The sequence below is a fragment of the Notolabrus celidotus genome, chromosome 7 (genome assembly GCF_009762535.1).
Source record: "Notolabrus celidotus isolate fNotCel1 chromosome 7, fNotCel1.pri, whole genome shotgun sequence".
Lineage (NCBI taxonomy): Eukaryota > Metazoa > Chordata > Actinopteri > Labriformes > Labridae > Notolabrus > Notolabrus celidotus.
This window is the reverse complement of record NC_048278.1, coordinates 34,380,041-34,452,129: the sequence shown is the minus strand read 5'-3', so window position 1 is coordinate 34,452,129 and position 72,089 is coordinate 34,380,041.

Here is a 72,089-nt window from a genome sequence, read left to right as displayed (position 1 = left end):
ATTTTTCATGGAAAAGTGCTAGCGCTAGTTAGCATAGCCACATAGCTACATGTCGTAGCTGTAGCTGTGTACCAAGACACACGTCTACATACTGACAAATAAAACAACAAGAAACACTAAATCTGTGACCAATGGTTCAGAAAGGTCCTGCTGCAGGCGCCTCTCCGTCAGGATCAGATTCTGGATCAGATTCAGAGGGTTGAAGTAACACGATCTGTGAGCAGCCGTGTATATTCAGCCAACATGTAAACATTAGATCAACGTGCTGGAGAGCCGAGGCCACATCCACTTCCTGAGGGGGCGTGGTCAGAGAGAAAACAGAGTGTTCTGAGGAGGGCTGAAGAAGTTAGAGATAGAAGTAAATATTGAAATATTTCATAGGTGTTTATAAAACTATATTTAGACATAGAGATACATAGATACATTTATGGAGGAAGATTGGTAAATATTAAGACAATAATAAAAATACACATTGCACCAAAGCCTGATGAATAAATACAGGGAAAAGGCCATGTGTTTGAAAACCAGCCCTTATGGCACGTCGACAACATTGCCTCCTAATTAAAAACAGCCAAATTAAGCAACTCTACAGTAGAACAGAAAGCCACTAACGTCTCATTTTCTTCACTCTATAGGCAACGGGTAAAGCTTACATACCCCAACCTCCTAGCATCCTTCATTAACCAACACATTAGCCATTAACCCCATGCTGAAACAAACAGCTGTACACAGCCTGCAGGAGCCAGTGGCTAAGTGGAAGTAATGAGACTTCACAAACATCAAGTTCACTAGTTAAAATCATTGGATAGTATACTTTTAAATATTACTAGAATAATCATGAAGGTGGTGAAGTTGAAAACACACCCGAGTACAGGAAGCAGCTGCGGCGTGGAATATTAAACAGCTCGCTCATTTATTAATGGATTTCAGCACGTCTGGCCAACATACAAAGGCATCCCAAGACGCCACCGCGACAGAGAGGAAGAACAGTTTGTGTTTTTCCTTCCACATAGAAGATTACAAGATTGCATCAGCCTTGCAGGATCTACTTTAAAGAAAACGTCTGTGTTCACTCACAAAGAAGCTCTGTTTGTGACGGCACTTCTTCTTTCAAGCTCAAGGAGACGAAGGGAAAAGTTTCTGTCGAGAGCTTCAATCGTTGAAACAATCAATCCATCGGTGTTCATTAATATTGTTAAAAGAGACATGTGGCAAATTCTTTCAGAGCAAACTCTTGTAAGACTCAACTTTTTTACTTTGTGGTTCAACTGTAATGGCTGTTCTCATACTGAGCTCTGTTATCAGATAGAAGATCAATTCCCAATCACTGGGCGTTTCTGCTTTAATGAATAATGTACTTGAAATAAACTTCAATCTTTAAGTCAGGACAAATCAAAACACTCAGGCTTGTAGTCGTCCGTCGATTCAAAGGAAGTTAAGGACCCTTACTGCTGTTCAAAGAAATCCTACTTGGGTTTTTATGAGATCGTAGTGCTGTTGTTGAGAACGTCTGAGATAAACAAGGATAACCAAGCGGCCATGATAGTTGGTCTTTAGCTATAATAGGTCTTGAGGGTCTGTGTCCACTGATGGCGCTTTTGCCATAGCAGCATCAAGAACCTCACTTTCAGAGATCTTTAATAATAATAATAACTAGGGGTGAGCCCGACTAAGGATTTGCTTAGTCGAATCTGATTCATCAGATTTTCCCCACAGTCGACGAATAGTCGAATGTTTGTTGTTTTTCCTTATTGACCCAAAGTCTGCATGATGGTGACGCACCGTTATAGAATAAGGAATCAGGAGATATTTAAACAGTGTTCACACAGAGGAGAGCAGCTCTGCAGAGGGTAGTTTGTCCAACTTAAGGCTAAACATTTGTATAAAGTTCAAAATCAAACCTGAACCAGCTAAAGGGTTTTTAAATCTCTAACAGAACCTTTTAAAACAGTCTTTCATCGCGTCTTTGTCCGCTTGAGTCTTTTCAAATTGTAAGTGAGGAAAACCATCGTGTTTACGGGCAGAAGTGCGCTCCTTACTTTGTTGACTGTAAATCCTGTCTTTGAGAATATCCTCTCTGATGATGTGGAGGTGGATGGGATGCTGTGGATTGTTTTTGAGGCTTCTGACAGCTTTGGGGTATCCCTCCTGGTTCTTTTGGCCCGTACGTTTTTGTGTGGTCCGGTAATCCTTGATCTCACAGCCCTCTTCATGAAGCTGCTCCTCATCTTCATCACTATTTTTTTAGGATCAACTGAAGTTTTATTTCCTGACATTTTGAGCTGCCATGAACGTAGAAAGATTTAAAGGCCCAGCTGAGGTACGTCTGCTCCACAGGTCCCCGCTAAATGGGAGAGTCCACCTTTAATTACCAGGGGAGATTTAATTACCACTTTAAGGAGATTAACACTTCAAGAGCTGTTCTCAGAATTACATTAAATAAGTCTATATTTATATCAAAATAGGATATATGAGACACTATTTTTATGGGAAACAGGAAAATAATGTAAAATTAGACATTGAGCCACCCCCATGGTTTGAATGAATGATCCACGTTTCATATGCAAATATTCGACTATGAGATTGGCAGTCGGCTAAGGCTCGTTAGAACGAATCGTCGAATATTCAACTATTTGGGGTCACCCCTAATAATAACAATACATTTTATTTATGGGCGCCTCTCAGGACACTCAAAGTCACCTTACAATTGCAAGAACAATAAAACATAATTCACATCAGAGCTAATAGTATGCAATAACACAAACGATATACAATATAAAAAAAGAACAAAATGAATTGAATGATGAAATGCAATAAAAGGTGTGTTTTTAGCATAGACTGTATAAATAATGGACATATCCGTGACGCCACCCATCTGTTTTTGAAGCCAATCATCAGTGGCAGCCATATTGGACATGCTGAAGTCAACCTAACTTCTGTTGAGCGAGTGTGATGTAAAGAGGCGGGCTTTGAGGCTCCTAGCCAACAGCTACAGTGTTCCCACCTGTCAATCAAGTCAGCTGTGCCTCTCATAATGGAGACTACACTCCTTTTTTGTACCAGGCTGTAAACATGTTTATTTCTGCTGTAAAGATCAGCCTTTTTGAATTGGTGTGTGTGTGTGGTTTCCAGTACTTCCAGAGCCAGCCTCTAGTGGACGCTCTAGGAACTGCAGTTTTTAACACTTCCGCATTGGCTTCAATTTTTGTGGCCGGAGGTTGCAGCTTGGATAAACTTTTAAACTGCTTTAAAATATTGTTACTATTTGTATTATTGTTAGATTGTAAAAGTGTGTTTGATACTAAGTTTAGTTAATACCATACACTGTATAAATAACCCATTAAAACCTAAAACACCTGCTAAAAACCTAAGCATAAATTGTACACAACCTCTGAAAACCTGAAGATTTTCTGGAAAAAAAATCTGAGTTGTCAAATTTCACTAAAACCTTTATATCTCAGCCTCTGGAGCAGATAGAAAAACTTTGCTCTTATGTGCATTCAAAATGTTCAAAAAATCATCAAACAACAAAAATATTAAAAAATATAAATTAAAATGATTACAAAATATTTATTCCTGCAAGTGCATTTCATTGGTCACATGTCTTTGGAAAAAAAAATCCCAAAACATGCACCTCATTCCACCATGTGTATTTCAGCGAATCACAGTGCATTTCATTGGTCACATCTCTTGAAAATGATGACACCGTCTGAAAAGACCTACACGTTGCATCCGGTCTAAATGGGATAAGGGATGTAGTATCCGTGACGTCACCCATCTGTTTCTGAGGCGCTGTTTTGAAGCCAATCGGCGGCGGTGGCAGCCATATTGCTGCTGTCAAGCGATTGTGATGTAAAGAGGCGGGCTTTGAGCCTCCTAGCCAACAGCTACAGTGTTCCCGCCTGTCAATCAAGCCGGCTGTGCCTCTCATTGGAAGACTGGTAATCTCAACATCTTTGAATTACCACGTTATATATATTTTGTACCAGGCTGTAAACCTGTTTATTTCTGCTGTAAAGATTGTCTGTTTTGAATTGGTGTGTATGTGGTTGTGGATGAACTGTGGTTTTTAGCACTTCTGCATTGGACTCATATTTTTAGACTGGAGGTTGCCGCTTTGTTAATAGTGACAACATACTCTTATTTGATATTTTTTCAAGTACATCTGCAAATTAAGAGTGTTTTCCAAGTGTTTGAAAAGGCTATAGTTCATCTTATTAAAGTCTAGCTCTAACTCAGTCCCTCACTTGTATCACAGCCCTGTCTCTAATGAGTTTTCCAGTGTCATCTTCATATTTGTATTCTGCTGCTTGGCCTCTGTATGAAGAGTCCATCGATCCCTCCACAAAGAAAGAGGAGCGGTGTGTTAGGAGGCCATGAAGGTGTCCATGATTCACTCCGTAAATCAATGAGAGACACAAAGCATGAGAGAGACGCAACATTACATGGAAACTGATCAAGGCACACGAAGTAGATGCAGGGGGTGGTATGTGTCCGGGTGTGTCTGAGCTGCAGCTGCAGGCGGCTCGAGGGGCTTGAGGATAATCTATAATGAAAAAGAAATCGCTCGGGTGCTGAAAATGGATTTTCCAGAACACTGTTGTGCTGTAATGATCACTGCAAGGAATAGCTTCATACTGGTTGTTGGTCTGCTGTTTGTAATAGCATGCATGTACGCTTCAAATGAGTGTGTCAGTGTTGTTTTTATGGAGTATGGAGGGTTTGCCAGTTTTCCCAAGTCTCTCTACATGCCTGGTTGCGTGTACACGTCGGTTTTAAAGTGTGTAGGCGCAAAACTTGTGCATGTGTGGACATCCGTGTGTAGGTGTATGTGCATACGGAGGGATGGTAATTGCTACTCGCTTAATTCCTCCCCTCCATCCATCCATATACGAGCTCAATCCTACAAAAGAAGCAGGGCGGCTGGTGCGGTGAGTCGTTTGTCAGCCATGTTGAAACGTTCCTAATTGGATTTCCTTGGCAGCAGTTTAGTACAGCAGGGAGGGGAGCTGGAGAGTGTGAGAGAAAAATGATACCAGCTAATTTAGACTCCTTGAGATGAACTCCATCTCCACCTGTTTTGACTAAGTCCCTTTTAAATTCATTCAAAAGTGTATTTTATGCTATAACACACTCACATGTAGTCTAAGTTTGATAAAGTTTCTTGTGTTTCTCTGCTGAAGCCTGATTCTGCTCCCACAGTCCACCCAGCACAGGGAACAGTTTCATGCTAGTCACGTTCAATAAGGGCGATACTCAATCATGGACCATGATGGCCGTGGTGACCCAGAGGTTTCATTCCTCCCACCTAATCAGAGACTGATTTACCATTTGGGCACCAGGTGAATGCAGTCTATTATCTCATACGACAGAATAACAGCTGCGATCCAGCCCTCAGTGACCTAAATGAGGAATCACTGCTTAAAGCCAATTTATGTGACCTTTGAGTTTAATACAGCAGTTTGCCTGATCAGTCCAGCTTCAAAGCCTTTACAGTGAGGACCTCTCTTGAGAATACAGCTGTCTGTAGTTTAGGGAATGAGTGGTGTTTTGAACTAAATGTTAACTTTAACATGCTAACAACCTGATGTCTGGCAGGTACATTTATTATGTTTACCATCTTAGTTTAGCGTGTGGGAATGCACATTTTTTACAGGTACAGCTGGGGCTACCTTTATCATCTTAGTCCTTAAAGAATGAAAGACTCTGTGAGGAGTTTTGTTGACCCTGGTGACCCCTTTGAATGGAATCAGTCACGTTTTCCTGGGATCTAAACTGCATGTCTGTCAACACCCCGGCTGCATTTCCAGAACGCAACACAGAGCTGGATCGCAGGAAAGCTGGAGTCACAGGACCGAGGATATCCCACGGTAATAAATGATTCACTGGTTTCCTGCCTCCATGATGAACTTCTCCTCATCCATGTTGTCTTTATTGGCCTCTAAAAACCTCTGACCTGTTGACTCCAAGTCTTGCTCCGCTCATTGTGACGGTTTGTTGTTGTAGTTAAGTGAAATACGATCTGGTGTCCACAGTCTTTTAATCTGAAATTCAACGGTGTTTTAATTTTGTTTTGGTGCCTGACTTCCTGTTCTGCTCAATCTGCTCTGTGCTGATTGACGTGTCGTGCTCCAGCATCCGGCATAAATAGAAGTCCTGCGTATCTGATGTGGGGGGCTTGGGATTGTAGGGGCTGAAACGGAGCTAAACTGCAACACAGCAGCTCCAGTGGAAGTAAGCACACTGACTGGAATTGAAACCCATTAGCTCTGGTGTCGTGACAGAAGTACAAAACATGTAAAAAGAAAATTATCGAAAGAAAAAAAAAAACTCCCCCGGCTTGTTAGCTTACTTCTCACTGCCAAATGTTACCAGCAGAGCTAGAAACAGAGATACTTCAGGTGAGTGATGGATATCGACTCAGATTTTTTCCACAGCAAATCTGACCTGAACTCAGGCACTAAAACTCTGCATATGGAAATAATCAATCTTGTCTTTGATTATGTCACTTTACTATGTAAGCCATGATTCCTCACAGAGCCTTTAAGCTTTGGAGATTTAAATGTTGCCACTCTATTGTGTGTGTGTGCACCATAGACTGTAAAATAAATGTAGTAGTATCTGTGGCGTCTCCCATCTGTTCCTGTAGCGCTGTTTTGAAGCCAATCGGCGGCGGGTGCCATATTGGAAATGCTGATCTCGACCTAACTTCCTCCGAGCTAGTGTAAGGTAAAGAAGCGGGCCTTTAGCCTTTTTGCTAACAGCTACAGTCTTCCCATCTGCCAGTCAGGTCATGCATGCCCTTATTTGGGCAAAACTTGGAAGTTTGATATCTTCAAAAATAATGAGTTCTAAAAAAATCCACCCCTGTACAGTGTGTGTCGAAATAGAAATAAGTTACTCAGACCTAAACAGTTTTTTGAACCAGGCTGTAAGCATGTTTATTTATCTGCAAAGATCGTCTTCTTTGAATGGGTGTGTATGTGGTTTCCAGTGTTTCTGCAGCCAGCTTCTAGTGGACGCTTGATGAACTGCAGTTTTTGGCACTACAGCATGGGCTTCATATTTTAAGACCGGATGTTACCGCTTTGTGTGCACCCCTGCATTAGATCAAAATAGTCCGGACACACCCCTGCTTGTACATAAATATGTTCATGACTCTCTCCTTAAGTTCCATGAAAGATGACAACTCATAAAAGAAAAACAAGATTACATAACATCAAACCTAACAACACACCGTCTACATGACTGCTGGCTCACATATATCTCCATCTTTCTGACAAAAGAGGTATAATTCTAATTTCCCATGGCCTTTAACCCACATGAAACCGTTCCCTGAAGCACATGTGGTCATTTAAATATCATCAACAACATATACCGTGAATTTTCTTGCTTATGTGTTTTCATACCAGTGTTTATGTGAGCGGCTGTAATGAGCAACAGAACAAACTAATAATGTTTGGGCCATTGTGTTGTCTCTCAGGCATTCTCTCTCCCTCTCTCTGCAGACATTATGAAATCCCCCAATGTTTGTTTTTTTTCTCCTTTTACGGCTGAGATCAATGCCGAGGCTAAAGCCAAAGGGCAGACGGTGCAAGTCCAACAAACAAACAAGACAATCCAACACAGACGGGCAGTCACGCAGATTAACAGCAGCAGCATAATTAGCTCCTAGAGCTATGCTTGTTGTTTTATTATGCCTGCCACCGGTCAGGAGGGCGCACACACGGGGTGCTGCTGATGGAAACGTATTCCGGTTAAATGGCCAGACTTAGCATACATCAGCCTTCTCTGGGTGTTACTGTTATTGCTGTCTGAGATGCTGATGAGAATGACTCTGTGTCTTTGGTTAGAGGGAGAATTCTTGAGTTTTCTCCCTCGGTTTCTCAAGTCAAGACAATAACACAAGTCATTCCACAAGTCTGTGTACTGTTTGAATGCTTTGTAATGCGTTTGATTAGGACTTTTAATTGTGCCAAAGAGCTAGAACAAAGACCCACAGACCGACCTTTTTAGTCTCACTTTTAACTGAGCTTTATTCTTATATCAGTTTTATGTGACCTTACTTACTTGCTCACTCGCTCATTTGCCTACTTACTTACTTACTTACTTACTTACTTACTTACTTGCTCACTCGCTCATTTGCCTACTTACTTACTTACTTACTTACTTACTTACCTACTTACTTACTTACTTACTTACATACATACATACATACATACATACTTACTTACTTACTTACTTACTTACTTACATACATACATACATACTTACTTACATACTTACTTACATACTTACTTACTTACTTACTTACATACATACATACTTACTTACTTACTTACTTACTTACTTACTTACTAACTTACTCACTCACTCACTCACTCACATACATACATACTAACATACTTACTTACTTACATACATACTTACTCACTCACTCACATACATGCTTACTTACTTACATACTTACTTACTTACTCACTTACTTACTTACTTACTTACATACTAACTTACTTACTTACTTACTTACTTACTTACTTACTTACATACATACTTACTTACTTACTTACTTACTTACTTACTTACATACATACTTACTTACTTACATACATACTTACTTACTTACTCACTCACTCACTCACTCACTCACTCACTCACTCACTTACTTACTTACTTACTTACATACTTACTTACTTACTCACTCACTCACTCACTCACTCACGTACTTACTTACTTACTTACTTACTTACATACTTACTTACTCACTCACTCACTCACATACATACATACATACATACTTACTTACTTACATACATACATACATACATACATACATACATACATACATACATACTTACTTACTTAATTACTTACATACATACATACTTAATTCCTTACTTACTTACTTACTTATTTGTTTGTTTATTTATTATCTAGCTCAAATTTTGTATTTATTTATTTATCATCTAGTTCAAATTTTAGTCACTTTTTATGTATGTTATTTTATTTACTTATTTTAAGTAGAGCACCTTATTATCTTTTAATGGTTTAATATTTTAGTGTTTAATTATCTTAGAAATGTATTTTATTTTGGTGAGTTTAGTTTCCTGTGTTGAGTTTTCACATCTTATGTTTCCTCCAGTGTTTCCTAATTAAGATATCATGAGAGCGTTTCCTTCTACGTCACTTTTTATTTATTTTATTGTATTTATTTATTTATTTTAAGTAGAGCATCTTATTTTCTTTTAATGGTTTAATATTTTGGTGTTTTATTATCTTAGAAATGCATTCTAATTTCCTGTGTTGAGTTTTAACATCTTATGTTTCCTCATAAAGATATCATGAGAGGGTTTCCTCAGTTCGTTCAGCAACTTCTTTTCATGTTTGTTTGTTTTTTATTTTCATGGTTATTATTATTATTGTTGCATATATTGTGTTCTTAACACTGCAAAAACTCAAAACTAAGTATCTTATTTCTAGTATAAAATGTCATTTTAACCTTAATAAGTCACACTCTCCAAACAAGTCCAGAAAAATGTCTTATTTTAAGATACTAAAAGCCATAAATAAGACCTACATTACTTGTAATGAGCTGCTAATGGAATCAGAAAAATGTACCATTAAAGTTTCTTAAAATAAGAATAATGTACTTCAAGAAACTTCACAAGTACATTTGTCTTATTCCATTGGTAGAATTATTTGTACCCATTAGATGCAATTCAGGCCTTAATTATGGCGTGTACAATCTTCAAATAAGACATTTCTCTTGACATCTCAGATGAATGTGGATTATTTTAAGTCTAAGAAGATATTTTTACCTGAAATGAGACAAAAACACTTGTTTTGAGTTCTTGCAGTGTAGGATTGCGGGGTGGGTTTGGAGTCAGGGCAGGGTTTGGGATTAGGATGGGGGGGGGGGGGGGGTCTTTATATTTTTATATATGTCCTTCTTTTTTTAAAATTTATTCTATTTTAAGTTGTTTGTGTTACAATGTCATTGTATGAGAAGCGCTTTATAAATAAGTCTGATTGATTGATTAAGTAACATCCTTACTTGATATCCTACATTGTATTTTCAAAAGATAAAGTTTGCTGCACATTTCCATATCATGCATTTATCTTATGATAAAATAAGAAGCATACATACCCACACCCTTAAATACCCACGTACACACACACTGTTGTTGGGTACAGCTTGAACTGAGTAAGATGTTATTAGGACGTTCTCTCAGTGTAAGGGAAACAGCAGGAGGACATGATGCATACTGATGAAGCTCTCTGGAGACCCGCGCCCCTATTGAATCTCCCACTCATCCACTCAAGCAAAGAGTACATTAAGGACACAGATTATTTAATTTTTGGTTCTCATGTGGGTGGATGGAGTTGAAATTCAAAGGCTAACACTGCCAATAGGTTGCATATATTCATGTATTAATAAAACAGCAGATTTAGTTCATATGCAACAGTATTGCATGACACTCTCCTGCTCTCTGCTGAAGAGAACGTGGAGAAATATAATGATGCGCGTACATTTTTCAACCTTATAGAGTGTTATTCTTCCAGAGTGGAGACATATTTTCATATGGTTCAACATGTCATTGTGCATTGACCACTAAAGTGCATAAAGGCTGCCTGTGAAGATAATCTACTTTAATGAGGTCATTTGGAAAAGCCAGTATACAAACTTAAGTTTTATTATGTTGCAAACTCACTGCCTGAACTAAGCATTGCAGTGTGTTAACGACATTTAAAGTTACACTCAATGAATGGTGCAATATATTGCACCATTATTGCCCTAACCACATACTGTGAACACAAGCCTTCAGACTTTCTAATTAGACGTCTCAGTGTGACACAAAATGCATTTCTTAACAACTTTCTTTATCTCTCTCCAGAAGCAGGAGACCTTTTAAACAAGTGTTTAAAAACTCTGCAGTTCATCACATGGAGAGAAAAAGAGCTACGGGCCACCTTGTGTGATGTCTAATGCCACCGCAGGGGAGCAGATGTAAACAAAAAAGGAGAATGACGGAGTTAAAACACGCTTTCTGTGAGGAAAGGAAAAGAAAGGTTGAACATTTTATGAGTTTGGATGAGAAATTGTTTAGGAAGATACAGATCATCTGCCTTTCAGTGTTGGTAAATTGTGCATGTATTTGCTGGGGATGATCCTCTGCACAGCCCCAGACTTATTCAACCCCTGGTTATGGACTCTTAAAGATCAAACTGCCACCATTTCTACTGTGGGGTCTTCCCAAAATATTTGCTCATTTGAATGCAAGTTGTTTTTCAGTGTGATCAATGTTCTATGTGTACCTTTACCATCTACATATCTTAACTCTTTTTTTTCTTGGAGGTTATATTTTTGCCTTTTAATGGACCGGACAGCTGGAGAGAGACAGGAAGTGTGGGGAGTAGAGAGTGGGGGAGGACATGCAGTAAATGGTCAAGGCTGGAATCGAGCCTGTGACTTCTGCGACTAGGCTCTGTATGTGGGGCACACGCTTAGACCGCAAGGCCAATGGCACCCCTACATATAAACTCAACTTTGATCAACACACCACTGACATTCACAAACGCTGCCAACAAAGACTCTCTGCCATCCGCAAACTCAAAGCACTTTCTGTCGCCCCCCACCTTCTACTGTTACTGTACCAAAGCATCATCCAACCCATTCTCCTCTACTGTTCCCCATGCTACTACAACATGCTAACTGTCTCCAACAAAAACAAACTCACGCGCACCACAAACACTGCCACCAAAATCATCCGCCTCCCCACACCCAACCTGTCTGACCTCAACAACAGAGCCATCATACGCAGAGCACGGACTATAACACTGGACCCCCAACGCCCCCTCTACTCAGTCTTCACACTACTCCCCTCCGGTCGCAGATACAGATCTCAATACTGTAGGCGAGCCCGGTTTGGCAGAAGCTTTGTCCCATCGGCCATAGCACTGCTAAATAAAATGCCACTGTAATGGGTCCAGTGTGTTCATATGTGTCCGGTGTGCATATATGTGTCCTGTGTGTTCATATGTGTCCGGTGTGTTTATATGTGTTCGGTGTGTTTTATATGTGTCCTGTGTGTTCATATGTGTCCTGTGTGTTCATATGTGTCCGGTGTGTTCATATGTGTTCGGTGTGTTTTATATGTGTCCTGTGTGTTCATATGTGTCCTGTGTGTTCATATGTGTCCAGTGTGTTTATATGTGTCCGGTGTGTTTATATGTGGGTGTGTTTATATGTGTCCAGTGTGTTCATTTGTGTGTCCAGTGTGTTTATATGTGTCCGGTGTGTTTATATGTGTTCGGTGTGTTTATATGTGTCCCGTGTGTTTATATGTGTTCGGTGTGTTTATATGTGTCCGGTGTGTTTATATGTGTTCGGTGTGTTTATATGTGTTCGGTGTGTTTATATGTGTCCAGTGTGTTTATATGTGTCCAGTGTGTTTATATGTGTCCAGTGTGTTTATATGTGTTTAGTGTGTTTATATGTGTCCTGTGTGTTCATATGTGTCCGGTGTGTTTATATGTGTCCGGTGTGTTTATATGTGTTCGGTGTGTTTTATATGTGTCCAGTGTGTTTATATGTGGTGTGTTTATATGTGTCCGGTGTGTTTATATGTGTTCGGTGTGTTTTATATGTGTCCAGTGTGTTTTATGTGTTCGGTGTGTTTATATGTGTCCGGTGTGTTTATATGTGTCCAGTGTGTTTATATGTGTCCGGTGTGTTTATATGTGTTCGGTGTGTTTTATATGTGTCCAGTGTGTTTATATGTGTCCGGTGTGTTTATATGTGTTCGGTGTGTTTTATATGTGTCCTGTGTGTTCATATGTGTCCGGTGTGTTTATATGTGTCCGGTGTGTTTTATATGTGTTCGGTGTGTTTATATGTGTCCAGTGTGTTTTATGTGTTCGGTGTGTTTATATGTGTCCGGTGTGTTTATATGTGTTCGGTGTGTTTATATGTGTCCAGTGTGTTTTATATGTGTCCAGTGTGTTTATATGTGTCCGGTGTGTTTATATGTGTCCGGTGTGTTTTATATGTGTCCAGTGTGTTTATATGTGTCCTGTGTGTTTATATGTATCCGGTGTGTTTATATGTGTCCGGTGTGTTTATATGTGTTCGGTGTGTTTATATGTGTCCTGTGTGTTCATATGTGTCCGGTGTGTTTATATGTGTTCGGTGTGTTTTATATGTGTCCAGTGTGTTTATATGTGTCCAGTGTGTTTATATGTGTCCTGTGTGTTCATATGTGTCCGGTGTGTTTATATGTGTTCGGTGTGTTTTATATGTGTCCTGTGTGTTCATATGTGTCCTGTGTGTTCATATGTGTCCGGTGTGTTCATATGTGTTCGGTGTGTTTTATATGTGTCCTGTGTGTTCATATGTGTACTGTGTGTTCATATGTGTCCAGTGTGTTTATATGTGTTCGGTGTGTTTATATGTGGGTGTGTTTATATGTGTCCAGTGTGTTCATATGTGTCCGGTGTGTTTATATGTGTCCAGTGTGTTTATATGTGTCCAGTGTGTTCATATGTATCCGGTGTGTTTATATGTGTCCGGTGTGTTTATATGTGTTCGGTGTGTTTTATATGTGTCCAGTGTGTTTATATGTGTTCGGTGTGTTTATATGTGTCCGGTGTGTTTATATGTGTTCGGTGTGTTTATATGTGTCCGGTGTGTTTATATGTGTTCGGTGTGTTTATATGTGTCCAGTGTGTTTATATGTGTTCGGTGTGTTTATATGTGTCCAGTGTGTTTATATGTGTCCAGTGTGTTTATATGTGTTTAGTGTGTTTATATGTGTCCTGTGTGTTCATATGTGTTTGGTGTGTATATATGTGGGATGAGGTGCACCATTGTTGTGAGGCTGGGTGGATGTTTGTTGTTTATTGTGTTTATACATGTATTCCTGTACAGACAGTGGCAACAAATCTCCTAATGAAGGACAAATAAAGATCTATCTATCATATCTTTACTTTTGACAACAATGTAGGTGCCAAGAGAAGGAACCTGCAGAGATTTCAGCTGCTGTATCAGTCATGACAAACTTTAACTTTGCAAAATCTGCACAGCACACAACTCTTTGTTCTCCAGGAAAAGTCCTTCTGTGTGAGAGCAGACTCTTTACACAGATTCACCGGCCACTTCGAGGGCTGAGAAAGACTCAAAAGTGGATCAAGAACATTATAATTGTTAGAAATGTTTGCCCCTTTCTGAGTGACCTGTTGATTACACTTCATGGACATTTGATGAATGAAACTATCTCGTAAATACGTTCTTCTACTTAGCTAGCAAGCTAAAGAGGATGCTGAAATAATCAAGTTAAGCTAACAACTAGATGAATACATTATGAAAGACTATGCACACTTCAGTCAGGAACACTCTCATCATAGATTTGAGTCATTTGTTGCCAAATAGAAATACAGTTGCGCTTGGCGCTATAGGCTCAGCTTTAGCGCTCACCAGGTTAGCCAAGCAGCATGCTTCGGCTTTCTGGGGAGTGCATCAAAAAATCCCCCTCAAGGGTAAAACAGCAATTAGACTAAACTGTAGGAGGCAAAGTTTAACCAACAGCAGCAGAGTGTGGGCAGCAACGGTGTTACAGGGATTAGCAAGAGGGAAGAAGTGTTTTAAAAGACCGCCTCATCGTGAGAACAGGGCTCTCAAGTTTTGAACTCAGTTCAGAGTGAGATTTCGGCAGCGGATTGTATCCTCTCATTGTAGTTATTATCTGGCTGTATTTTGTTCCTTTACCTTAACAATATTGACTGCCTTTTCTCTTACTCTCTCCCTAGCTTTTTTTATTTTTGTAAGAAAGTAGTAACTTACTGTACACATTTGATATAGGGCTCCAGTGTCTTCCAATCTGCATCAGTCATTCTGCAATTGGCCATGTGCATCCTTTTCTTTGGAACGTAACATTGTTGTGTTGGTTTACCCGGATACAATGATGCTATTTTTTGATTGGCTGTTAGGTAGCTATATTTCTTCCTTTTTTTAATTAGCTGGTGCATGGCAAGCTCCTCCTGAACTCAACGGGAAACCCACTTGATTCCTACCTGTTCCACAGTTTAAAGAAAAGCGGCGTAACTTGGTGGGCGTTGTCCTAGTAATTATTCTACGTGAGAAAAACAAAGGTGTGGCGTGTGAGCGTGTGAACAGGAGACTTAACAGCCCTGTTAGAATGAGCTGTGATTGGTTGTGTGGATAGGAAACAAGGATTCTTCTGTGTCCTGCATGAACCAACACAAAGCCTCATTTCATGAATATTTAGTATTAAAAACATATGGTACTGTTGGCCTAGCAGTCTAAAGCGTGCACATACAGAGGCTATAGTCCTCGTCGCAGAGGTCGCTGGTTTGACTCCCGGACGCTACCATCTGCTGCATGCCCTTAAAAATCAGGCACCCTCGTATCTTAAAGAGCTCATAGCGCCCTATTATCCCTCTAGAACTCTAAGCTCCCAACATGCAGGCTTGCTAGTTGTACCTAAAATCTCTAAAAGTAGTATGGGAGGTAGAGCCTTCAGTTACCAGGCCCCTCTCCTTTGGAATCATCTTCCAGTCAGGGTCCGGGAGGCAGACACCCTCTCTACTTTTAAGAGTAGGCTTCAAACTTTCCTTTTTGATAAAGCTTATAGTTAGAGCTGGATCAGGCTTGGACCAGCTTTTGTCATGCTGCTATAGGCCTAGACTGCCGGGGGAACTGGCGCACTGACACACTGGGATCCTATCCCACCCCCTTCCCCCCAACCCTTTCATCACTTACTTTAACTCTGCCTGTCCCATTAAAGTTACTAACCATAGACTTTTCTGGAGTCCCTGAGCTCCCTTGTCTCGTAGATTCCTCTGAGCTGCCGTAGACGTCCTCCTGCTGCGGACGATCTGGACTCCAGCTGATAGAGACGTGCTGGACTCCAGCGGCAACAGCTACTACTACTCGTCTCATCACTATCACCACTCTCTCTTACTCCCCTCTATCTGTCTTTCCAGACCCAACTCGGTCGAGGCATGATGGCTGTCTAACATGAGTCTGGTTCTGCCTGAGGTTTCTGCCTGTTAAAAGGAAGTTTTTCCTCACCACTGTAACTAGCTAAATACTGCGATGTGCAATGCTCATGGTGGATTAAGGGGGTGTCGGACTGAGTCTTACCCTGTCTTGAAGTTCGGTCTCTGTTCATAATTTGACATAGAGTGGTCTAGACCTCCTATGTTTGTAAAAGAGTCTTGAGATAACATTTGTTGTGATTTGGTGCTATACAGATAAAGGTTGATTGATTGATTGATTGATTGATTGATTGATTGATTGATTGATTGATTGATTCCTGTCTCTCTCAGATTTAGTATCCAATAAAGGCAAAAATGCCCAAAAATTTAACTTTTAAGAACTGTGAAGATTAAAAGCTGCTGTTAATAGATTTATGTGACTATGATACCTCTAAATAATACTAAGATCATCTGATACCTTCATCAGGAGCTTGGCGAACCATACCATATCTCCTTCTTTGTGATCCTTAACCTGTTTGCTTTCTTTCTCCTCCGCCCTTTATCTCACTTCTCTGCCCTTTTTTCTCCCTTTTTCCCCCGACTCTCTGTCTCACTTATTAATCTCATTTCTCTCGCTGCATATCAGACCATTCAGGGTCATTTACCAATGCAGGAATGGATTCAAGCAGACAGCTTTAAGTAACTAATTGTCAACCTTTCCCCTTTAGATCCAGCGCTTTGCTGGCTGTCCAATCACAGGATAATTTACAGCTGTGATGTCAGGCAAAGGCCATTAATGACCAGAATAATACATCCCACATTGTGGCTCCCAAGGACCTGGATAGAGAACGACTTATGATGGATGCTTTTCCTTTTTTATGTCTTGGAAAATAGCGCCTGAAAAGACTCACAAATCTTCAATATTTTTGTGACTTTTAGTCTGAAAAAACAAGCAGCATGGTCATAAATATTGGCTGTTTTAATGCATTTCTCAACTGCTGCACATCCTTTTTCCAATGAACCCTGGTGACACACACACACACCACTGCTCATCTCTCTGTCTTGTCTACAGAAATGTGACCAGCGTCATTAATGACCACTTGAGTGCCGAATCCCCATCATGCCAATTTCCTGTTGTCTCTCCATGGGTGATTATCGTCTGTCTGGCATCCTCTCCTGAATCAGTGCTAAGCTAATGGCGTGTTGTTGGGCTGAGTGGGATGAGAGCGATAGCCACTTGAGTCTGAGGCTGAGCTGTACAGGATTTTTACAAAACCGGGCAGATGCTGTCGTTTGCAATCCAAGTCTTTTGACACATGTCCTCATAATCCTGCAGAAGAACAGGGATTTAAGGGGGTTATTATATAGAGTGGAGTTTGATTGGTTTGGGCTTCAGCCTTTGTCGCGGTGGTGTGCAAACATGTATGCTCACAAGCCTGCAAACAATACATTGACTGCACTCAGAAAAGTGATAATTATTTGGAGTGTATCATATTTGATATATCAGTTTTTGAGACCTCTACATCATCAGTGTGATATATACTTTTTAAAACCCTGATGTACAGTCATGGCCAAAAGTTTTGAGAATGACACAAAAATTACATTTTCACAAAGTCTGCTGCTTCAGGGTTTTTAGGTGTTTTTGTCAGATGTTTCTATGGTATAATGAAATACAATTAGAAGCATTTCATAAGTATCAAAAGCTTTTATTGAGAATTACACAGAATTCATGCAATAAGTCAATATTTGCAGTGTTGACCCTTCTTTTTCAAGACCTCTGCAATTCTCCCTGGCATGCTGTCAATCAACTTCTGGACCAAATCCTGACTGATGGCAGTCCATTCTTGCATAATCAATGCTTGGAGTTTGTCAGAATTTGTGGGTTTTTGATTGTCCACCCGCCTCTTGAGGATTGACCACAAGTTCTCAATGGGATTAAGATCTGGGGAGTTTCCTGGCCAAGGGCCCAAAATCTTCATGTTTTGTTCCCCGAGCCATTTTGTTATGACTTTTGCTTTATGGCAAGGTGCTCCATCATGCTGGAAAAGGCATTCTTCATCACCAAACTGCCCTTGGATGGTTGGGAGAAGTTGCTCTCGGAGGACGTTCTGGTACCATTCTTTATTCATGGCTGTGTTTTTAGGCAAGATTGTGAGAGAGCCCACTCCCTTGACCGAAAAGCAACCCCACACATGAATGGTCTCAGGATGCTTCACTGTTGGCAAGAGACAGGACTGACGGTAGCGCTCACCTCATCTTCTCCGAACAAGCCGTCCTCCAGATGCCCCAAACAATCGGAAAGGGGATTCATCAGAGAAAATGACTTTACCCCAGTCCTCAGCAGTCCAGTCCCTGTACCTTCTGCAGAATATCAGTCTGTCCCTGATGTTTTTACTGGAGAGAAGTGGCTTCTTTGCTGCCCTCCTTGACACCAGGCCTTCCTCCAAAAGTCTTCGCCTCACTGTGCGTGCAGATGCACTCACACCTGCCTGCTGCCATTCCTGAGCAAGCTCTGCACTGGTGGTGGCCCGATCCCGCAGCTGTAACACCTTCAGGAGACGGTCCTGGCGCTTGCTGGACTTTCTTGGGCGCCCTGGAGCCTGTTTGGCAACAATTGAACCTCTCTCCTTGAAGTTCTTGATAATTCGATAGACGGTTGACTGAGGTGCAATCTTACTCGCTGCTATAAACTTCCCTGTTAGGCCCTTTTTGTGCAATGCAATGATGGCTGCACATGTTTCCTTGCAAGTAACCATGGCTAACAGATGAGGAACAATGGTGTCATGCACCATCTTCCTTTTAAAGTGTCCAGTCACTCAATCATGACAGATTGATCGCCAGCCTTGTCCTCATCAACACCCACACCTGTGTTAATGTGTGTGACACCTGTGTGTCATTGAAAGTTATGTTAGCTGGTCCTTTCGTGGCAGGGCTGAAATGCAGTGGAAATGTGTTTTTGGTGATAAAGTTCATTTTCAAGGCAAAGAGGGACTTTGCAATTAATTGCAGTTGAGCTTGAGTATATGCAAATTGCCATTATAAAAACTGAAACAGCAGACTTTGTGAAAATGAATAGTTGTGTCATTCTCAAAACTTTTGGCCATGACTGTATACAATCAGGTACATGCAGTGCACGGATAATCCACCAGGTGTGAGTAATTCCTGCACCAGAAGGCCGTCACTTGAGACATCCAATATGTCAGCTGTGGATCAGAGACCCACTCAAGGTTTCTCAGGGATATTTTTTTGCAAATTTTGAAAATGAAAAAAACTTTCAAATTGTTACTGAAACTTCAAGAGGAATATTGCATTGATTGATGCAATGTAATACTAATTGATATTTTATTACTTAATTTATAGTCAAATCATGTTGAAAATGTGTGTTTCAAAATTGATACAGCAGGTATTTATTTGCAGAGCTGTCAATTTCATACAATATGCATTCCATAAATCAACATACAGTCTTTTTATTATTTAAGAACATGTTTTAAATGACATAATTCAATATATTTAGAGTAGAAATTGAGGTATTTATAACGTATATTGTATTTTTATATATGTAACCTGCTGTATCATGATGACTAATGACTAGTAGAATGTTACAATGGCTCCTTAGTAAATAATTATCTTTTGCTCATTGATTTCCACTAAAAATTGAACAATTCAGAGAATAAATATACAATAAAATTGTTTTTTTGCTGTGTAGTAGATACAAAATATGTATGACGTTGTTGTGCAATATGGAAACAATATATTTCTATTTTTGAAATTACTTTGGGAAAAATTTGAAGGAAACTCAAAGTTTAATAGGCTAAAAATGTTGTTTTTATATGTTTTAGTTTGTTTAAAAAAGAAGAAACTTTGAGCAAAAAAATTGCACCAAAATGCCTGATGTATGAAAATATGATAATGATACAAATTAAAACTCACATATGAAAATTGCTATTTAATTTGTACCATATTTGATACATCAGGCATTCTGATGCATTTTTTTGCACAAAGTTTCTTCTTTTTTAAACAAACTAGAACATATAAAAATTTAATTTGTTTAGCCTATTCAACTTTGAGCTTCCTTCACATTTTTCCCAAAGTAATTTCAACCTAGAAATTCTTATGTTTCCTGCTACACAACCAAAAAATAATAATTTATAGTATATTTCTTCTCTGAAATGTTCAATTTTTAGTGGAAATCAATAAACAAAAGACATTTTTTTACTAGGGAGCCATTGTTACATTCAACTAGTCATCAATCATTATGATACAGCAGGTTTCATATATAAAAATACAATATACCTTATAAATATCTCAATTTCTATTCTAAATATACCAAATTATGTGATTTAAAAATGTTCTTAAATCATAAAAAGACTGTATGTTGCTTTATGGAATGCATAATGTACAAAATTGAATAAAACTATGATTGACAGATCATAAGATTACATTTTTATTTGTCAGAAGGTTTAATTAACACACAAATAATTAGAATGTTCTTGTAATGATTTGATGGTTCAGGCTTTACAGGGATAAAAATTCCACATTTTGTTGCTCCCAATTTAAAGAAGACGAATAACTGTGGTACAAAATGTCCTCTTGCGCTTGGAATTCTACCACACAACCATGAACTTCCTCTCAGACGTAAACATCTGATGTTTGTTTTCTTTGCCTGGGAGCCAGCTCAGAAATATCCACAATCAAAGATGACAGAAAAAAAGCATCAGACATGGCCATGTCTGCAGGTAAAGGGAACCTTGGTATGTTGCTGATTATTCCGCGCTGTTGGCTGCGGTCCCTTGTTTTTAACACAGGGATTGAGTCATTCTAACATATGCTGCCGTCTTCAGAGAGAGAGAACAGGTTGAGAGCATTTTAGTCATCAAGACACCTGCTGATACCTGTTGGAACCCAGCCTGAAAACGAAGGTCTCTTAGTAACATTTAGTGAAGTCGTCAGAGAGTTCTCAATCTGACTAAATCCTGGATGTCTGGGCCTGATTCACAAAAGGGTTTCACAGTTTAACTTGTGCAAATTAAACACTAACCCTTTTGAACTCACAACGCACATGCACAAGGTTTATTGCACCACAAACTGCACTGCACAGTAAATAGCGTTTTTGTGCTCTGGTGCTGTTTGTGTATATTTCAATGAGTTTAATCAAGCGGCAAACTCCGGTCTGAAACGATGAAGCCAATGCCACATTGATATGAATGGGAAAAAGACGATCTTTGCAGTATTAATAAACATGTTTACAGCCTGGTTCAAAAACCGGCTTGGCCCTACAAAGCTAATCTCTCTAACGGCACACACTGTAGGGGGGGTGAATTTTTTTCTAACGTGACGGTTCAGAAGATATTAAGATTACGAGTTTTGCCCAAATAAGGATATGACTGACGTGACTCCCGGTCGGGAACACACAGCCATTGGCTAAGAGGCTCACACTACGTCACACTCTGCCTAGTTGAGTTCCGCATTACCAATATGGCTGCTGCCGTCGATTTGCTTCAAAACAGCTCTCAGGAACAGATGGGTGACGTCACGGATACTACGTCCATATTTTATACAGTCTATGAGTTTAATGCATCAATTTCTATGCAGCTGAAACTCATAATGGAAAACATCAATGCACATGCCACACACTGCAGTTTTGGAGATGTTCTGGCCTTCTGGTACTCTGGTCATCACAATTTGGTCATTGTTGAAGTCGCACACATCCTTGCAATTGCCGTTTTTTGGCTGCTTCCAAAACATGAACTTTGATTTCAAGATTTTTGTTCCCTAATAAATCCCACCCACTGACAGGTGCCACTGTGAAGAGATAATCAATGTAGTTAACCTCACCTGTCTGTAGTTGTAATTAGTGCTGGGCGATATTGAAAATTATGTTATCCAATAAATAAGAAATCATTGTTTAATGTATTTTAAAAGTCTGATTTTTGCTTCTGAGTGAAAGTTGAAGAAACCTGACAGTTTGTTAGTTTGTATCTGGATTAGGTTTTCTGATGAACTTCTTGAATCCATCATTTCTGATGGTGCAAACAGGAAGCAGGTCTTTTGTGTAAGATGAGATTTTTGTGAAGTTTTAGTTTGTAGATTCTTATTTTTCTCAGATTGAGGTCATTTCCATAATTTGATTTAAATTTACAACAAAGATATATCAAATTGTATTCTGTGTATCAGTTTATAGAGTATTGATTTGAGTTGTGCTCTCCCCTTTAAGATTAGTAAGGGTTACAGGCAGAGTGATGCCGTTTCCCCACAGTGCAGTGAATGCATCACGGTCGTTCAGTGTTCAGATGTCCTACGTCTGGCTGGACATTGAACGTGTTCAAAATGCACAGCAGTAGCTGTCTCCATTCTGTTCCTTTACCCACATCCTGAAAGTATATTTAAAGAAGTGTATTAAATTAATAGTTAACACAGAGTCGACTCAGTGTCAGAGCTGGTAGATTTAGAGTTTTCTTCCATGTCGATGTCTCTCATCTCAGCTGTGTTTACATTCGGCTCAGAACTTCTTTAAGCCCCGCCTACCTCTCAACCTGCAACATGATTGGCTGTTCAATGCAGTCTTCTTCTATCTAATGTTGGGTGGCAACTAGGGTTTAAGGCTTATTAGCGCCTCCTCCATTTTAAGGCTGGGGAGTGTAATTAAATGTTTATCAAATCAAATCTTTATCAAACAATTGTCATATTTATACTGAGAAAAATCAATTATTGTTATTGAATTATCGTCCAGCCCTAATTGTAATCTTATGGTTGATTGGTGTATGTATGTACATAAAGCCTGTTAATATTATCTTGATATTACTTAAATCAGGGTAAAATCAGTCTGAGGCTGTGCAGAGGATCATCCACCACAAACACAATTTATCATATATGTTGCAGGATAGGGATAGACTGCTTTGTATCTAGACGGTCTCTCCATCTGGCTCACTTCAGGGAAGACTCTCTGTTCTAAACATCTGTCTGCAATCGACATCAATATAAACTGGCAAGAAGTGCCCATCTCCATTCAGCTCATCATCCATGTGTGGTCTGATTTGAGCTCTGAAAGGATGAGAGCATGTGTGCAAAAGGTTACACTATAGCATCTGCAACCCTTTATTTTGAAGGAGCAAAGGATGTTCAATATTGTATCTACAAAGGACTTTTATTTTGAAGGGACAAAAACAGGATCCACAGAGGCCCACCTGCACATCCCCTCAGTCAGTGATGCAGCCGAACGGAGTAGACGTCTCTTTTCCCCTCACCTTCATCCTTTTCTCTTCCCATCCCTTTTCACAGTTTTTGAGTGCGTCCATAAGATTGTGAGTAGTTTTAGTCATAGTTTAGTCATAAGTTTGCAGTAGTAGTTCTATATCATCATTTATGTTCATATATTGTGTGGTATAGAGAAAGTTTATAGTTAATTGATTGGTGCCACTATGTCTAACATGCAGCATGAGCATGCAGGGTCCACTTAGAGACCGACAGCATTTTCTTGTGTTCTATGTCTGTGTGTGTAGGGGAGATAGAGGTAGTGGCTGTCATTATGATAATTTGTTGATTGTCCCTAGAAAAGTAGAGTGTATTTTAGCTTTGTTCATTGTATTTCATAGATTATAATCATATAGAGTATCTAATTCAGTTGTTATCATTTGTACAGACTTTATGTTTATATATATTTTATTCCTTTCTTCAGAAACCACCACACAGCTTCACAAACACCTATGTTCACACACCTTCAATTTCATATTCACCATCAAGAGTAAAGATCACTGTCAAAGACAATAAAAGGAGTGGAAATCAAAAGAGAGTGTGTCACCTCGAATATCTTTTCATCTACACCATCCATGTTCTGACCGGACAAACTGTGAAGATTGCAACCCTACAGATAAAATCACCAGCAAACAGTTAATCTCCCTGAGGTCTCAAGTGTGGCATCTAGTACACCACCACCTCTTTTACAGCATGTGGTGCAACTTTGTGCAGCAGAATGTCAGTCCCTCCAGGAAGTTGCGATTTCGCGATCGCAACTATCAACCAAAGACTGTAAAAAATATGGACGTAGGATCCGTGACGTCACGCATCTGTTTCTGAAGAGCTGTTTTGAAGCCAATCGGGAACGGCAGCCATATTGCTTCTGTCGAGCCAGTGTGACGTAAAGAGGCGGGCTTTGAGCCTCCTAGCCAACAGCTGCAGTGTTCCTGCAGGCAGCTGTGCCTCTCATTGGAAGACTAGTAATCTCAATATCTTCGAAATTACAGAATTAGAAAAAAATTCACCCCCCTCACAGTGAGAGGACATCGAGAAGTAAGCTATTCAGACTACACTCATCTTTTGTACCAGGCTGTGAACATGTTTATTAATGCTGCAAAGATCGTCTTTTCCCCATTCATGTGTATGTGACTTCCGGTACTTCCGGAGCCAGCCTCAAGCGGATCCTCGATGAACTGCAGCTTTCATCATTTCCGCATTGGACTCATATTTTTAGACCGGAGGTTGCCGCTTGCTATCAACGCAAATTCAACCAATCAGCGCGATTTTTTCGCGGCCTTGCAATTTTATACAATCACCACAAATTTGACCATTTACCTCAATCTCAGCCCCTGTACGTCATCGGTTTCATCATCAATTTCACTTCCTTGGAACATAACCATAAGTCCTCACTTGATCGGCACTTTTCAACAACAAAACACGCACAGAGAACGGGTGAAAAGAGAGGACAGCAGGCAGGATAAGTGACGATGACAACATTGTTATTTATAGATTGAGGGGCTCAGTGTTAGCTTGGTCTCTACCTGCAGCAGGTGTGCTTTATGAACTAGCTCTCCTCACCTCCATGCATCTGTCTCATCTTCATTGATGATTTTTCCCCCCCTGTGTGCGTTAGTGACAAAGACACAACCGGGGGACGTCTGTTTACTATTTGACGTTTGACGTTGTTGCTGCCATTACCGTAAAAAGCTCCGCGTCTACAGCTTGAATTATTCCAGTTTGGTGAAACATCAGACACCTTAAGTAAGTTTGGATCATCTCCCTGTCATCAAAGATGCATATTCGTTTCAGAGTGCCGTGAACTGACTGTCTGTGCCTCTGTCGCTGCGAGGTGCATTCAGGGACCGTTGTAAATGTGCAATATAGACATTTCATGGCATTTCTCTGTGAATCAAGAGAATCAAAATACAGTCAGTGGTCACATCAAGAATGTTTTCTAAAAACAACTGTGATTTAGCATATGTAATTGCCCCTGAGATGTTATTGGGGGGAAAAAAGCAAAAAAAAAAATCGCAATTTTTTCAAAAAGCTGTCGCAAATTCAGGCTTTTTGGGCCGCAACAATCACAAAAAAATCCCGCAAAATCCTGGAGGGACTGGAATGTGAAGGTGCAAACAGTTCATCTCCATAATCAAACACGAAACAAGAGCAGATTGCGTAGAGCTGCAAAACTTGATGTTTATGTTTGGGCTTGAATATCATAAGTGTGTTATACTTTGTGATTTGGGGCTTCAGTCAGAGCAGATAGTGGTTACATATGATGCTCACTCCATGGTGCTGTTAGTGGCTGCAGTCCATTCTTGCAGTCCAGTCCGTCCGTGTGTTTTGGAGAGTTAAGATAAAATTCCCTGAGCACAGCTGAGGCCTTCGAAGCACTTTCACATCCAAGCTTGTATTGATTGGTTTAACTAAACCCTCAGACAGCTGGTCAGGTGAGAGCTGTGCCAGCTGTGAGCTGAGCCAAAGGGTCTCAGGTGTTCTCAGATGAATGTGCAGAGATAAGTACCGTTCTTTTGAGCACACTGAGGGAAAAATGTCTGTTATTCATGCTACGAATAAACCAGAACTATGGTTTTAAATATATCTGATCACAACTCAAGGTTCAGTGACCATTTTTCAATCTATTCAATTATCAAGGAATCAACCTGTTAATCCAGATCTGTGAGCACACAGCAGACGCTTTAGGCGAGACTAGGGGTGGGAATTGGTAAGATTTTATCAATGTCAATGCCATTGTCGATTCTGCTTATCAATCCAATTCCTTATTCCTCAATCAATCAATCAATCTTTATTTGTATAGCGCCAAATCACAACAAACGTTATCTCAAGACGCTTTTACAAACATAGTAGGGTCTAGACTACTCTATGTCAAGTGGAGAGGGTGTCTGCCTCCCGGACCCTGACTGGTAGATGATTCCAAAGGAGAGGGGCCTGATAACTGAAGCTTCTACCTCCCATACTACTTTTAGAGATTTTAGGTACGATCAGCAGGCCTGCATGTTTGGAGCGTAGTGTTCTAGAGGGGTAATAGGGCGCTATGAGCTCTTTAAGATACAAAGGTGCCTGATTTTTAAGGGCTTTGTAGGTTAAAAGAAGGGTGCTTTTCAATGCTTTTCAATTCTCCTCACGATTCCAGGGTATTTTTTTGAGGGGCAAAAAAGTAGTTCTACACAGTCTTCTGCAACAAAAGGAACCATTTTGTTGTTTCCAAAATTATGCCGGCACAAGACTGAACATGAACATATTCAACTTGAACACACTGAACAATAGGTTGACCTCATTCTCGGCCACGTGAGTCCGGATGTGGAGCCTGGAGGAAAAGACTTTGAATTTGGAGAGGGAAAAAACGCTTTTCCTCTGGGGGGTCATCGTGGAGGTATTTTACCCGCTCTCGGTGCCTCATTTTCGGCCGCGTGAGTCCGGACTTTGCCTCTCGAGCCTGAGGGAAAACGTCCCGACCAGTGGCGGTCCTAGACCAATTTTACTGGGGGGGCCAGGCTGGGGCCAAGGGTGTTGTCAGAGGGACACCTTCAACCCTGATAAAAGAGACTAAGAAGGGTGAGGACCGTCTGAGAACAAACTGGCAAAAAATTAGTGTATCCCTATAAACTGTTTACACTCAACATGAGTCCCTTAGCGCTCTAAGGGACTGGAACCAAGTGCCACACGCATGTGTTCCTCCTGTATCATCGGCACGATACCAAAGCTTTTTTTATTGTATAATATTTGTTTGGTGTGGAGGGGGGGGGGGGCACAGGGGGGTCCAGGTTCAGTTTTACAGGGGCACTGGCCCCTGTTGGCCCCTCCCCAGAACTGCCACTGGTCCCGACTCCGAAAGGGGAGAGGTAGGCGGGGGTTCGCTTTCCTGACACGAACATGTTCACATGGAACCCTGCTCCACTTAGGCCCGACGTGAACCCCAAGCATCGAGGCCGAGTCGACAAATGCTTCATCATATTTCAGGTGTTTGCACCGAGGAGTTCTGCGTGTGTGTGACGTACCACCAACGTGACGTTACATGACCTCATGCTGGGAAATACATCGTGAAGAAGAATCGATAACATGTACAATTCTAATGGAATTGATCAATTGGAACCGGTTCTAAGTCAGATCCGGTTTTCGATTCCCACCTCGAGACGAGACTACTGTCAGGTGAGCGCTAAGCCATACACTCTCTCTTGTCACTGATTAAAGGAGTTGAAAAAGTTGTGTAAAACTCTTTTCAAACAGAAAGAAAGCAGAATTTTAATTGTATTCTTCGTTAGAGCTTACTGAATATTAATCATTCCTGGTGAGTAAATCTAGAAAGCAGCAATGAGAAACCCTTATACTCAATTTAGATCATCTTGTATTACATAAATAATTCACACTGTCCTCCAAAGACTGTCTGAGCAAGCAGCTTATTACAATCAATATTTATATTTAATGTTAGCCTGTATCTTGTAGTAGCTGTAATCATTTTGATGGGAGCAGAGGAGGAAGTCAGGTGGGAGGTATAAAAGGGAAATACTCCAGAGATGCAGGAGGTCAGAGTGGATTGGTCCACATGTAGGCAGGGCTTTTTATTAAGCACAGTTTGTCTCAGCATTTTGGTGTTTTAAGTATCTGTAAGCAGAGGGTTTGGAAAACGCTGACCAAGGTGAAGATTTCTGAAAGCACAGTTTTGCCTGTATTCGTGAGGACTGTAAAAACGAACATTTTGGGAAATACTGACACATAAGTCTGTATCTATTGTATCACATGCAAAGGGTTTACCTTTTACCTGGATTTATCTGGTTTGTTTAAATCTTCTTGGTACTGTTAAGTTTAATTAAATGACACCCTAAGGATTATTATGAGGGCCCGAGCACCGACAAGGTTGGCGAAGGCCCTCTTGAAACCCAAGGAATTATTAGGGTCCGAGCACTGAATCACAGTGGCGGCGCGGCCCTATTGTATCCCTAAGGATCGCTAGGATTTTTCAGTCGCTTAAAAGCCAAATTTGCCTGCATCAACGTGACCCAAAACTCACCAAACTTGTGGGGACTACAGAGCTGGGGAAGACCATAGACTGTATGTATAATGGACAGTGTCGCTCCGCCTTTTCCCGTTGTACGGTTTTGAAGCCAAACTATCCCGTTCCAGAACGCTGCCATCTTGAAAACTTTCTGCGGCCAGAGTCTGTGCAGTAGTGGATTTGTGTGTTTTCACGGTAACAAGCTCCGCCCTACAGCGTAGCGTCCCGAGGTCCTACGGAGTTTCTCTCTACGGCAGCTGTAAAAGTAAAACCAGATGTAAAACCCCGTTTTTTAACCTCTAATAACTAACGAAAAATAAACTTTTCAGAAAAAAGAGGCCTTGAACACAAAACAGTCAAATAATAACTACATATCACCACAGCATACGGATGTGAGAAACATTCGTACCACGTGTATTTATTTTTTAAAGTTTGACCTATACTGCAACCAGCCACTAGGGGGAGCAGTTTTTGTGGCAGCCTCACTTCGAGCCGAGCGAGATGACGTCCATTTATTTACAGTCTGTGGGGAAGACATGCAGCAAATGGTCATCAGGCCAGGAGTCAAACCGGTGACCTCTGCGACTATGCGAGGACTATAGCCTCTATACATGGGGTGCTTAGTCCCCTAGGCCACCAGTGCCCCAGACCTAAGCCAGTGAATATCACCTGACATGGATAAGTTAACTAACTGGAGAAACTTGAGTGCGTATTTTAACCCATGCCATTAAAGTGACTTCAAACATAATCTCCAGGAGAAATGACTGCTTTAAGATTAGACAGCTAGTCAGGTGACAGATGAACCATTCGACCTTTAGTGACATCAGGTAAACGCCTCATTTCCAAAGCATTTGACTGGAATTCTAGTTACTGATATTCTGCAATACTTCAAAGTGGCATTAAGGATTATAGTCATATTTTGTTCTTGGAGATACCGACAGCCAAGCTAAACCATGGCTGGATGTGACAATGCTTGACATTTTTCTAAATATGATTTTAATTTGTGATTTGCATTTCATCAAGCATGAGATCTACACTTTGTGCCATGATCCTCATCATGGCAGCCCTCTCCTCTCCCTCTTTGTGTGTGTTTTGTCATTTCCCTGTCTGTTGCTCCTCCTCCTGTGTCTCTTCCCCTTGTTTGTGTCTTGTGGGTGAATGTGGGCGGGGTTTCCATTCTGCAGGCAGCACCAGGTGAAGCCACTCAATAATCAACCCTCTCCTATAAAGACTCCGGATTCTCTCCTACTCGTTGCCAGATCGTACTTCAGTTTTAAGTGGTACACTGAGTCCGTGGCTCCTCAAGCATGTTTTTGTTTTGCTTGTCTTTGTGTGTGTCAAGCTGACGTCCTTGTGTGTTTTCATCTTGATTCAGAGTTTGCCGTGCATGCTTCCTGCTCTCGTGCTGATCGCTTCCCTGTCTGCTGCTGAACCTGCCTGCCTTTGCCTGAGCTCCAGTTACCCTCTGTGGAAGGGCACTGGAAAGAGGGACTGCTCCGCTCGTTACCCACGGCGCCATTACCACGGAGTTCACTCTAAATAAACACTTGTATTTTCACAATCCAGCTTGCCTGAGTTCTGCATTTGGGTCCAGTCCTAGTGACAATCATAACACTTTGAGTCCTCACCAGAAACAGACAACTCCAGAGATCCTTAAACAGATCACAGTCAGGAACCCACAGTGTGTCAAGTGCATGCATGTTTGATGTAGTATAACATGGCTGTCACTTCTATGGGCACTTTGTGTTTAACAGCAGCCATGAAATCCTGCAGCGTGTTATTATCAGCTCCATAAGCACATCAAGCCATGTATGTAACTGCCTTCACACTCTTTATATGAGACTGCTGCAGTATGAGCCCAGTGCATATTGAAATGAGGGGGTTGTTAAGTTGACAAGTGGCGCCGGGAACGTGCTGATGATCAGGAAGCATGAAAAAAAAAATCCACTTTGGCGAGATATCAGTTGACAGAGAAAAGGCTGAATTGGTTTCTGTTGCATTGAAGACACAAGATAAACACTTTCATTAAACTGAGAGTGAATCATAACTATTCTGCAGAAACCAAAGGCCTTATTGTTAGCACATATTTTAAGTTAATAATTTCTGGTTTTCTTGCAACTTTAATCCATTCTTAAGATTATATTATTGCACATTTATTTTTAAACATTTACAATTTTTAAATTTTAGAAAATGCTCTGCTGTTTGTATCTTGTTCTGTGCACATTTTTTGCAGCATGTTTGTATAAAATGTGCCCCATAAATATGTTGTTGTGGTTGAGGTTACAGCCAGAGAGCAGATATTGCTTGGTGGCCTCGATGGTGGATTAACAAACAAAAGAAGATGCAGCTTGTGTTTACACCTTGCTTCTCAAGTTAACACAGAAAGTGCAACAGAAAGACGGTGTCAGAGGTTTTAAAGAAGTGTTCCACTGGTTTCTCTCACCAAGGATGTCTGATGATGGTTGGAACAAAAGAACAAAGCAAATCACACAACAGGAAAAACAGCCTCCATACTGACTTTTGCAACATGGATCTTTTAGCAGCTTAAAGATGGGTTAAGAATGAGTCAATAGGTGCATTTGGACCAAGAGTTCCAGGGTCTTTTAGCCCCCAGAGCTACTTTACCCTGAACTAAAAGGTTCCTGAGCCCCCCTTGTTGTCTGTGTTTCGATGACAACCATAGAAGCAGACGGACAGGCAGGTATCATTATTAGCAACACAACAGTTAGCCTGTTAGCATGAAGAGACTCAGCTGGCGCTGTTTTAGATGGTGCTATATTTCATCACAGATGGATTCACTGAATCAACACGTGAGAGGAGATAAGCGCGAGTAGCAAAGACGTTTCAACACGACTTTAAAATCCTTTTTAACTCAAAAAGCCGTGGCAGAGGTCGCCCGGTGTTTTGGTTTAAACCGCAACCCTGTTAACTGGAGACTCTCAGTCGGATGCATCCCTCACAAACGTCTTTAGAGGATCATTTAATATCTGATGAGGATATTAAATCTGAAAACTCCCTCTGTGTTTCAACAGCTGTGTAAACTCCACAAACACTGACACGTTCAGCTGAAGGTCTCCAGTTTACAGGCTCACTTTTAAAACCGTAACACCGGGAGGAGAGACGCATTCACGGTGGGCTGAGAGAAGACTACTGTTACAAGCTGCTAAATCAAGAGAATCACAGCTTCTTCTTTTGAAAAGTACACACACATACATGTTATGTACTACCCTCCTAGCAGGGGCTTTATAGGGGGGGGGGGTTATCTACCCTTGAAGTACTTTTTCGCCCTGGGTCCGTCGGCCGAAACTCAGGTTGTTCTGGGGTAAAGTTCCTCTGGTCGAAAAATGCCTATTGTGTCCTTTGGTTCTTCCTCCAGAGTCCTCTGACATCAGTGGTGAGGATGCTTTGAAACTCCTGGTCTACAGCCACCACACTCATTCCCTACACTGCTCTCTTTCAGGATGAAGGTGTCCCATTGTGCCACTACTCCTGAGGACCATGTTGGAGTCACATGACTCGGACGTTAATTGAATCCACATGCCTTGGAGGAACATGGACGAATCAATTTGCATGTGGAGCCCTGAGATCAATGAGTGCATTCTCAATGGAGCTGATTTCATTTGGGAAAGTGGACGTCGCTACAAATTGCCTTTTAATGTCCGCCTCCTTTAACAGCACAAGGAAGGCTCATTTTAATGAAGCTGTCATAGATGACAGGCGTTATTGCACCCAGGGATGGCTATGATATCTCAGTTGTACAAATAGAATTTAATCAAATTCATTAAAACATAATTTGCTATAGGACAGAGGGGTACATTATTTTTGATTAATCCTTACCATACATTTGAGTCTGCTTGATCTGGCTTGTAACAACCAGCTGACAGAAGGAGGAATAGTATTTGCAGTTTCACCAGGGTGATACGTTTGTCTGACTTGTTGCAAACCCTTCATCAGCATATAAATCCAGGAGCACAGCTCAAGGGAATCTTAATTGTCTTATTATCTGTACATCATTATGATCCAGGAAATGCGTGTTGCGCTCATCACTGCTTCCTTCTTAATCCTTCCGCTCGCAGATCTATTCTTCAGAGATGGGGCCAAGTGTCATAGATGGTGAAGAAAGCGGTTCTAGACCAGCAAAGAGTTTGAGCCACTCTGGAACCAGGAGCCGGTTCACTCGCAGTTGAAACATGAAAAACCGGTTCTCAATTGAGCACCGGCTCCGAACCAGCCCTAAAACTGCCTCAGTCATGCTCTTATCTGTTAAAGGTGACATATTACGCTCTTTTTCATCAAAATATATTGGTCTAAGAGGTCCCCAAAACATGTCTTTAAAGTTTATTGCTCATAAAAACACTTATAAATCAGATTCTGGTCTGCCTGTTAACCCCTCTTTTTCAGCCCTGCTCAGAACAGGCTGTTTTCTGTGTCTGTGCCTTTAAATGAGAATGAGCTCTCTGACCACGCCCCCTCAGGAAGTGGATGTGGCTTCGGCTCTCCAGCACGTTGATCTAATGTTTACATGTTGGCTGAATATACACGGCTGCTCACAGACCAGCGTTACTTCAACCCTCTGAACCTGATCCAGAATCTGATCCTGATGGAGAGGCGCCTGCAGCAGGACCTTTCTGAACCATTGGTCAGAGATTTTGTGTTTCTTGTTGTTTTATTTGTCAGTATGTCGACGTGTGTCTTGGTACACAGCTACGAACATGTAGCTATGTAGCTATGCTAACTAGCGCTAACACTTCTCCATGAAAAATAAAAATCATCCACTAGATCTTCAAATCTGCAGACGTGGGGAGTAAAACCGACCTTTGTGTTTATTAAGACAGCCTACAACTAGCATGCCTCCCTCCTAAGCTCCTTGTTAGCACACATGTGTGCAGGGAATGAAAAACACGGAGGAGGGGTTGAGTTGTATTTTATACAGTCTATGGGCTGAACAAGCTACGAGCTCTGACTTCCTGTTACAGACCGGATGGCGTTGTGACGTATGAAAAACACTGAAAACTGAAACGGCTCATTTCACACACATTTACAGAAAGGTGGAGAAATCAGAACAGGGGCAGAATGGATTCTTTTCATTCTCGGGGGGTTTGTAGACAGGGACACATATTTCAGGTAGAGAACCATTAAAAAGTCAATTTTGCATGATATGTCAACTTTAACATGCACACTGAAAAGAAAACTGCAACTGACACAGATCTTGAGACATTAGCATCTCCTACTAGTTGATGGGCATGTACTATAGTAGTAAAATCGCTCTGCACTGGTGAGATTTGAGGTCATAAATGTAAGAGGCTGAATGCTTTTTACACCTGAGTAATCTCACCATCCCGACTGTGTGCTTCAGGTATGTAGCACACCGGGGACATGACATTTGCTACGACTTAACTGGCAGCAAAGACGAGGCAAACACAAGGCATGAATATGAAACTGTGGATGTCTCAGCAGGCCCCTGAGTGAAGTATTGTGTACCAAGAGAAGTGCATCTTTTTGTGCAATAACACAGGGAAAGTCTGCCCCGTGATTGAAGTTACCCCAAATGCTCCTGTGGACGCGTCCACAAGCTCGGCTGTCTCCGGTAAGTACACGCTTACTCATAAAGACTCTTTAGCCATCATTCCTTCCCTCGGTGGAGCGAGGCGATAAGAGGAGCGTGCATGCAAAAGTGCCTAACATGCTGTAATGATTCCTGAGGCATGATGGCGGAAAGATGGCGTCCTCGGGGGTTCTGCTACAAAACATGGATATCACATTATTGAGACAAGAGTCTGAGGAGGCCGGCTGGTTCTAAGTCCTCATTTGGGACGGGGATGCAAAAGGGGGGAAGGCAATCCATCAAATAAGAGAGTTTGGTGTTTTGTGTGTGTCTTTGCATGGATGTGTGTATTTCAAGGATGCATACTCTCTAAGGAGAGGAGGACTCTGGGAATAACTCTGGCAGAAGGAGACAGGGATAGAGAGGAGGCACAAGAGAGACAATTGGTAAAAGAAAATGGCAACAACCATTTGTGTGTGTCAGCGTAGGAATGCACCAAAGTGCGTTTTCTTATGTGTGGAAGCGTAGCAGCTTATTCTCAGTGGATGGGGAAAGTCTAAAGGGAGATTGAGGTAGAGATGAGAGCGATGCAAGAGATGGAACATAGGAGTGTGAAGGAGAAGTAGGTCTGTCCTCATGTGGAAAAGAACTGCCTGCAATGAAAAGTAAAAGAAGTGATGAGATGCAAAAATGTAGTTATTACCATTGTGACCATTTTTATTATATTTTATTTTATTGATATATTATTATTAATATTTTTTGTTGTCTGGTATTAATCAGATTTTATTTATATTATTTTTTATTTTACTGATTTTTAGTTTTTACCATTTTGAACATTGTTTTAGCATCATTTTAATTTATTTTATTTTAGCTTGTTTTATTTATATATTATTGTGTTGTCTGGTATTAATCTGATTTTATTGTAATTACTTTTATTTTATTTTTCTGATTTTTTAAAATTTTATTGATTTTTAGTTTTTACCATTTTGAACATTGTTTTAGCATCATTTTATTTTATTTTATTTTAGCTTGTTTTATTTATATATTATTGTGTTGTCTGGTATTTATCTGATTTTATTGTAATTACTTTCCTTTTATGTTTCTGATATTTATTTTATTATTTGATCGTAATTATTTCATTTTTAGTTTTTACCATTATGACCATTTTTTAAGCATAATTTTGATTTATTTTATTTTGTCTTATTATATTTTATTTAATTTATGTATCAATTTGTTGTCTGGTATTTATTGTAATTACTTTCCTTTCATTTTTCTTATATTTATTTTATTTAATTGTATTGATTCTATTGTAATGATTTCATTTTAAGTTTTACCATTATGACCAATGTTTTTAGCATCATTTTTATTAATTTTATTTTATCATATTATATTTTATTATATTTACAATATATGTTATTTTGGTTGTCTGGTATTTATCTGATTTTATTGTAATTACTTTCCCTTTATTTTTCTGATATTTCTCTTATTTTATTTTATTGATTGATCGTAATAATTTGATTTTTTGAAGTATTTCTGTCTCTGTTCTTTTCTGAAGCACTTTGTGCTGCATGCTTGAATGTATGAAAGCTGCAATATAAATAGTAATGAGTTGAGTGGTGGAAAAGCTCTGCAAATGGTAGATAGTAGGGATGATAACAGTTAGTCAAATATCCAATAATCAATCGTTAAAAATGCACTCAAACACATCAGCCGGATGCATCCCTCACAAACGTCTTCAGACGATCATTAAATATCTGATGAGGATATTTTGAAATCTTAATAAAAACTAAACTAGTTTGCATTCCCAGGAACTCCCTCTGTGTTTCAACAGCTGTGTAAACTCCACAAACACTGACACGTTCAGCTGAAGGTCTCCAGTTTACAGGGTCACTTTTAAAACCGGAACACCGGGAGGAGAGACGCATTCACGGTGGGCTGAGAGAAGACTACTGTTACAAGCTGCTAAAAAAAGAAAGAGAAATCAAGAGAATCACAGATGTAAAAAACAATGAATGTGAATGGTTTTTGGAAAAATTTGACCCAAAAAAATTGACAAAAAAATGAAAAAAAAAAACGAGTAAAGACATTTTGAGAAAAAAATTGACACATTTTTTTTTGTAAAAAAAAAATTACAAAAAAAAATTAAAAAAAAAAATTGACCCAAAAAAATTTGAAAAAAAAAAATTACAAAAAAAAAAAAAATTGAAAAAAAAATTTGAAAAAAAAATTTGAAAAAAAAATTTGAAAAAAAAATTATTTCGAAAAAAAAAATTGACAAAAAAAAAATTGACAAAAAAGTTGACCCGGAGCCTGTCGAAAATACTAACACTGACCACCACAAACACTGACACGTTCAGCTGGATGTCTCCAGTTTACAGGGTCACTTTTAAAACCGGAACACAGGGAGGAGAGACGCATTCACGGTGGGCTGAGAGAAGACTACTGTTACAAGCTGCTAAATCAAGAGAATCACAGCTTCTTCTTTTGAAAAGTACACACACATACAAAAAAGATAGAACAAATAAAAACTAATGAAAGAAAGAGAAATCAAGAGAATCACAGATGGAAAAAACAATGAGTGAATGGTTTTCGGAAAATCTGACCAAAAAAATTTGACAAAAAAAATGAAAAAAAAAATTGAGAAAAAATTTGACACATTTTTTTTTGAGAGAAAAAAATTGAAAAAAAAAAATTTGAAAAAAATTACAAAAAAAAATTGACCCAAAAAGAATTGAAAACAAAGAAATTTCGAAAAAAAAATTGAAAAAAAAAAATTTGAACAAAGAAAATTTAAAAAGAAAAATTTGACAAAAAAGTTGACCTGGAGCCTGTCGAAATAACTAACACTGACCACAAAAACTGACACACTGAAGGTCTCCAGTTTACAGGGTCACTTTTAAAACCGGAACACAGGGAGGAGAGACGCATTCATGGTGGGCTGAGAGAAGACTACTGTTACAAGCTGCTAAATCAAGAGAATCACAGCTTCTTCTTTTGAAAAGTACACACACATACAAAAAAGATAGAACAAATAAAAACTAATGAAAGAAAGAGAAATCAAGTGAATCACAGATGGAAAAAACAATGAATGTGAATGGTTTTCGGAAAAATTTGACCCAAAAAAATTGACCAAAAAAAATGAAAAAAAAAAATTGAGAAAAGAAATTTTGAGAAAAAATTTGACAATTTTTTTTTGAAAAAAAAATTGACCAAAAAAAAATTGAAAAAAAAAAATTGAAAAAAAAAATTGAAAAAAAAAATTTGACAAAAAAGTTGACCCGGAGCCTGTCGAAAAAACTAACACTGACCACAAACACTGACACGTTCAGCTGAAGGTCTCCAGTTTACAGGGTCACTTTTAAAACTGGAACACTGGGAGTGATACATTGACGGTGGGTTTAGAGAAGACTACTGTTACAAGCTGCTAAATCAAGAGAATCACAGCTTCTTCTTTTGAAAACTACACACACATACAAAAAAAGATAGAACAAATAAAAACTAATGAAAGAAAGAGAAATCCAGTGAATCACAGATGTGTGTGATGTTATTGTGGACTGCATTGCAGGCCCCGCCCCCTGAAAGTGTCACAGTTATCACCTGCCACACCTGTTCAGCCTCTCCTCATTAGGCCAACACAAATCACCTGCTGACAGTATTTAAGACCCGGTCTCAGCTCACTCAGTGCCAGATTGTTCTCTGCTATGCAAGACTCTCCAGCACTCTTCCTCGGATTGATCTCCCGGTTTTCAACCCTGCCTGTCCCCTACCTTCCTTCCTTGTAACTACCTCAGCCTTCTGTCCCCAACCAAAAGATATGCCTGCTCCTCATCTGTTTCCAGCCTGATCCTCCACACAGCGACTCTGCGCCTGAGAAGCTGAACAGCATTCCTGCTGAGGAGATCAACTACCCCTTAACAAAATTTAGACCCTGGTTCTTCTGGTCGAAAACACACTTACTGTAGTTCAGGGGTAAAGTTCCTCGTTCAGTTACATGCATTATGTTGCTTCAGTAAATATATGAATTAGTGAAAAATGCATTTATTATTTTTTTTTGTCAAGGAGCATTTAAAAGAAAATTGATGAGAAATTGGAATAGCTTCTGCATCCCTGGAAGATATTAATCTGAAGTGTGAGTGATTGCATGAACCTGAGTGTAACGCACGCATCTTGGCGGTACATTAATCAAAGCTGAAAACACTTCCACAATCATACACTGCCCCAGTGTACTTCTAATTATCCATTCGACAACTCACCAGTTCGCCACAGGGCTGAAATCAAAGACGACATAGAAAGAGAGAGAGAGAGAGAGAGAGAAAGAGAGAGAGAGGCAAGTGGAAGACTAAGTAATGAGGGAGCGAGGAGGCGAGAAGAGGGCGACGAGGGAAGAGTCTCACAAAGAAAACAATGTGTTACTTAAATGTTAATTAACCAGAGACAAAAAAGCAGCACATAGGGCACTGCATTATGAAAGCAGGGATGAAAAAGAAAGGGGAAGTGTAGAGACAGGCAGGAAAATGACTGAGAGCGCTCACAACAAATACATGAAGGTGGAGAGGAAGTGAAGGCTACAGGGAGGCTTAACCTATTAACGCAGCAGGTTTGTCATGCTGTAAGCCTCTTAGGAGGACCTTTCCGAGCAGAGAGGCGGTGAGAATGTCAATTTAGGCACTTTCTCTGCTGGTAATTACACGCTATCTCCAGGCTAACAGCTTATTTTGCATGCGGACAGACAAGGAAAAATATATTCAAAAGAAAGGATATTGAAGCGGAGGGACACACACACACAACGGAGAGAAAGTCAAACAGCAAGAGGAGACAGGAGCTGTCTAATTGGTTGACAATGTACATTTGTGAGTTATGATGAGATAAACCTCTGTCAAATTATTCATTTGGACTAACGTCATTCTCTGCAGCCGTCTTAAACCGTAGGCTTTTTAAATAATGTCCTCTCTTGGTGAATTTCTGAATCTCAGGCTGCTTTACTTCAACACATGGAATTAAAAACTGCTAAGTAGCGCTTCTTGTTTTAGTCTTATATACGCCACTATAGCAGATGTGCCTTTTCAAAAAGGTCCAGGCAGAAGTCACAGCATTACAAAACTTCTAGGCTTAATGCAAAAGTTTTTTAAAGGTGACATATTATGCTCTTTTTCATCAAAATATATTGTTTTAAGAGGTCCCCAAAACATGTCTTTAAAGTTTATGCTCAAATAAACACTTTGAAATCAGATTTTGGTCTGCCTGTAAACCCCTCTTTTGCAGCCCTGCTCAGAACAGGCTGTTTTCTGTGTCTGTGCCTTTAAATGAGAATGAGCTCTCTGACCACGCCCCCCTCAGGAAGTGGATGTGGCCTCGGCTGTCCAGCACGTTGATCTAATGTTTACATGTTGGCTGAATATACACGGCTGCTCACAGACCAGCGTTACTTCAACCCTCTGAATCTGATCCAGAATCTGATCCTGACGGAGAGGCGCCTGTAGCAGGACCTTTCTGAACCATTGGTCACAGATTTAGTGTTTCTTGTTGTTTTATTTATCAGTATGTCGACGTGTGTCTTGGTACACAGCTACGAACATGTAACTATGTGGCTATGCTAACTAGCGCTAGCACTTTTCAATGACAAATAAAAATCATCCACTAGATCTTCAAATCTGCAGACGTGGGGAGTAAAACCGACCTTTGTGTTTATTAAGACAGCCTACAACTAGCATGCCTCCCTCCTAAGCTCCTTGTTAGCACACATGTGTTCAGGTAATGAAAAACAGAGGAGGGGTTGAGTTGTATTTTTATACAGTCTATGGGCTGAACAAGCTCCGAGCTCTGACTTCCTGTTAAAGACCAGATGGCGTTGTGACGTATGAAAAACACTGAAAACTGAAACGGCTGGTTTCAGCACACATTTACAGAAAGGTGGAGAAATCAGAACAGGGACAGAATGAATTCTTTTCATTTTCGGGGGGTTTGTAGACATGCCAGGGACGCATATTTCAGGTAGAGAACCATTAAAAAGTCAATTTTGCATGATATGTCACCTTTAAGTCATGGCTTTGTTTAAAAGGCAGTTTAAGTTTCTGCAGTATCTGTATTTAAATGTGGGGAAACAACAGAAAGACATGTGACCAGTGGCGAATTCCTTCAAAATGCACTTGGTTAAAAAACAACACTTTTTTTGGTGCAACAGTTCCAGACCATTTAACCCCCTAGTTATTCAAAACAAAGCTTCCTCACACCCCCGTGAATACATATGAAATAAACCAGGCTGTTTTGTGAAACTGCCTGCAGGGAAACATTAACCAATCAATCACAACAAACGTTATCTCCAGACACTTTTACAAACTTGCCAGGTCTAGACCGTGCTCAGTGTTCTATTCTACTTTTAAGAGTAGGCTTAAAACTTTCCTTTTTGATAAAGCTTATAATTAGAGCTGGCTCAGGCTTGGACCAGCTCTTAGTTATGCTGCTATAGGCTTAGACTGCCGGGGGAACTGGCACACTGACACACTGACATCCTATCTCACCTCCTTCCCCCCCAACCCCCTCATCACTTACTTTAACTCTTCCTGTCCCATTAAAGTTACTAACCATAGACCTTTCTGGAGTCCCTGAGCTCCCTTGTCTCGTAGGTTCCTCTGAGCTGCCGTAGACGTCCTCCTGCTGCGGACGTTCCAGACTCCAGCTGATACGGACGTGCTGGACTCCAGCAGCAACAGCTACTACAACTCATCTCATCACTATCACCGCTCCCTCTATCTCTTATTCTCCTCTATCCCTCTTTCCAGACCCAACTCAGTCTCAGCAGATGGCTGTCTAACATGAGTCTGGTCCTGCTCGAGGTTTGTGCCTGTTAAAGGAAGTTCTTCCTCGCTGCTGTAACTAGCTAAATACTGCGAGGTGCAATGCTCATGATGGATTAAGGTGGGGTCAGACTGAGTCTTACCCTGTCTTGGTGTTGGGTCTCTGTTCATAATTCAACATAGAGTACGGTCTAGACCTCCTATGTTTGTAAAACCGTCTTGAGGTTAACATTTGTTGTGATTTGGCGTTATACAAATAAAGATTGATAACCTATTGACCTGTAGTTTGGTGTTTTCTGACATACATTGCCTATTTTTAGTGTCAAATTGTTGTTTTTTATTGTCCAATGAGATTTTGTATTTAGCTGAATTATGGCTGGTAGACAAAGTTTTAATTTAGTAAATTTCTATCCAAGTTATTGCACCTTAATGACATCTGTAATTAGAGCATCCTGGTAAAGAGAGACAATGATTACTTTACTACATCGTTAACATTGAGACAAAACAGTAATCACATTCATCAGTGATTGTTATAAAAACTAGTTTTAGTTGAATTTGAATCATTTTAGGACTGATATAAATCCTCCTCCCTCTAGCAGAGGATCTGAGGAGCAGCTCTGGAGTAAAGTGTGTAATAAGTAAAGGCTTCTTATTAACCCTGATGTCACACTTTGATCCACCTCTACGCTCCTCCTAATTGCTATAATCTGAGCCAGGTGTGCATGTGCACTCATCCCATCCAACACTGATGATACCTTAATGCTAAATATAGCATCACATTTACATACTGTGTTGTATTGTTGTTCAACATTTGCATAATGCCTCATGGGTGGTGCAATGATTTGCATTCTGCTTTATGCAACGTATCGCTCCGATTCATCCAAATGTATGTAGCTTTTGTTTCTTTACTCCCTCGCTTTTTTTTAATCAGAGGAAGTCGATCTCAGGAGCTTTGGAAAGAATGAGCCCTCAGGCTAAGTGCGGATTCAATGAGCTATCAACACAGGCATTGATATCACAGAGATGTAGATGGCTCTGAGTTCTGCACAGCTGATTCTCAATAACATACAAATAAAATCAACACTTTGTGATGTTTGTTATTTAATGCATAGTAAAGCTGGAGTGGTGTTCATTGAGTTCTAGGTGTTTGTGGTTGCTGCATGCTGCACTCTGGAAACCTCCTGTGACTTGACGGCTGGATTAAGTCAATCTGAGGTTAAAGTTCATATGAAAGCGCTCACCCCCAATTTACACAGGATGCATGTTTGGAGCGTAGCGCCAGATCAGAGCAGGCAGGATCAGCTGGGTCCAGCATAGAGAGAACAACATACAGTCATGGCCAAAAGTTTTGAGAATGACACAAATATTACATTTTCACAAAGTCTGCTGTTTCAGTTTTTATAATGGCAATTTGCATATACTCCAGAATGTTATGAGGAGTGATCAGCTCAACTGCAATTAATTGCAAAGTCCCTCTTTGCCTTGAAAATGAACTTTATCACCAAAAACACATTTCCACTGCATTTCAGCCCTGCCACAAAAGGACCAGCTAACATCATTTCAATGACACACAGGTGTCACACACATTAACACAGGTGTGGGTGTTGATGAGGACAAGGCTGGCGATCAATCTGTCATGATTGAGTGACTTGACATTTTAAATGGAAGATGGTGCATGACACCATTGTTCCTCATCTGTTAGCCATGGTTACCTGCAAGAAAACACGTGCAGCTATCATTGCATTGCACAAAAAGGGCCTAACAGGGAAGTTTATAGCAGCGAGTAAGATTGCACCTCAGTCAACCGTCTATCCAATTATCAAGAACTTCAAGGAGAGAGGTTCAATTGTTGCCAAACAGGCTCCAGGGCGCCCAAGAAAGTCCAGCAAGCGCCAGGACCGTCTCCTGAAGGTGTTACAGCTGCGGGATCGGGCCACCACCAGTGCAGAGCTTGCTCAGGAATGGCAGCAGGCAGGTGTGAGTGCATCTGCACGCACAGTGAGGCGAAGACTTTTGGAGGAAGGCCTGGTGTCAAGGAGGACAGCAAAGAAGCCACTTCTCTCCAGTAAAAACATCAGGGACAGACTGATATTCTGCAGAAGGTACAGGGACTGGACTGCTGAGGACTGGGGTAAAGTCATGTTCTCTGATGAATCCCCTTTCCCATTGTTTGGGGCATCTGGAGGAAGGCTTGTTCGGAGAAGACGAGGTGAGCGCTACCATCAGTCCTGTCTCTTGCCAACAGTGAAGCATCCTGAGACCATTCATGTGTGGGGTTGCTTTTCGGTCAAGGGAGTGGGCTCTCTCACAATCTTGCCTAAAAACACAGCCATGAATAAAGAATGGTACCAGAACGTCCTCGGGGAGCAACTTCTCCCAACCATCCAAGGGCAGTTTGGTGATGAAGAATGCCTTTTCCAGCATGATGGAGCACCTTGCCATAAAGCAAAAGTCATAACAAAATGGCTCGGGGAACAAAACATTAAGATTTTGGGCCCTTGGCCAGGAAACTCCCCAGATCTTAATCCCATTGAGAACTTGTGGTCAATCCTCAAGAGGCGGGTGGACAATCAAAAACCCACAAATTCTGACAAACTCCAAGCATTGATTATGCAAGAATGGACTGCCATCAGTCAGGATTTGGTCCAGAAGTTGATTGACAGCATGCCAGGGAGAATTGCAGAGGTCTTGAAAAAGAAGGGTCAACACTGCAAATATTGACTTATTGCATGAATTCTGTGTAATTCTCAATAAAAGCTTTTGATACTTATGAAATGCTTCTAATTGTATTTCATTATACCATAGAAACATCTGACAAAAACACCTAAAAACCCTGAAGCAACAGACTTTGTGAAAATGTAATATTTGTGTCATTCTCAAAACTTTTGGCCATGACTGTACAAACAACAAGTTACAGAGCCTTTCTGTGGTTGAATTTCTGCTCATTTGGACAGTATTCCATTACTCTTGTGCTTTAATCATCACTGAGTAAGCTGCATAACTATAAAGTTTAGATTTTGCAGGTTTAGATGAATTTAATATGAATAATTTAGCTCTATTTTGTTGCCCTGTTACCTTCTGACACAGATATAATCTTAAAGTCCTGTTGCAAGGCAAGGCAAGGCAAGGCAAGGCAAGGCAAGGCAAGGCAAGGCAAGGCAAGGCAAGGCAAGGCAAGGCAAGGCAAGGCAAGGCAAGGCAAGGCAAGGCAAGGCAAGGCAAGGCAAGGCAAGGCAAGGCAAGGCAAGGCAGCTTTATTTGTATAGCGCATTTCATACACGAGGGCAACTCAATGTGCTTTACATTAAAACATTAAAAGCATTGGAGACATTCAGACAGGCATAAAAGAACACAATTAGAATGACAAATATAATAAAACAGAAAAGAAAAGGAAAATTAGAATATATTAAAAATTACATTAAAATGTTCATTAAAAGCAAGTTAAAATAAGTTCAGATAGGAAGGCAGTGTCAAATAAAAAAAGTCTTAGTCTTTGATTTAAAAGAGGTGAGAGTTGGAGCAGACCTGCAGCTTTCAGGGAGTGTGTTCCAGATATGTGGTGCATAATGACTAAACGCTGCTTCACCATGTTTCGTTCTGACTCTAGGGACTGAAAGCAGACCAGTACCTGATGACCTCAGAGGTCGAGGTGGTTCACACAGTAGTAGCAGATCAGCGATGTAATGTATTTTGGGCCTAAACCATTCAGTGCTTTATAAACCATCAGCAGGATTTTAAAGTCTATTCTCTGACAGACAGGAAGCCAGTGTAGGGATCTAAGAACTGGAGTGATGTGGTCTACGTTTTTGGTCCTTGTTAGGACTCGAGCAGCAGCATTCTGTATGAGCTGCAGCCGTCTGATGGACTTTTTAGGGAGTCCTGTAAAGACCCCGTTACAGTAGTCTAGTCTGCTAAAGATAAATGCATGGAGGAGTTTTTCTGCATCCTGCTGAGACATAAGTCCTTTAATCCTTGATATATTCTTAAAGTGATAGTAGGCTGACTTTGTAATTGTCTTAATGTGGCTGCTGAAATTAAGGTCTGAGTCTATGACCACACCAAGGTTTCTGGCTTGGTTTGAACATGTCATCTGTGCAGATTGGAGCTGAGCAGTAACCTTTAACCTTTCTTCCTTGTAGTCGACCTGGATCATGGATATGTGGCTGTTTGTAGCTTACATCCATAATCGATGAGTATTTCTGATCTAAACGATCTTTAAACGGTCAGGAGTCTGTATATGGTGTTTTATTTTGAAATTGGCGGATGTTGCATGCGATCCTTGTGCCTGACTTCCTGTCCAGGTTGTTCTTTTCTGTGCAAGTAAGTAAGTAAACTTTATTTAGTATAGCACCTTTACAGTGCTTTACAGAGAATCAATGTCGACAAGACAATACAGTGAGCAATAAATAAGATAATAAAAAAAAGCAGACAGAATGACATCAAATTACGACAGAGGGTCGAAAGCCATAACAAACAAATGTGTCTTAAGCTGCTTTTTAAAAGTCTCAGTCGAATCAGCACAGCGCACTTGGGGCGGAAGACTGTCCCAGAGAGATGGAGCCACATGCTCAAAGGCACGGTTGACGTGTGCTGGGCGCTGGCTCCGTCGAAAATAGACTTGACGCGTATCTCTGGCGGAGCGGCGCAGGGGCACGCTCCTGAGACGGAGCTGAGACATGAGCATTGACTAGAATGGGAACGTATTGGCTGCGACGTGTGCTGCACATCCATAGAGCGAAGCTGTGCATCCTGTGTAAATTTGGGGTCAGTCTTTCTGCAGCAGACTTCAGCGCTCAACTTCAGTTACTGAACGAACTCTGCTGACCTCTTTAGTTTAACGACCTCATCCCTTACACCCTCAGACACTGACCGCGTTATGTTTCCTTATGAGTTCTAGTAACACGTCATGCATGTTGCAGCTCCATGCATTTCTTCTCAGTCTAAAGACATCAGTCGTGTCATTCCCCTCCTCCTTCTCCTCGGCTGATTTCTGACTTTCTGATATGGTTGTATAACTTTTGTAAAACCCAATGTTGTTTGATCTTTTCTGATAAATCAAAGAGAAGCTCCTCAAAGACATGTGCTTTTTTTCAGAGTCGGATGAACCCACCCAGCTCTGCCTCGTTTCTTTTTCATCTCTCCCCCATCATGCTGTCGTTCTTTTGACTCCTACTGTTCTCCTTGTTTGTGTTGTCTGGCCGCCGTCACTCACACTCCTCATGTCGTGATCTTGTTCTGTCTCTCTTTCTAACTCTCTCTATATTTCTACTTATAACACACACTTATTTTTTCCTCCAGTGGTATCCCAGTTTCAGTCTACTGGCGGTTGTCCGGCTCAGTTCTTTTAACAGTCCAATGGGATGTCAGTAATTTTATCAAGTGTAATCAGATTCCTTTATTTGATAACTGTGAATTACCAAGGGCACGCAAAAGCATCAACAGGTCATTGGCACAGCTCATGATTCCCTGTTACTGACATCAAATCTTTGCAGGAGGCGGCAAGGCCTTCAAGAGACAAGGTTACCTTCTGAATGTAAAATGTAATGGTGTCAGGTTTTGGGAGCCACAGACCAGAATGTGGGTGCAGCAGACAAGAAAATGCATATTTAAAGCCTTGTATTGTCTGAAAAGCCTCATACTGTGTCTGCTTCATGCTGTGAAGTATCAGCTCTGTAGCTAAGCAATTTCTCAGGAGAAACACAGAGTGTCAGAGATAATTACTGATCTTTGCACCGATGTGTCAGAGTGAATCTTGTCACATGAAAGTGGGCAGAACAAAAACACATTTCTCTTCTTGATTTTTTTTTTTTTTTCTACATTTCGTGTGAAGAGCTCTTTTCTGGCTTTGAGGTTTTCTTGTTTTCTTTAAAGTCACACTAAAGTAAAAGTTGTTTGACTTTTACAGTCTCCTAATGAGGTATGTAAGAAAAGTGAGCACTTCTATGGCACAGCAGCAACAACTGCAGTTCCAGTCAGACGCTTGGCAGCGGTGCAAAACATAAAATCAATATGGGAGCACACGCAAGTCAGAACGACAGTCAGGAGTCAAAGAAAGGAGTACAAGACAGTGGGGGTCAGAGAAGATATCCATACAGATTAGTAGTAGGCTGTTTGGAAGCAATATGCATTTACTGAGAACATGGTAAACTTCCTGTCAACATTTTAAATGTGGACCAGCTGTTTAAAAAACCAGGCTACTTCTTTAGTTTTCCCAACATTAGTTTCAACTACTGTTTCAATTTGCAACCAATCACATAATCGCTTTTTACTTTGCATTTCATCTTGCATTGTTTCAATTGAGTGTGCACATTTTTACACAGTTAGATTACATTCATGTTTGGATGGCTTTTAACTTTTTAAACTTAAATGAAGATAAAACTGAGGTCATGGTGTTTGGACCCAGTCGAGCCAGTGGTGTCTCTCCTATAGACCTGGGTTCCCTGCAGACTTATGTAAAACCCACAGTCACAAACCTTGGCGTCAAAATGGACAGTGATTTTAAACTTGATAAACACTCAGTAGTTAAAACCAGTTTTTATCATCTGAGGCTTTTATCTTAAATTAAATCTGTTGTATCTTTCGATGATTTTGAGCGCTTGATTCATTCTTTTATCTTGACCTGTTTGGACTACTGTAGTTCACTTTACACTGGCTTTAACCACGCCTCCCTCGCTCGCTCGCTTACAGGTAGTCCAAAACGCAGCTGCTCGCCTTTTAAGGAACCCGCAAACATGAACATATCAGCCCTGTTCTCGCCTCCCTCCACTGGCTCCATGTCCATTTTAGAATTAATTTTAAGATTTGAATGTTTGTTTTTAAGTCACTACATGGTCTGGCACCTCAGTACATCTCTGATCTCATAAACATCTACGCCCTCTCCAGAGCACTGAGGTCTGCTGATCAGATGTGTCTTGTGGTGACTGAGCTTTCTCAGTGGTAGCTATTTTAATTTTTTTTTTATTTTAATTTTTACTATTATTTATTTCTACTGTTTGTATTTGTTGTGCAGCACTTTGGGAACCTTGTTGTTTTTAAAATGTGCTATATAAATAAAATGGATTGGATTGGATGTTTCTGTCAGTCTCACCTTTCTTTCTTTGTCTTTGAGTCACCTGGCTGTGAGGGACTCCACTTCCTGGTTTGAACAAAAGGCGTGGCCAAGGGCAGACAAGACTCTTGTGCTGAAGCCAGCTTGTTTGATCAGACCATGTGCTCTGATGTCATGGGGGAGATTTTAGGATACTTTTGCTTTGAATTCAGTTTAACTTAGTGTCCATTTTGTTTACCCCTTGTGTTTAATTAGGTTTGGCTAAACCACTAAATAAGTTCCCTTTTGTCTCATTGTGTAGGGCCTGGAAAGAGTCTCTGCAGATTTTTACTGATGGGTCTGTTGATCTGGTCTCTGGAGGATCTGGGTTTGGAAGGTATGTGGCTAATCCTGGTATCCAAGAAAGCATCCGCATTTCTGATAAGTCGTTAATTTTTTCAGCCAAACTTTTGGCACATCTCTGGGCTATGTGATGGGTAGAGGAGGTCAAACCAGTTACAAGCATAATATGTTCGGGTTCAGCAGCTGCTCTGTTGGCTCTTCAACATGGGACATCTTGGGCTCGTCCTGACCTGCTGTGGGAGATTCTATGCTGACTGTTCAGGGTTGAAAAAATCCGGGTTTTCTGTTGAGATTATGTGGGTGCCAGGTCACTCAGGGAGATTGGCAAAAGAGTCTCTGCTAAAAAAGTTGAGTTTGATTTCTTAATAGGAAAATGGGAAAACTAGAGCAACAGTATCAAAAAGAATGTAAAGAAGAAAAAAGAGGTAGGCATTATTTCTCTGTGCAGCCATCAATTAAAAAGTAAAGGATGGGGTTGAAAACTGGGCGAAGGGATGAGGTGATCCTAACCAGGCTCAAACTGGGGCACTGTGGGTTAACCAACTATCTTACAGATATAGGGAAAGATAGGGGCTGCAGATCATGAGTCTGTCTCCATGTTAGGAGCAAAAAATTCTACCATGAGTTTCAGTTTTTGGAGCAATTTAGCATTTCAACCAAAAACTGCAGTCATGGCGTTCACCTCCTCTCTTTACTGTGCAGCCCTCTTATAACTCATTACCATACCATTCCAGCCAGTCTATTTGCTACTGGTACAATGAAGGAGGGTCATATCAAGGATAACATGTAGGACATAGCCTCTAGTGTTGGAAGAGTAGAAGGGGGTATTTATTACAGCAGTACACCGGCGCTGTGTGACTGTGCTGGGGCAGAGCATGTGGAGTACACACTGCACCCTGACAGTGATGCTATTTAACACAAGCATTTACCCTCAGGGACAAAGGTCTGTCTGCATTATGTTGAGGTGCTGAGTGCAGGCCGACAGCAGTGTATACATGTTTGTGCATGTTTAGACAACAACCTTACTTTCACACTTCTGCACATAATTGCATTTTAATACACAATGGCCCACTGTGCATTAACGGCTTTATATAAACATCCATTTGCATCTATGAATACATACCTCAGCAGACGTCTCGTTTCCTTTGATTCTGTGTGAAAGGATGCTTTAACTGGCTTTAAGACAGGAGTCAGGCACACTCAGCTGCAGATGATGATTGTTGTTGTGACTCTCGTTGGATAAATGCTGGTTCTCTCAGCTCTCAAATTGTAGATCGCAAATTATGCAATTGCAGGAGAGGCCAAAGGATCAAGAAGAGGGGGAGGATTGAGTGAGAAGACTGTGTATGACAAAAGAGGATCCCTGAGGGCTGAGGAATGATGCCAACACTGAGATGCAGTTCCCTGAGTGGCCACTTGAGGCTTGCTCCAAAGTGAGTTAATCCCTGTCAGCCTTGACATTCAAAGACCAAGTTTTACAGCAGAATAAAACATGTTAGGAGCCTGATAAAACAAAATATTTGGGGTCTGATATATATCTTTTTTCATGAAAACTGTACATGATTAGATTTGTATCTAGCGCAACAGAAAATCATCAGTCAAAGCATCTACAACCTGATGCATCTTCCTCCAATACCCTCTTTCAGCTTCCTCAGATCCAAACCCCCCATCAGCAGATTCAAAGCAGCAGGAGCGGCACACTTAACATGCTTTTATCCTCCTTCATGATGCACTCTGTGGACAGAAAGCAAAACTAAATCTGACTCGGTCAATCAATCCATCTTTATTTAATCACAACAAACATTCGCTGAAGACTCTTTCCAAACAGAGCAGGTCTAAACCGTACTCTATGTTCTATTATTAACAAAGACCCAACATTAAGACAGGATCAGATCCAGTCCCATCTTACAGACAGGACTCAGTCTGATGTCATCTTAATCCACCATGAGCAGAGCACATTGCAGCATTTAGCAAGTTACAGTAGCAAGGACAAACTTCCTTTAACAGGCAGAAACCTCCAGCAGGACCAGACTCATGTTAGACACACATCAGCTGAGGCTGAGTTGGGGTTGGAAGAGGGATAGAGGGAGATGAAGAGAGAGAGAGAGAGAGAGAGAGAGAGAGAGAGAGAGAGAGAGAATAGTGGTGAGGTGCTTTGGGCTGTAGTAACAGTAAAGGAACAAAGACTGGACTGACTTTTTATACAGCCTCAAGATGGCCACACACTAGATGATTTTTGGCCCAAATTTGCCTTAATGATCTGGGGGCGTGGCCTAATTTGAGGCTTGTCATAATTGATTATTTTATGACCTTCAAGTGTGCGGTGTCAATAGGACTATTTTACTGATCCACACCCAGATGGATCCTCCCCAGGATTTAGAAAGTTACAGTGGCAAGGACAAACTTCCTTTAACAGGCAGAAACCTCCAGCAGGACCAGACTCATGTTAGGTGGTCACAATGTGAAGATTGGAGCTCTAAGCATTTTTTTCAAATACATTAAATTATATAAATAAGAGGGTGGCAAGTTAAGAATTGCTTTATAGAAAACGACATGACAGTGATTTGTTACAATATGATCAATTCTTGCCACAAAAGGCTGCAAAAATTCAAAACTAAGCCAGTTTTTGTCTTAATTAAATAAAAATGTCTTATAAGATTCAATATAAGCCACATTCATCTGACAAGACCACATGAGTCTGGTCCTGCTGGAGGTTTCTGCCTGTTAAAGGAAGTTTGTCCTTGCCACTGTAACTTGCTAAATGCTGCAAAGTGTTCTGCTCATGGTGGATTAAGATGAGATCAGACTGAGTCCTGTCTGTAAGATGGGACTGGATCTGATCCGGTCTTGATGTTGGGTCTTTGTTAATAATAGAACAAAGTACGGTCTAGACCTGGGGTTCCCAAAGTGGGGGTCGAGAGACACTAAAGGAGGCTCACAGGAAGTCTTCCAGAATTTTTTAAAAATGTTTTAAGTAATCTAAGATTTGCATATTTGTAATTTGTAAATATATTGGCAAAAGCATCAGGTTAATTCATAGCACAGGAACCACAGCCACATGTGCTTGTAGCTAGGCTAACTTTCTGCAGACTAGCTAAATGAAGTATGAAGCAACATTTAATCACACCGAGGGACAGTGGGGGTTGTGAGTCATTGGGACCAATATTTTGGGGGTTGTGGCCTGAAATGTTTGGGAACCCACGGTCTAGACCTGCTCTGTTTGTAAAGAGTCTTGAGATAACTTTGGTTCGATCTGGCGCTATATAAATAAAGATTGATTGATTGATTAATGAGTCTCATGCAGATACCAAAGGGTATTTAAACAGCTTGATGAGACCTGACAAATCACAACTTGCCTGTGTCTAACATGAGTCTGGTCCTGCTGGAGGTTTCTGCCTGTTAAAGTAAGTTTGTCCTTGCCACTGTAACTTGCTAAATGCTGCAAAGTGCTCTGCTCATGGTGGATGAAGATGAGATCAGACTGAGTCCTGTCTGTAAGATGGAACTGGATCTGATCCGGTCTTGATGTTGGGTCTTTGTTAATAATAGAACACAGAGTACGGTCTAGACCTGCTTTGTTTGGAAATAGTCTTCATATGTTTGTTGTGATTAAATAAAGATGAATTGATTGATCGAGTCATGAGACTTAGTTTTGCTTTCCGTCCAGAGGAACAACATATTTTGGGATTTAAACAAACAAACAAAAGCTTGTAATGAGGAAAAAATATCTGCCAATTGGGTGAACATTTTTTTTGACCATTTTCTTAAAATGAAGGCTGATTTATACTTCTGCGTTGCCCCTACACAGCAGGGGCTGATGCGGACATGAGCACCACATACTTGTGCGTCGATGTGTCCGTGTTGCACAGCAATTCTCTGAGGGTCGCCTGCTTCCGGCCACGCTAGGATCTCTGTTTCCTTTTCCACAGCGATTCAGAGCGTGTTATGTTAATCTACAGCTGATACGTGTTGCTGTTTATCATACAGACATGATTACATGAAGAATAGAGAGGAGGAGATGAAATACACAGTCGACGTGTGGCCGGTGAGCAGGGATCGCAGAAGTACTGGAAATGCTGGAAATACAATGCTGCAGAGCAGACCAATCACAGGGCTTGTGGTCCACGTCGATTCTATGCATTGTTACATTTTGGAGGAGGTGCACGTCAGCTACTGCCTCTGCGTAGGTACGGGAGCTTCGAGGACCTCCGGCATAGGCTACGCAGTCAATTTGACACAGAAATATAAATCAAGCTTTAGAGTTAAAGCTGGGGTTGGTAATCAGATTTAGATACACTTTTTGTCATACTGGTTAAAATGATCTTTATGTCCTGATGGTAATCAATACATGATGTGTTCTTAAAAAAGAGTGGAAAAAAGCTGCTATCTACAGCCGGAGTAAACCTGGGAAAACACCAACCAATCACCGTTTTTTGGGTCCCCAAATTTTAAACCAATCAAATCCCGTCCAGCCGTTCTGCCCTCCTCCTGCGCGTACATTTCCCCGGCGTGCACTCCTCCGAGTCCCCGTCTCCTGCCTCTACTTCCCCTGACTCTATTTACTGCCCCTCTCGCTCGACCTCGGGCCTGTCCCCTCTGACCTGATGAGGTGCTTTGCTCAGGACTGTAGTCCGGATCAGAGTCTAAAAAGCTCTCACCAACAAGCAGAATAATTAATGACGTTCAGTAAGTCCTACAGAAAAGATATATTTATTGTAGCGTCCGTCCGGACGCTGTAAGAATGACGAGCCGATTGGTGAACACGTTGATCTTTAATAACCGGTCACTGTCGGCCGTGATCACGCCAACCAACAAAACAACAATCAATGTTTGAATGAATGAAGAACTTCTCCTCTTGTCTCTCCTCTCTCCCACTCGCACTCTCTACACCTCTCCTGATGCCTTCACTGACCGTCAACACTGTAGGAATTAAGAACATCTACACTGAACAGGTTTAACAAACAGTAGAGCTGTTACAGTATTATATATGTGTTATAACTTTTCTCCTGATATCGAGTCACCAGTACAACTGGATAATGCTAGCATGATAGTTGTGAGTGCTAACAGCAGCCATGTTTGTTTGTGTTTTTAACTTTCACTATGAGAATGTTTTGGTGAGGACCGGTTTTGAATCAGTCACCATCATCGTCGAGAATCAGCTGCGCTCGTGCATGTGAGTGGACGGGGGGGGCGTCGTTTTGGAGGAGCTCCGAGGGAGGAGGGGAGGGGTTAGACGGAGTCATGAGGAAAAGCTACATTCAAATTCATGCTGGTTTTCCGAGACTACCAACCCCAGCTTTAAATATCTTGAAGTAAGAATAATGTCTTAAATCAACAAACTTAAGTCCCACTGGCAGATTTGTACTCATTTCAGGTCTTCTTTTAGGCTCTTTCCCATTACTTATAAAGTCTATGGTATTCAAGATTCAAGATTCAAGAAAGCTTTATTACCAAGTAAGCTCGCACACACAAGGAATTTGACGTGGTGAAGGGAACGCTGGTACTTAACAACAAGACAGTAAGGGCAATGAATATATAAACCTAAACACAAATCCCAAAATTCTACATAAAAATAAAAATACTATCTGTACAAAGAAAGGTATAGAAGTACTTTTAAAGACATGAAATAAGTTAAATTAGCCTAAGCCAGAGTGCACATGTAGTAGATGAATATAATAATAAGGTATGCAGGAAACAGAACCGCTGGAAAGAATATAATTAGATGTGTGGAAAAAAGGAATAAAAGGAACGTAGGTAGAGAGGATGCTGGTGGTAGAGCAGGAAAATGTTATTTTTAGATCCACCTTGCTTGTTTTCGCGGGTCTCAGAGGCCAAATGGTTGCTGACAATCTGTCACGCACACTTAGAAGCACATACTGTTAAAACAAATGCAAATAAAGCTAGCTCCATTCCTCACCTTCAGCTATAAAAAAGTGGAGCGTCTCTGGAGACTGCTCTGTTTGGTGTTTGAAGCACAATTAGAAAGAGTCCTCTAATTAAAGCCGCATTGGAAGTTACTTTGCCCTACCTGTATGTTAAAATGGGTCAGCGGGGGCTTTTTGTGCTCAACATCTAAAGGCTGTTCTTAAAGTCTAATAAGATGTGGAGATTTTCAATTAGCTGCTGCAGGAGGTTCTGTGTATATTTGCGTTATGGGTTATATAAGTGTACCTGAGAACAAATTAAAGCGCTGCATCAGAGACAGAGTAATGACATACATTAGTCACCAGGACACAGTGTGTGGTCCACACACACACACACACATCCCCGAACATCCAGTCCACACACACACACACACACACGTTTAACCCCTCAGATCTAAACCCTAATGTATTCAAATTGGAATTTCACTGCTGTCAGAATATCTGCACGAGTTCATCAGGCGCATGATGTGACTGTGATTGAATCTGACATGCGTAATCAAACATAATCTGTCTCTCTCGACCTCTCCTCCTTATCCATCTCTGTTACTCACGTCACGCTCACTCGTTCCTCGCGTTGTGGAGTGACAGCATCAAAGCAGGCCGGCGTCACAGTGTGGCGGGCTCGCACGAGCGCAATCCAGGAGTGTGACTGAAGCAGGTTTTTCCACGCCTGAGGTGGGGTGAGTTTTTAAAAAAGGAGAGTGATGATGGAGGGTTGAATCAGTGACCATTGTAGAACACATTACTCAAGTTTTGAGAAATCAAAGGGTGCTGAAGCTTTTTCAGATGATGGCTGAAACTGTTGAAGGAGTCACTCACACCAGTACGGACTAAATGTGATGAAAGCAAATATATCAATCAATCAATCATCCATCCATCCATCCATTATCTTGACCGCTTATCCCGTTAGGGGTCACGGGGGGCTGGAGCCTATCCCAGCTGGCTTCGGGCGGATAGCAGGGTACACCCTGGACAGGTCGCCAACCTATCACAGGGCTAACACAGAGAGACAGATAACCATTCATGCACACATTCACACCTACGGGCAATTTAGAGTGATCAATCAACCTGAGCATGTTTTTTGGATTGTGGGAGGAAGCCGGAGAACCCGGAGAGAACACACGCATGCACGGGGAGAACATGCAAACTCCACACAGAAAGGCACCTGCCCGGCTGGGGATTCGAACCAGGAACCTTCTAGCTGTGAGGCAACAGCGCTACCCACTGCACCACCGTGCAGCCCCTCAATCAATCAATCAATCAATCAATCAATCAATCAATCAATCAATCTTTATTTGTATAGCGCCAAATCACAACAAACGTTATCTCAAGACGCTTTTACAAACATAGGAGGTCTAGACCACTCTATGTCAAATTATGAACAGAGACCCAACTTCAAGACAGGGTAAGACTCAGTCTGACCCCACCTTAATCCATCATGAGCATTGCACATCGCAGTATTTAGCTAGTTACAGCGGCAGGGACAAACTTCCTTTTAACAGGCAGAAACCTCAGGCAGAACCAGACTCATGTTAGACAGCCATCATGCCTCGACAGAGTTGGGTCTGGAAAGACAAATACAGGGGAGTAGAGAGAGAAGTGATAGTGATGAGACCAGTAGTAGAAGCTGTTGCTGCTGGAGTCCAGCACCTCCGTATCAGCTGGAGTCGAGAACGTCCACAGCAGGAGGACGCCAATGCAGCTCAGAGGAACCTACGAGACAAGGGAGCTCATGGACTCCAGAAAGGTCTATGGTTAGTAACTTTCAATGGGACAGGCAGAGTTAAAGTAAGTGATGAGGGGGTTGGGGGGGAAGGGGGTGAGATAGGATCCCAGTGTGTCAGTGCGCCAGTTCCCCCCGACAGTCAAGGCCTATAGCAGCATAACAAAAGCTGGTCCAAGCCAATACATAATGGCCTTACACACTTGCATACACCTGAGTAGCTTGAAATACATCACTGAGAGGGGGAAAGAGGAAGAATAGAAATTATGGAGAGGTTAATATTTGGGTTAAACTGAAGTCATACACAAATTTGCAATAAATAAGTGGAAGTCAATTGACAGGGGTTCCTCCTATATAGTGCAGAAATGGCTGCCATATCCTTTAAACTTATTGAGTGAGCCCTGGGTCGTGTATCCAAGTTGCTCCGTGTCACACACTTCTGATAGAGTATTAAATACCTCGGTCCAGAAGAAGTCTAAGCTTGAACAGGCCCAAAACATATGACTGAGGGTGCCTGGATCGCGCCTACACCTTGGACAGTTTTTATTTGTTCCTGGATAGAATGTAGCCAGTCTGCTGTTGGACAAATGGAGCCTATGCATCACTTTAAACTGTAGTAACCCATGTCTGATACATATGGATGGTGTATGTACTAGTCCCACTGCTGTCTGCCACACCGCCCCAGATAAGTCCACACCAAGTTCTGCTTCTGCTTGAGGGGGCTGCAGCTCTATGGATCATCTCATATAATACAGACATGGTTCCTCTTTGTAATGGGTCTATCTTTAAACAATCCTGTAAGATGTCTGCTAATCAAATTTTATGTCAGGAGCAGTATGCAGGGTTGTGTTTGTTTACATTACTCGCACCTACTTGAAGAGATAGTTGGATGTGTAAACACCTCCTTTAAAGGTGACATATCATGCAAAATTGACTTTTTAATGGTTCTGTACCTGAAATATGTGTCCCTGTCTACAAACCCCCCAAGAATGAAAAAAATCCATTCTGCCCCTGTTTTGATTTCTACACCTTTCTGTAAATGTGTGTGAAACGAGCCGTTTCAGACTTCCGTGTTTTTGTTACGTAACAACAATATCCGGTCTGTCACGGAGTCAGAGCTCGGAGCTTGTTCAGCCCATAGACTGTATAAAATAATACTGAATCCCCCCTCCGTTTTTCATTACCTGCACACATGTGTGCTAACAAGGAGCTTAGGAGGGAGGCATGCTAGTTGTAGGCTGTCTTAATAAACACAAAGGTCGGTTTTACTCCCCACGTCTGCAGATTTGAAGATATAGTGGATGATTTTTATTTGTCATGGATAAGTGCTAGCGCTAATTAGCATAGCCACATAGCTATATGTTCATAGCTGTAGCTGTAGCTGTAGCTGTGTACCAAGACACACGTCGACATACTGACAAATAAAACAACAAGAAACACAGAATCTGTGACCAATCCTTCATAAAAGGTCCTGCTGCCTTTCTGGCAGAGGTCGGTTTTACTCCCCACGTCTGCAGATTTGAAGATCTAGTGGATGATTTTTATTTATCATGGATAAGTGCTAGCGCTAGTTAGCATAGCCACATAGCTACATGTTCGTAGCTGTGTACCAAGACACACGTCTACATACTGATAAATAAAACAACAAGAAACACTAAATCTATGACCAATCCTTCAGAAAGGTCCTGCTACAGGCGCCTCTCCGTCAGGATCAGATTCAGAGGGTTGAAGTAACGCGATCTCTGAGCAGCCGTGTATATTCAGCCAACATGTAAACATTAGATCAACGTGCTGGAGAGCCGAGGCACATCCACTTCCGGAGGGGGCGTGGTCAGAGGGAAAACAGAGTGTTCTGATGAGGAATGAAGAAGAGGACTTTTCAGGCATGCCAAAATCTGATTTCAAAGTGTTTTTTTGAGCATAAACTTTAAATACATGTTTTTGGGACCTCTTAGACCAATATATATTGATGAAAAAAGCGTGATATGTCCCCTTTAAAACAACGATGACATACCGAGCTTTGACGGTTACTAAATTCACATTTATTCCCCCTTTGAGAGCGGCGCTGCGTTGGTACTCGTGTTTTCGCTGGACTTTTCTTCCTGCCTCTACAGTGTTGGACAGAACTGTTCATTAGCCCTGAATATGTAGTGGCACTAAATATAGCACAGTTATCCAAGGGACCATGGGATGTGTTTACCACCACAGAAGAAGAAGAAGAAGAAGAAGAAGAAGAAGAAGAAGAAGAAGAAGAAGAAGAAGAAGAAGAAGAAGAAGAAATCTGTTATTCATGTCTTCCTGCTGGCGTCCCTGAAAGCGACGTTGCTCAGCCAAACTACACTAACTCAGACACCGAGCTCCCAAACCACAGATCAGAGCTGGAGCTCTGAGGAAGTTACAAAAGGCATACATTATGAATGGGAATCATCTCTTGTTTCATGTGCAGGCTGTGACTTACAGGTTTACTCTCCTGCTCAGAATCCTTTCAGCGTGTCCTAAAAATAAAGGCCGATAATGATTGAAGAAAGTTACTGATAAAGATTTCTGTTTGATAATTTACTCCCGAAATGTAATCTTTCTCCTACTTGACTTTTCTTTTTTTTCTGTGTGGCTACATCAGGACCGTAGTGCTGTTAGAGAAAATTGGGTGATCAAACGAGACTTCAGAGACTACAAACATGGCGATCGACATTGGCTGTCCTTGAGTGTGTTTGTGGTGAAAATAAAACATGAATTGATTAAGAAGAATGGTGAATAATCCCACAAGCTGCTCTTCTTTTTCAATATTTCACTTGGCTAATAGTACAAGTGTGTTTACACTTGTACCATGTTTGTGAACTGTAACGGCCAAATTTCACCAGGTCCGTCTGCGATCCATAACAGCACCGGATCTGATCGGGTTCTATTCTAGTCAATGTGTTAACTTCCACTGGATCCACTCCCGTTGTGTTAGGGCTGACCCTCCGGCTCAGATACTCAAGACTTCTATTTTTTGCCGAATGCCGGAGCACGATGCATTAATCTCAACAGAGCAGATGGAGCGGGGACAGGAAGTCAGGTTTCACCAAAACAAAATGAAAACATCCGGTTAATTTTCAGAATAAAACACTCTGTGTTATCACCAGATCGTATTTCACTTAACTACAACAACAAACCAAAGTCATGATGAGCGGAGCCAGGCCTGGAGTCAACAGGTCAGAGGTTTTCAGAGGACCAGAAAGACAACATGGATGAGGAGAGGAGGAGGAGGAGGAGGAGGAGAATCCTTGATTCAGTGATTACCGCAGGAAAACCTTGGGCAGTATGTGTGACACCCCTGATCTATATCCTTGCATCTGCCTGCTGAGGTGAATTTCTTCTTGGATAAACGCAATGACCTCCTCCAGATCAGTGTGCTGCTTTCTTCTGAACAGCCCAAATTCTGATTCTGGGCTAAAATCAGTATTATCTCCTTATTGCTGAGTCCAAGTAGGAAGTACAATTTGATAAGGCGGTTAAGTGGGTCCCTGATGTAGTGAAATGGGCAAAAGGCAGCTTGTTGACAATCTATAAATTCAAAGTTTTCTTGTTAATGTATGACTTTATAAATGTGAAAATTTAGAGTTTGATTTCTCACAGTTTTACGTCTTTAAAAACTCGACATTTTTAAGTTTTTTCTCCAATCTTCAACTTTATAAACTTGAAAATTTTGAGTTTGATTTCTCAGATTTAAGTCTTTTAAAATTCTTAATTTTATTTTTTCTCTTGAAAATCAACAACTTTATAATCTCGGAAAATTTGAGTTTTTTCTTGAAAATGTACGTCTTTAAAAACTCGAAAATTTAGATTTTATTTCTCAAAGATTTTGAGTTTTTTCCTCAAAAATTTACAACTTTATAATCGCGAAATTTTTGAGAAATAAATATAAATTTTCGCGTTTTTAAAGATGTACAATTCTGAGAAAAAACTCAAAATTTACAAGATTATAGAGTCGTAGATTTTTGAGAAAAAAATCTTAATTTTTGAGAAAAAAAATCTTAATTTTTGAGTTTTTAAAGACGGACAATTTCGAGAAAAAACTCAACATTTCCGAGTTTCTCTCAAAAATTTCGAGTTTTTTTCTCCAAATTCCATTTTTTTTTATTTCTCTGGTGGCCCTAATCCTCTTCTGTACAAATATGATACAAATTAAAACTAATGTATGAAAATTGCTATTTAATTAATTTTTTAAAATTATTTGTCAGAAGGTCCGATAAAGACCCCATTTTCAAAGAAGAATTTTCTGGCAATTATTTAATGGTTCAGGCTTAACAAGGCAAGACAAGGCAGCTTTATTTGTATAGCGCATTTCATACACAAGGGCAACTCAATGTGCTTTACATTAAAACATTAAAAGCATTGGAGACATTCAGACAGGCATAAAAGAACATAATTAAAATGACAAATATGATAAAACAGAAAAGAAAAGGAAAATTAGAAATATATTAAAAATTACATTAAAATTTTAATTTAAAGTGGGTTAAAATAATCTAAGATAGGAAGGCAGTGGCAAATAAAAAAGTCTTAGTCTTTGATTTAAAAGAGGTGAGAGTTGGAGCAGACCTGCAGCTTTCAGGGAGTGTGTTCCAGATATGTGGTGCATAATGACGAAACGCTGCTTCACCATGTTTCGTTCTGACTCTTTGGACTGAAAGCAGACCAGTACCTGATGACCTCAGAGGTCGAGGTGGTTCATAAAGTAGTAGTAGATCAGCAATGTATTTTGGGCCTAAACCATTCAGGTCTTTATAAACCATCAGCAGGATTTTAAAGTCTATTCTCTGACCGACAGGAAGCCAGTGTAGAGATCTAAGAACTGGAGTGATGTGGTCTACTTTTTTGGTCCTTGTTAGGACTCGAGCAGCAGCATTCTGTATGAGCTGCAGGCGTCTGATGGACTTTTTAGGGCGTCCTGTAAAGACCCCGTTACAGTAGTAGGGTTAAGACAGTCTCCTGACTCTCTGCTTCTCTAATGCAGTGACTCACAGCCTATAAGTAAGATGCAAAAGCATGGGGCTGCCCAAGAAAGCTTTTTAGAATATAAGGTCAAACCCATCAGGACCACAGCTGGCAGGTTTTGTGTTTAAGAAGACTCACGGCTTGTGTCAGTGCAGGAGTGTATTTTTCACCACAGCAATAGAAAGAAACACACACTCCCATCCACTTCAGAGCACCGAGGTTACTCTTACTTTCACTGCACTTGGATGGGAACATCTCCAGTTTTCAATTCAGGGGATCACTCAAACATGAACAAACTTTCCTCTCACACAAACTTCTCCCTCTCCGGGGAACTGAGGCTACAAGTGCAAAGAAAATGTCCAGTAATTGAAAATTGCTCCAAACAAAGTGCACTCCCTGCGTGGCGAGGAGTGTTTGAAGGCTACTTTGACTCGTGCACGCCAATTTCTCTTCAGGGTTTTAGTCGTGCTTCTTCTGTATGTTAATTGCCGGGCTTAAAGCTTCAAAGGAGAGTGGCTGGAAGGACTCATTAAATGGAAAGAACAAGAAAGAGAACATAAACAACATAAGATGAAGGAGGATGGGAAGGTGAGTGACGGTCAGGCGTGCAAGGTCTCTGTGTTTCCCTGGTGCAGGAATGAAAGGAGTGAAAGCAGTTCTGTCTCCAAGTCTTCACGCTGGTAAACTTTTATTTGGAAGCAGCAGAACATTTCTTCTCAACCTTGAAGACTAATCTTCATCAAGGTCCACTTACCAAAGACAATGCTTCATGAAGAGTTCTCTGAATCTGCAAGCAGCGTGTCCAGAATTAAGTCTTAATGCGTCAGAACCATTTAATACCAGCGCCTCACTCCCTAAAATATGTTAAAAATCAATCTTTGTCAATCTAATGTTCTTGAAAAGCTGTTTGACAGTCCATTAGATGTCCTCCTTCTATAAAAAGATCTGTCTGTCACTCACTGCAGGGACATTTTAGACTAAAAAGCTGTTCTCACAAGTCTGCTAAAAGGATAAATTTCATCTTTTCACACCTTTGAATCTCTAAAATGTGTGAAATCACAACTTGCCAATCACAGGCTAACATGGAAGTGTAATGTGGAAACAGCAGGACTCAGAAGGTACGCCAAGCTAGGATAAAATAACAAACATACTTATTAGGAGGTGATATTTGGAGTTTTGTGTTCTTAAATAATTAAAGCTGTTTTTGTTAATCAATTTTTTTTTTTTTAAGTTACATTTTTGGGGCATTTCCGCCTTTAAAGCTAGGGTTGGTAGTCTCGGAAAACCAGCATGAATTTGAATGTAGTTTTTCCTCATGACTCCGTCTAATCCCTCCCCTCGGAGCTCGGAGCTCCTCCAAAACGACGCCCCCCCCCCCCCGCTCACATGCACGAGCGCCGCTGATTCTCGACCATATGATCGTGACTGATTCAAAACCGGTCCTCAACAAAACATTCTCATAGTGAAAGTTAAAAACACAGATAAATATGGCTGCTGTTAGTACTCACATCTAGCATGCTAGCATTATCCAGTTGTACTGGTGACACGATATCAGGAGAAAAGTTATAACACATATATAATACTTTAACAGCTCTACTGTTTGTTAAACCTGTTCAGTGTAGATGTTCTTAATTCCTACAGTGTTGACGGTCAGTGAAGGCATCAGGAGAGGTGTAGAGTGTGTGAGCTGGAGAGAGGAGAGACAAGAGGAGAAGTTCTTCATTCATTCAAACATTGATTGTTGTTTTGTTGGTTGGCGTGATCACGGCCGACAGTGACCGGTTATTAAAGATCAACGTGTTCACGAATCGGCTCGTCATCACTACAGCGTCCAGACGGACGCTACAATAAATATATATTTTCTGTAGGACTTACTGAACGTCATTAATTATTCTGCTTGTTGGTGAGAGCTTTTTAGACTCTGATCCGGACTACAGTCCTGAGCAAAGCACCTCATCAGGTCAGAGGGGACAGGCCCGAGGACGAGCGAGAGGGGCAGTAAATAGAGTCAGGGGAAGTAGAGGCAGGAGACGGGGACTCAGAGGAGTGGACGCCGGGGAAATGGACGCGCAGGAGGAGGGCAGAACTGCTGGACGGGATTTGATTGGTTTAAAATTTGGGGAGCCAAAAAACGGTGATTGGTTAGTGTTTTCCCAGGTTTACTCCGGCTGTAGATAGCAGCTTTTATTCACTATTTTTTAAGAACACATCATGTAATGATTGCCATCAGGACATAAAGATCATTTTAACCAGTATGACAAAAAGTGTATCTAAATCTGATTACCAACCCCAGCTTTAATGGACAGGACAGCTGAAGAGAGACAGGATGTGTGGGGAGTAGAGAGTGGGGGAAGACATGCAGCAAATGGTCAAGGCTGGAATCGAACGTAAGACCCCTGCGACGAGGACTATAGCCTCTGTATCTGGGGTGCGCTTAGACCACTTCGCCAATGACACCCCTGTTCTTGTTAATCTAAATGTATCAGTGATGGTGTCTACATTTAGCCATCTTTTTCTTTAAATGGTAGTGTTTCCATTCCATGAATCCTTAGAATGAGAAGAGAGAGATTATAACTTTTCAAAATATGTGTAGCATATTTTCCCAACTTTTTATAATACAAATGCAGAATGATTTCCATGTCTCACGTACAAATCCAGCCTGGACGGCGTACATTGAAATTCCACCAGACCTGTGTCCAGTCCGACTCGGATCCGCTGCGGTCCGACTCCCAGCTCTCTCACCCGTCAACACCCACCGGCTGCGTTTTCAGAACGCAGCACAGAGCAGGACTGCCTGGAGTCATGTGACCGAGGTTTTCCTAGTGTAATCACTGAATCAAGGATTCTCCTCCTCCTCCTCTCCTCATCCATGTTGTCTTTCTGGTCCTCTGAAAACCTCTGACCTGTTGACTCCAGGCCTGGCTCCGCTCATCATGACTTTGGTTTGTTGTTGTAGTTAAGTGAAATACGATCTGGTGATAACACAGAGTGTTTTATTCTGAAAATCAACCGGATGTTTTCATTTTGTTTTGGTGAAACCTGACTTCCTGTCCCGCTCCATCTGCTCTGTTGAGATTGATGTGTTATGCTCCGGCATCCGGCAACAATAGAAGTCTTGCGTATCTGATCCAGAGGGGTTTGACCTGCTGGATCAGAGACGCAGCCGGACTGCAACAGAGCGGATCCAGTGGAAGTTAACACATTGACTAGATCTATCAGATCTGGTGCCATGACGGATCAGAGACTTGGCCGTTAGACTTAATTTCAACAGTTTCTTAACAGGGAAAAATGTAACTTAAAACCCAATAACTATTTCTATGTAACAACATAATTTCAACACATTTTAATCTATTTTGATTCCATTTAAAAAACATGAATTCTGCACCTTATGGGCTGTGAATGAAACATAAGAGATTCAGAGACATGGTAAATGGTGCAGTTTTAATCATTCTCCACAGCAGAAGTAGAAAGGAGACGGCCTATGTGCAGTCACTTACTCCTGTAGTTCCACAGGAAGCTTGTACTGTAGGTCAAATTTCATCACAAAAAAACAAACTCCTGATCTGATCCATGCTTGTTCTAGTCCAGGGGTTCCCAAACTTTTCAGCCAGTGACCCCCAAAATATAGGTGCCAAAGACTTGCAACCCCCGCTGTCCCTCAAAGTGATTTAATGTGGCTTCATTTAGCTGGTCTGCAGAAAATGACCCTACCTATATGAGCATGTGGTTGTGTTTCCTGCTACTGATGCTTTTAATAATTAACTGTTCACTAACCCTAAACTTAGGAGTCATCTGGTAAAAAGAAAGGCAGAAAACTCATTACATTTTCTATTTTCAAGGTTTTATTTCAAGGTTAGCTACTATTCTTGTTGATATTTTTTAATATAATGGGTAAAATGTACTATTTTTAGATAACTTGGGGAAAAAAACATTCTTGAAAACATCTCACGACCCCCCCATTTGTGTCTCGCGACCCCCACTTTGGGAACACCTGTTCTAGTCCATGCTTGTGTTTCCACCGGGAGCGCCATGGCACCTTTCTGGACAGCTGTAGAACGTAGTCTCCATCTTCCCCTCGATAGTTCCTTAACACATTCAATGTGTTGCACTGATTTACTGCACTTATTGTTAGCTCTTTGCAAGCAAAACATCCCATTCTTGGCGCCTCTTTCAACATCCCGGCAGGAACTGTTGCTGAACAAGATGGTTGGGAACACGCATGACAGTCATCGCTCCAAATTGAATAATTTGGGCCTTCTACAACAAATAACAAAGGCAATAAAGCAATCTTTATCAATACAAAAGTGTCACAATACAGCTTGGAAAATCATCATTAATTATTGTGCGACAGTGAGAGACTTCCAGGTCAAATCTGCTCTGAATATAGAGGTTGAATTAATGTCTTTCCAGTGGTGGCCTTAAACACTTTTTGCACATTGTTACAACTGAAAATTCACACAGGGTAGACTGTAACCCGTGTTATCTTCTCCAAATGATAAGTACCTGAATCCATTCCACTTTTGGGCGAAAGAAGGACTACAATTTAAGTTTCTCCTGCTTTTTCTTTCTTTCTTTTTTTTAAAAACAACTCCTCTTGTTGTATTTTTTCTAGTCGATCATCATAAGTAGTTTCCTCGCTCCAGCACACGTGTTATTTTCTTCTCTGGTGAACCCAGCTTGCATGCTTCTCTCCTCTTATTGATGCTGAACCCTGCAGCAGCTAAACGGCAGATTACCGCCCACAGCCAAACATTTACTCAGAGTGGGACCTTAGTGTTACAGTATGCATCACAATCCAAGGGCAATTTACCCTGAAATGTTCTCTCACCGTGGAAGATAATCAGGCCTTGATTGCGAGCGATATTGCCTACCACTTCCCTACAGTAACACTTAAAAACAACCAATGGCACGAGCAATTATCTACAAGTATCCAACAATGAACAGACGCCGTGGAAACAGGTGGTTTATTGTTCCAGCAGACAAAAAGCTCAGCTTCCCGGGGAAGAGAGCAGCCAGATGCAGGGCCACCTCTGCCACGTTGTCAGGGCCGCAGCTTTTGTGTGCACATTTTTTAGAGACCGAGCGACTCGACGGCATTCATTCATCCTGACGTTTATTTCTATTCCTGCGCCCGCCTCAGCAGGCAACACGGCGAGCTAGACGTCGAGGTGATCAATTCACAATTCGCTAATCACAGCCCTCATTGTGGGATGATCATTTGTGTGTTGCTAAATGGCCTCCAACGTGATTCCAGAGAGCCGGGCGGGCCAACGTGGCGCTCGTGGCACAGCCGTGTGAGGGTAAATCGACGCTTCCTGATGAATGATTTGGAGGAGGACAGCAGGTGTGGCATTTCATACCAACGTTGACTCCAACACGAAATATGGTGGGCTTTTTACTCTGCCCTTGTTCTTCTTTGTTTGTGCTTTTAAATAGAGCACACATGCAAGCAGATGTGCATTGGTTGAATACTGGAGATTGGGATTTTCACCATATCTACTTAAACTCACACAATATTACATCATAGTTCTTGTTTTGCAGCACAGTATAAGTCCAGAGAAAGACTTATGGCGTATGAAACGAGTGGTGCAGCATCCTAAAGAGACTTCTTTATGAGTTAACAAATATTAATTTTATTAGTTGGGAAAATATAAGACGTTCAAAGTCTTTGGCGTTCAGACTCCATGTGTTGATTTCATGTAGGGGAGACTATAACGCACACTCGTTATATCTCGCCACCAGAGGGCGCTGTCTCTCAAAGTGTGGTATGGACATTTCCAGAATCAGGATCAGAGCTCACCTACATAGTCTTCTCTGGAGTAAGACAGCTGAACTTGAGGGGAGAGGACTTTTTGTGTTTTTCATGTCAAATTGTAAATATTCAGCTCCTCAGTATTTTTCTTCTAGGCTTTTAAACGATGGGTTTATAACAAAACAAGTGTTACCCTTACAAAGTGTGAGGGGAAAGCTAGAGTTTAGATTTTTATTAGCTAGCTAATACTTGTTAGATGGTTGTTAGACTTGATGCTAGCAAAAAAATCCAGTTGGGGTTGGTCGTCACATTCTCTTTGGGGTTGATTGTCACATGTAACAAGCAACCCCTATGTTGGCAAAATCATGCATGGTGAAATAAGCTGGAGTGCTCAGACCCTACATTTGCCATCACTGTAACTCAGACAGTGACTGCATGTAGCCTAGTTGAGTCGGCCATTATTGTTAGGCCTATTTGTTTAGTTCTTCATGTTGTTATATAGGCTGGCCTAAAGATGTGTTTCCTGTTCATGGTCCTTGCTCATTTTATGTTAAAATGCATTAAGTTATGTAGGCCTATCACTTGTCAGTGCAATTAAACTTTCAAATTTAGTTCTGCCTTCTTGCCTTTTTTAAAAGCACTACTTGGAGAGGTAGGGAGGCTGAGAGCAGGAAAGGATACCTCCAATGGAGTTAGGACACTAGATGTGGTGTTGAAGGAAGGAGGGAAGGAAGGAAGGAAGGAAGGAAGGAAGGAAGGAAGGAAGGAAGGAAGGAAGGAAGGAAGGAAGGAAGGAAGGAAGCAAGCAAGCAAGCAAGCAAGCAAGCAGGATGAGCTGCAGAGCTGGACACTGATGAAATGGATTGGAGGAGGGATGCATTGCTAAAACTGAAAAGACGACTGAAGAGATTTAATTTTTTGGCAGCAGCAGGGTGATCTTTTAGATTTTAAGATTATTTTATCCATCCATCCATCCATCCATCTTCTTCCGCTTATCCGGGTCCGGGTCGCGGGGGCAGCAGTCTCAGCAGGGAGGCCCAGACACTCCTCTCCCCGGCCACTTCCACCAGTTCTTCTGGGAGGATACCGAGGCGCTCCCAGGCCAGCTGAGAGACATAGTCTCGCCAGCGTGTCCTGGGCCTTCCTCGTGGCCTCCTCCCAGTCGGACATGCCCGAAACACCTCCCCAGGGAGGCCCCCGGGAGGCATCCTAACCAGATGCCCGAACCACCTCATCTGACTCCTCTTGATCCGGAGGAGCAGCGGCTCTACTTTGAGCCTCTCCCGGATGTCTGAGCTCCCGAACCTCTCTCTAAGGCTGAGCCCAGACACCCTACGGAGAAAGCTCATTTCGGCCGCTTGTATTCACGATCTCGTTCTTTCGGTCACTACCCACAGCTCGTGACCATAGGTGAGGGTCGGGACGTAGATTGATCGGTAAATTGAGAGCTTTGCCTTCTGGCTCAGCTCTCTCTTCACCACGACAGACCGGTACAGCGCCCGCATCACTGCAGACGCCGCCCCGATCCGTCTGTCAATCTCCCGCTCCCTTTTCCCCTCACTCGTGAACAAGACCCAGAGATACTTGAACTCCTCCGCCTGGGGCAAAGACTCCCCTCCGACCCGGAGAGGGCAGGCCACCCTTTTCCGACTGAACACCATGGCCTCAGACTTGGAGGTGCTGATCCCCATCCCCGCTGCTTCACACTCAGCTGCAAACCGTCCCAGCGCGAGCTGGAGGTAACCGCTCGATGGATTCAATAGGACGACATCATTTGCAAAGAGCAGAGACGGAATCCCAAGGCCACTGAACCGGAAACCCCCCGCCACTTGGCTGCACCTAGAAATTCTGTCCATAAAAGTTATGAACAGAACCGGTGACAAAGGGCAGTCCTGGCGGAGTTCAACCCCCACCGGGAACGAATTCGACTTACTGCCGGCAATGCGAACCAGACTCTGGCTCCGACAATACAGAGACTAAATGGCCCGTAGCAACAGGCCATCCACCCCATATTCCCAGAGCACCCTCCAAAGGATACCTCGGGGGACACGGTCGTAAGCCTTCTCCAGGTCCACAAAGCACATGTGGACTGGTTGGGCAAACTCCCATGCCCTCTCCAGCACCCTTCCGAGGGTGTAGAGCTGGTCCAGTGTTCCACGGCCAGGACGAAAACCGCATTGTTCCTCCTGTATCCGAAGAAGATTATTTTATTGGTTTCTAAATCTCTTAATGGTCTTGCTCCTTCTTATTTATCAGATTAGCTTTTATCATATGAGTCAGTGAGAGCCCTCAGGTCTTCAGGTAGTGAACTTTTAATGGTACCAAAAGTAAGAACAAAGACTCACGGTGAGGCAGCATTTTATCATCACGGCCCACATCTGTGGAACACCCTACTTGAAGATCTGAGGGCTGCACAGAGCATCAACATTTCTAAAAGCAAACTCAAGACCTACCTTTTTAGTCTCGCTTTTAACTGAGTTTTATTCTTATAACAGTTTTATTTCACCTTACTTTATTTATTTCTTTCTTTATTTATTATCTAGTTAAACATTTTATTTATATGAATTATGTCTTTCACAACAAATTTGTTCCATCTTAACAATAGAGCACATTTCATTGAGCCATCTCTTGAAACATGGGGACACCGGAGACTTCCAATCAAGCAATATTAACTGTTAAGCTGCAACCATGCCTGTATTAAGGGCCTGTTTCTGATGGGGAGAGAGGGCCCTCGTTCTGTCTGAGCAGCCAAATATCACCAGATTACTATCAGGCTGAATGGTGATATTATATTGTTTAGAAAACCAATGAAATATGTCACACCAGAACTTACCAAGCACAGGACACTGCCAGAGCAAGCGTGATAGTGATCCCTCTGCTGTGCCACATCTGTCACACATGGGAGAGACTGCTTCATACATCTTACTTAGCTTACTTGTAGAATAATGCAGTCTGTGTAAAACTTTATATAGAATTAACCTCTATATGGAGTTGATAGAACAACTCTTAATGTTGGACAAGCCCTCCTCCCACGACTCATCAGACACTTGGACACCCAACTCTTCAGCCCAGGCCTCCCTGAGATGACCGGCAGTCACTGGCACCTCAAAAGCATTGACAAGACGAGAGAGATTAAATGTTTAGAATTAGGCTGTGAGAGAAGTAAATCATAAAAAACCTGATTTTTTTTGGTAGGAGAGTGCCGCTCGAGTGGCTGCTTGTTGCAGCACCTCTCTCTTTGTTGTTCTTTTTTCATATCTGTTCAGTTCTCTTTGTATTTGGAGCCTGTCATGTCTTTTAATGACTCATTTGTTGGCCATGGACACCAAACTGGCTACGTTTGCAGTGGTGTTTTTGCTGTTTTTGTTCCTGTGTGTGTCCGGAGATCCTGTGCAACCATGGTCGCATTGTTTACATATGAGATCAGCTGTTAGCATCCCGTAGCATGTCGATGCTAAACGATGCTAGGCCCGATGTTCCCTGCGAGCTGAGGAGAAGGAGGCAGGGACGGCGTGCTAGTACTGAGGTGCAAGCTAAGAAAAGACGACATCGATCTGTCCTTCCACCCACCGTTATGGGGAATGTAAGATCTATCTACGATAAGCTGGACGAGCTAACCCAGCACCAGAGGGAATACTGGCAGAGTAGCATCATGCTAACAGAGCTAACACCGGACACGAACACCACATTGGAAGGATTTCACCTGCTGTGGGCGGACAGGATACAGGAGAGCAAGACTGAACACACTGTGGAAGAAGGCCAGCTCAGTCCTGGACCCTGTGGAGGTGGTGGCTGACAGGAGAGTTATGGCCAAGCTGTCGTCTCTGATGGACATTTTTTATATATATCTATTCTTGTTGAAATTCTTGTTCTGTACACCTTTTTGTTTGCTGCTGTAACTCCATGAATTTCCCCGTTGTGGGACGAATAAAGGAGTATCTTATCTTAACTTAATTCTGTAATACACTCGTACAAAATGCCTGACATGAAGGTAGCAGTAGAAATGAGACTGAGGGAGATTACATGTAGTTTGAAGCTGAGGAAATGAAGCACTGGTTTGTATACCAGACACTGAATGGTGGAGCAAGTGCAGGATGTGTGCTTTACTGTATCAGTAATGTGGCCGTGGTGTGGATGTGTTGCAGAACAAATTCATTAATTGCATGAATCCAAATTCTTACAACACTTGGAAAGTAGTCATGTTTGACGTGTGATTTCCTGTTCCTCTCAAAGGCAAAGATAACAGCTGTGTGTTGTTCTCAGAAAAACTGCAACCAAAAAAGAAAAACATTGATTTTGTTTTCAATTGCAAAGCCTTAGGAGACTTGTTTTTAAGGTGAGACATTACAGTTTTCAAGGAAAGGAGTTTTTAATTCTAAGAGATGATTTAAAAATTTGCAGGAAGGTATTAAACTCAGGCTTTGTGCAGGTTTTCACACATGCACCAAATTTTCACACTCCTCTTAGTGAGGTGAGGACTGAACAAACTACTCCTCTGTTCATAAATCACCCTTTAAAAGCCTCATATTGGTCCTCACAAAGACAGCACAAGCACGCTTTCTACACACAAATACTGACACATGTATTTCAGACTTCATTTTCTGATACACGAAGCATTCTGTACCGCGCAAAACAGGAGATTAAGCAGCATTTTCATACCGAACTGCTCTCCAGTCGTTTCCTGTGGAAACTTCAAAAGGACGCTCTGTCTCTGAGCCCTTTTTGAAATTTCACCAAAGCCAAACAAACGTTGACAAAGCATGTCAAAAACTTGTAAAGAGGACTGTGTGCCAAAAAACACTTTTGAAGTCGTTCACATCCCCCGAGCTGTAAGTCCACGACTCAGGAATGAACACTGTGCTAAACTGTCAGCTCTCGGCTGGAAACTTGCACCAGCAGCCGCCGCCGCCGCCGCCTCTGTGCTGCTGTCTGATGGCCAACATAAGCCCGCTGATTGCTAGTTGTATAGTGACAATGGTGGTGCAGAGACGGAGGCTGCATGCCGTTGGATGTGATTGATTGCTGGAAGGTGGCTTAAGTTTTAAAACACCACTCAGGATGTTTATCCTTGAAACTTTGAAAGTTAGAGCGAGTCTTCACTTTTCTCTGTGGGGCTAGAAATACTCAAACAAGCACCACAGAGGGAGGTGTCTAATATATCAGAGACAAAGACCTCTGTGTGGTGGTGTGCAAAAATATACGACTGATCCAGAAACACAGTTTTTCAAAGCAGCCAATGAGGAATGGTCTTTAGTGGTATTCGTACAGCAGGCTTAGCTGATGAAATGCGCTCACACAGAATACCTTGGGCTGCTACGCCATGACTTAGAGGGTTCAACAGTTACAAACTTAGCTGTATGATTAGCCTCTTGCTTCATTGCTTTCTTGCATCATTTCTATGCTGTAAGTGGACTCCAAGAGCTGGGCCATCTTGCATCCTTATTATCTCTGCTGTAAGTTGGGTGTGCAAAATAATGGCTTGAAAGCAACAGTTTAACAAAACCATAGACTGTATAAATAATGAACGTAGTATCTGTGACATCACCCATCTGTTCCTGAGCGCTGTTTTGAAGCCAATCGTTGGCGGGAGCCATATTGGAAATGTTGAACTCAACATAACTTAGTGTGAGGTAAAGAGGCGGGGTTTGAGCCTCCTTAGCCAACAGCTAAGTGTTCCCGCCTGTCAGTCAAGTCAGTCATGTCCTTATTTGGGCAAAAGCTTTCAATCTTAATATCTTCTG